Genomic DNA, 71,905 nt, shown 5'->3' with positions numbered 1-71,905 from the left:
GACCACAGCTTACAGGGCATTTCATCTGTGGTCTTCCATCCTGCCTGTGAAGAAATGGGTACTTAGTCTTGCAAAGAAAAGCTATAACCTCCTGACCGTGCCCAGCTGGAAAGACTCTGGTCGTCTGCCTTTACTTGCAAGTGGATGAGAAGGAGCTCATGGGACCGGGCCATTAGTGAGCCTGGCTTCTTTCTGATGGTCCAACAGGACAGGTTCTTTCAAATTTTGTAAATCAAGACCTGAAGCTGAAGCATGAGAATCTGTCATCATCACTGCCCTCGTCCTAAGCCCCACACTGAGCTGCCTTCCCCAGCAGGAGTGTAAAGGGACAGATGAACTGGTGTTTGGGGCCAGAGAATCATGAATTATGAGATCACCACACAGCATTTTCCTGGTTAATTAAGAGGAAGTGCAGCATTCTTTCAGACCTGTTTTCTGATTAAGTCAACAGACCCCACCTAGAATCTGACCTCTTCTCTGAACAGATAACCACAGAGACAAATGACCTCCAGACTCATAGCCATGTGTTTCTAGATGTCTGGACCTGGCTGCTTGGATCAGATTTTTTTTGCCTGTGACTTCTCTACAATACGTGACTCAGTCTCAAGCTCCAACCACAGCAGATCTATCTGAACCTTACAATGTGAAGACAATGGAGACACTGTCCATCTAAAAGAGCCAAACCCAGCGTTCATGGCTTAAGAGGAGAGACTACGCCAGAGTTCAGTGAGCAGCTTCCTGAGGACATATGTGGGCTTCATCAATGATAGGTGGCATTTGGACTCTATAAGGTGATCATCGGGGCTGGAGAGATGGCTCAGTAATTAAGAGCACTCACTGACTGCTCTTCCAAAGGTCCTGAGTTCAAATCCCAGCAACCACACAGTGGCTCACAACCATCTGTAATGAGATCTGATGCCTTCTTCTAGTGTGTCTGAAGACAGCTACAGTGTACTTACATATAATAAATAAATCTTAAAAAAAATAAAAAATAAAAGGTGATCACCTCGGGACATATATAGAGAGCATGGTCCTTAAAAATGTGTGCTTGCTCCCAAGGCAGGATCACACAGTTATTTACCCGTTGCTGTGCCAACAATACCACTTCAGGCACAAGGACAATAAGTTCACTGTTCTAAGACAGTGCTTAGAAGCTACAAGAAATGCATAAGTTCTAGGAAACTGTCATTACAAATTGCCCAGTGTGTATAATCGCACGTGTCTCCATGGTCTGCACTCTAGTTCTATGTGTTCAAGAGTGTTAGGCTCTCTGAGATAAGAAAGGCATTTTGGACAATAAAAAGTTGCTAGTACGGACCAGAAGGAATGCTCCATTGGGATCAGAAGGTTTGGTTGGAGGACTTCCCTGGGCACTGATTGGATGGCTTCCGGTTTCTCTCTAAAATGGGGAAGGTGTTTCTAGATGATATTCAGAGCCAGAGCATACCTTAGAAGCTGCTCCACTCAACCACTAACTAACCTTCCAGGGACAGGGGGAGCTTCCTAGTTACCAACCCAGACCCTTTCCAGATAGATTGTAGTATGGGAAAGCCTGTTGGGTTTTCAGCACACACCCTCTCCTCTCTGAGCTATCCAAATTCTAGCCTTTCACATGACACCACCCAAACTTACCCTTCAACCCAGGTGACTTTCCGTGTTCTCCTCCTGCATTGTCACCCAGGTGTGTCGTCACCTGGGTTCAACATCCCTCATCCGATGTTTCCAGCCTCTTCTCTGTCCGCTCACTCTTCTCCATTTCTGTCATAAGCTCTCATCATTCTGGACAAAGAGCAGGGCAGAGGAGGCCACAGGATTCACTGGCAAGCACCAAGAACAGGGGTCACCCCTCCCGAGGAACAGGGGTCACCCCTCCCGAAGAACAGGGGTCACCCCTCCCGAGGAACAGGGGTCACCCCTCCCGAAGAACAGGGGTCACCCCTCCCGAGGAACAGGGGTCACCCCTCCCGAAGAACAGGGGTCACCCCTCCCGAGGAACAGGGGTCACTCCTCCCGAAGAACAGGGGTCAACCCTCCCGAAGAACAGGGGTCACCCCTCCCGAGGAACAGGGGTCACCCCTCCCAAATACATTTCCTGTCCTAATGTAGCCCACCCACATCACGTTTTTACATTAGGAGGGACAATCATATCATATCATTGAATCATTTTGATCCTATGTTCTTTCCCCTGTATGAAGATTAAGCAATACTTCTTTCTCTAAGTCTATGTCTTTTAATTGCTGGGTTTGTTTTTTCTTTCTGAGTGTCCAACTTTACCTCTGTTGGATTGCATCTTGTTAGTGTTGAAAGATCCCATAGAACGAGTTCAAGGCTAAGAGAATTTAATAATGACCTTCAAGGAAGAAGGAGCGATGGTTCCAGAAAAGCAGAAGGCCCTTGTTTGTTTTCCATTGTTGTGAAAACAGCAAGGCCAAAAGCAACTCAGGGAGGAGAGGGTCTATTTCGACTTACAGGTTACAGTCCAGGCAGAAACTCAAGCAGGGGCTTGAAGCAGAATCCATGGAGGAACGCTTCCCCCCTTGCTCACAGTCAGCTACGTTTCTCATACCATCCAGGCCCCACTGCTAGGGATGGATTCCTCACAGTGAGCTGGGCTCGCCTATATCGATCAGCAATCAATAAAATACTCAAACCACGCTCATGGGTCAATCTAAGGAAGGTAGATCCTCAACTGAGGTTCCCTCTTCCAACCTGTGTCAAGCTGACGACAGAGATTAGCCACCATGGGGTTAGCTGGGAAGCCTAGGGGGGGAGGGGGGACACTAAGAGGGCAAACTGAACCTTTGTGTCTGTTTTTATCGACATGTGGTGTTTTGCCTTGTTTTGTTTTGCTTTGTTCTAAGGGACAGATTTACAAAACTGAGATTGGAAAAGCTGTGACTGAAAAATTGGGATCAACACAATTTTAGAATTTCGAAGGCTGATAGGCAGGGAGAACCAGTTCAGCTCGTCTGAGACCATTAGTCCTTGAGCGAACAGTGGGGAACCAATAGAGAGTTCCACATGCTCCCCAAAGACAAGAGTCAATAGTATGAGGTAAGCTGAAAACAGACCCAGTCCACAAAGCTGCAGGTATGATCAATAGGGGCTGGAGGGATGGTGCAGTGGTTAAGCCCTCGCAGAGGACCTGGGTTCAAGTCCCATGTGGGACAGCTCCCATCACCAGTAACTCCAGCTCCAGGGATGTGGATCCAGTGCCTCTGGTCTCCGTGGGCACCTATGCTCACACGCTTAATTAAATAATCCAATAGTTTTAAAAACAATATTAGTTGATCCCCTGGAAGGGAAACTTTAGAGGTTAAGTCCAGGAAGGAACTCAGGACAGAGGCTTGCAGCATAAGCGTGTTCACTTAGCAGAGGGGATACTCTGCAGACAGAGAGGCACTACTGAGGGTTAGAGGGATGGTTTGGGGAAATAAAGGGGGATTTTATCCCAGCCCCTTACCTACCAAGCACCAACGATGATCTGCTATAGAGGTTAAGCAATCCAGGATGAAAGATTTCAGACTTAGAATGTTCCTCAAAAAACAGATGAAAGGCAGAAGCAAGCCCCAGCCACATTGGCAGAGCTGTTAAGCTGACTGCAAGGCTGCCTTCTGGGAAAATATGTGCAGATCTAAGGTGAAGCAGGCATGCATGTAGACATGCAATGCAGATCTCCAGCAAATGGGACAGATCACCCTCTCTCTCTCTCTCTCTCTCTCTCACACACACACACACACACACACACAGAGAGAGAGAGAGAGAGAGAGAGAGAGAGAGAGAGAGAGAGAGTCATCACCACAACACTACAGTTAGCATCTCAGAAAGCCAAGAAGATGCATTCACCAGATGAGAGAGTTGAGAGACCATTGGTAGATGTGAAGATCTCAGTACAAGACTTAGAAAATAATATGCAGAAATTACTAAGAAAGTAAAGTGAAATGACATAGAAAGTGTAAGATTGTGGAGATGAGAAAATTTTTAAAAAATCAGGAACAGCTAACACTTTGAAAGGTGACAAAAGAGAGAAATAAGGAAAAGAGAAATAATTCCAGAGGTTTTCTCAGAACAGAAAGTTTTATATTATCAAATGGAAAGGGCCCAGATAATGCCCAGCACAATAGCTTAAAAAAAAAAAAAGATCTTCACTAACACTCATAAAGTCTCACCAACATGACTGTCCAAATAGGATCTGAAAAGGACAATTCTAGACAAGCATTTCCAAAGTGCACAGGGGAAGGACCAGGTGACCCCAACCCTCCACAAAGAGCTACAGGCAACTCTTTCCCGGGGAAGAGCACACTGATTGGTTATTCAACATGTGGGAAAATAAAATGTAACATTTTTCAGCAGGAAGAAGCAGGAAGATGATACTTCAGGTCATATTGGACAGAACCATCGCTGTACCTGCACCTATGCTATACAATGAATCAGAAGAGGATTAAAATAACTAGCTCTGGTTAAGAAACAAAAACAAAAAAACAAAAAACAAGAAAAGTCACAGAGAAACACATATGCTTGACACTAAAAGAGATAAAGACAAGATTGTAAAAGTTTTCAGAAGACAGAGCAGCCACATATAAAGAAACAGAAGATCGAATGCTTTGAAATTGGGATGGAGGAGCCCCGCTTTCTGAAGTCTGAGAGAAAATTATCTAGGCTCAAAATGCTACCTTGTACATCAATCAGCTCAGGGCACAGCCAGGAGGCTGGAGGCATGGCGTAGTGGTCTGGAGTGCTTACTGTTCTTCAGAGGACCCAAGTTTGATTCCTCAAACCCGGTACACCAGCAGCTCAGCTCAGCCTGCAACTCAGGGAACTCAGCACCCGCTGTTCTCTGTGAGCCCCTGTACACACGTGGTTTTCACATAAACTCATGCGGGCATGCACACAATCACGCCAACGAGAATGTTAAATGATTTTCAATATAAAGAATGAAGACGTTTCCAGTTTTCAGACATGAATTGTTGGAAGTCCCATCCTGGGCCTGGTTTCTCAGGAAGCTAGTGTAGAGCACAGCAAGACAAGGAGGCAACAGAAGAAGACAGAAGAAATACAATTCGTCTCCAAACAGGCACAGTTTCGCTGGGTACTGAAGATGCATTGTGGGTAAGAGAACCATCGGGAGCCTCAGAGAACAGGCGGGTCAGGTCAGAGCACGTGGGGGAGTACAGGGAAGATTTCTCTAAAATGAAAATGATAGATTAAGGCTAAGTCTGAGCCAATGGGGCGAGGATTTCGACAACAGTGGAGAGCTTGTGGTTAAATTAATTATACTTTAGCAGACATTAAGGAAAGAAGAGCACGGCAATTATTAACCTTGGAGAAAATACAACGTCGTACATGAAAGGGCAAGTGAGCAGCACAGTGCGCCGCATGGCTCGTCTGCAAGGATTCTTTTCAGAGTTCTGATCAAAAAAAAATTGAAAATTTTGCCCCAACCAGAATGGGGTGGGCGTGGCCTAGCTTCACGCTGGGATGCAGTGTCATGACAGAGCAGTGGTGAAACTAAGTAAATGTTTCTCTTTCGTGGTAGGAAGTCAGTAGGTAATGTGCAAAATAGAAATGCTATGGAGTAGCAGGACATAGTATTTGTACATCAGGACGCCGGGCTGGGAGCAGTTCAGTGGGAGAGAAAGCCCTTAGTGTGATTGACATCTGAGAAGGAGGGAGACACAACCATTGAAGGGGGACAGGAAGATTTTCAAGCTGTCTCTGGCTGGAGAGCGATGTTCAGTAGCAAACTGTAGATGATTTGACACTTTGCTTGTGACATGGCTACGATAAAAATTTTAAACTAAGTTTTGGGTTGTTTGTTCTTTGACATAAGGTCTCAATCTGTAGGCCACTCTAGACTTCAACTTGAGGTTATCCTTCTGCCTTGGCAGAACCCTAGTTTGAAACAAGAAGGATTAAGTGAACGAGGAAACCAAGAATGTCATCTAACTAGAAACAATTGATTAAGAACACCAGCATGAGCAAACAGATAGCTGGTAGGGACAGGCGGATGCCTATAATGGTGAATGAAGAGGAAATGAACCAGCCTGGTACGTCTGAGAGAGGGGCCAGAAATAAACCAGAAGTAAAGGCTCATGTTTAAATACATGACTAGATTAGCAGGAAGGAGGAGGCAGGGCCGATCACCACAGACTACCAAGTCACCTTCCATATAGTTCTTGATTTTATGCACTTTGCTCTAATTCCATCTTGTTCTGTCTCAGCTGAGGCCAGCGACATCGATGTCCTGCATGGCTGAAAATGTCCCTTGCTCCTAGAGTCATAGTCATCCCAATGCATGCTGAGTTGAATTCCCCTTCTAAAAACAAATCCAGGCTTGCCATCCCCCAGACCGTGTATTTTAATGGCTTCTCATTACCTCCATGTGAGACCGAGTGATCACAGAGAGATGAGAATCTGTGAATGTTCTCTCTTTTCTCCCAACTACTTCATCATACAAAGACGGAGCCCTTCCTTGGTTTGACCATCTTCCCTCTCCACCCTCGCTCCATAACCTGCCTAGTTACTGTGCATCCATCAGGAGGTCGCTCTATAATCCATTCTCTGACCTCTTGATCTAGAGGTTTCCCCTACCCAGAGCTCTGCAGCACCTGTCAGGGTGTTGAGAGCTTGACTCCAGTTTCAAGGACTCATCCAATGGACAATAGCTCTATAAAAGCCCAGACAGCATCTGAGTCTCTTAGCTATGCGTCGGCTAGTCACAATGCCTTCTCTCGCAGTAGCTCATGTATGAGAATCATAGACTCATCTGTATCCAGGAGCGGAGTCGATCTCACCATGCCAGAATGACAGCGAGCCACCCTCTGCTTCCTACCCATTCTGTCCTACAAGTAGGTCTTACTTTCTCCATCATTTCTTATTCTTCCAGATCATTCTTATCCATGGGATTTGAGAATTCAAAAGTCACATGGTCTTCCTTTCTGACCCTGGCAGAAGAATCCTGAGAAGGACTTGTTTACTTTGCCGGAGGCTACCCCAGTACCTGAACAAAGGAGCAAGTATGTGGGCCAGCCTTGGGTTATCATGGTCAAAAGGATTGACTGGACAGCCCGCCAGTGCCTGCCACTATGTCTGTTCTGTTTGTTGAGGAGAATATAGAGGATTTCTTTTTTTCAGGAGTGGTGTCACAAACCTATATCAGCTACTGGGAAAGCTGAGGCAGGGGAATTTCAGGTTCAAGGCCAGTTTAGGAGACCTAATGGGACCAGTTCAAAAGAAAGTCCCTTTTAAAAGTAAGAAAAAGAAGGAGGTTGTTCAATGGTTAAAGCACTTGCCACACAAGCAAAGGGACTGGAGTTTGAATCCCCAGAACCTGTGGACATGGCAGCCCAGCTGTGCCCGTAACCCCAGCCTCAGAAGGGATCCCCAGAGCAAGATTCTAGTGAGCTAGCCATGTCTACTAGCTCTGGGCTTGACCGAGAAACCCTGCCTCACAAGAATAAGGTGGAAGAATGCTGAGGGGAGTGGCCCCTCATCACACTTAGGCCTCTACATGAATGTTCATACATGTGCATTCACACCCACCCCGGGCACTTAAGAACATGCATACACATGCAGACCACACATACCCAAACACGTGAAAACAACAACAACAACAACATAAAAGAAGCAAAATGAAGAGGTGTGAGGATGTTAGCCCAGTGGTTAACTTGTTTAGCGTACATGGGATTCTAGGTTCACTATAACATAAATCTCTTCCTCCCACAAAAGAAAGGAAAAATAAAAGGTGGTGCACAGGGTTGCTACAATTAACCAAAGTAAAACGGATGGTATCTGATGTTTTGTAACTCCTGTGGAGTGATTCCAAGTGCTTCTTGTGCACTGGATTACTTCATCTGCGAAATAACTCGACGCCCTAGATTCTGTCACGTTGTTGGAACTGGAGGCACATCCAAGTTAGTAGACCTGGAGGGACCAGCAGCAGATATGCTTGAAGAATCTGGGGGTTGTGGAGGCGGGAGGAGCAAGTAGCCCTGAACACCAGAGGACTGACTGATCTGTCCTTATCCAGAAGACATTGCAAGGACTCACCAGTGGCTGGAGAGACTCTAGAGAGCACTCTGCAGATCGTGGACATGCCAAATCAGGTTCTCCTCCCAGAAACCAAGTTATCATCACACAGAAAAGGCTGCCCTGACTTAAAGTGTTCTCCTGTTCACAGTTATGTGCCCACTGCTGCAGGTTTGGGGGGTGTCCATGATCACGTGTCCACTCACATAAGGAGGCCATCGGTTAATGTTGGGCAACATTCCTTAGGTATCATCCTTACTTATCATCAAGGCAGGGTCTCTTGTTGACCTGGAACTTGTCAAGTAGGCTAGGCTGGCTGGTCAGCAAGCCCCAGGGAACAACCCCTCTCATGTTGCAAAGCAACTCTACCAACTGAACTATCCTTCCAGCCCTGAAGGTATTTTTTTCCTAATGTATGGTACCCCAAACTATGCAGCTGTGAATGAGCTTGGGTTCCTGATCTTCTTGTCTCCACCTCGCAAATGCTGAGAGTTCAGCAACTCACCATCATACCAAACTAAAAACATTATCCATTATCATTTATTAAAATAATAATAATATTATCATACTATATACAGTTATATTATTATTATATTATTATTATTATTATTATTATTATATTATTATTATTCTCTCCTCTACTTGCCTTGGCAAACACTTTGTTCTAGGTTGCAGTTAGCCAGAAGCAAGGGTCCCTAGAAGCAAACTGCCCTCTCCCCTTCTAACCAAGTCACAGAAAAGGCAAAGACTGGCAAACAGGATGGAACTCCAGACAGCAACTGAGAACAAAGCAGACTACATTGACTTCTCGTTGTGGCCAAGGAGATCCTTTAGGGTTATGCAGTCAGTCAGTAAAGGTCTATTCGACCTCAACCAGGCACTGACACTCGTGACGCAGCAGGGTGTCACTAGCGCCCCCTGTCCCTAAGCCCCCTCTGTCCATCCACTTCATGCTCTTGTTCTTCAAGATGTGGCTGTTTCTCGAAAAAGAAACAGGCATAAGACAGGATATCAAAATGAGTTCTCTATTGGATGACCTAAGACGCCACTGAACTTTCCTCTGGACAGTACTTGCCTCACCTGACCTAGATCCAGGCATGTCGCCTCATCCGCCTTACGCGGTGCTCAGCACCTCAGTGGCACGGTTTAGCACAGAACAGAAAATGAGTGAGCCAAAGAGCAGCCCAAACCCTGATCCCGAGGTATCCTAATTCTACAACGTCTGGAGGGGCCCTGGCCATGCTGAAGGAGTACAACTGCCTACGCCAAGAGCCGGAGTTCTTGTGAGTTAGGGTTTCATGACTCTTGACTTATTCAGCCACAGAAAGATGGCAGTTCCAGTGTGTTCCTGTGCATGCGCGTTCCTGTGCATGTGCGTTCCTGTGCGTGAGTGTTCCTGTGGATGCGTGTTCCTGTGAATGCGTGTTCCTGTGGATGCGTGTTCCTGTGGATGCGCGTTCCTGTGGATGCGTGTTCCTGTGTGTGAGTGTTCCTGTGGATGCGTGTTCCTATGGATGCGCGTTCCTGTGGATGCGTGTTCCTGTGCGTGAGTGTTCCTGTGGATGCGCGTTCCTGTGGATGCGTGTTCCTGTGGATGTGGGTTCCTGTGGATGCGCGTTCCTGTGGATGTGGGTTCCTGTGGATGCGTGTTCCTGTGGATGCACGTTCCTGTGGATGCGTGTTCCTGTGGATGCGCGTTCCTGTGGATGCGCGTTCCTGTGGATGCGCGTTCCTGTGGATGCGTGTTCCTGTGGATGCGTGTTCCTGTGGATGCATGTTCCTGTGGATGCGTGTTCCTGTGGATGCGTGTTCCTGTGGATGCATGTTCCTGTGGATGCGTGTTCCTGTGGCTGTGCCAGGAGTGTTCACCCTGGAGCCATAGTTTACCTTCTGTCTGTGACTTGTCTTTTTCAAAAAAAAAAATTAAGGTAGAACACTGCTATAACATCTTCACAGAGAGACTGAATTATCTGGGCGGTGTTCTGTAGCCTTCAAAAAAGGGATTTGTACAAGGAAGAAAGGGGAGGAGTAGAGGAGGGGAGGAGGAGATAGAGGGTGGAGGAGGGAAGAAGGGTGAAAGAGGGGGAGGAAGGGTGAAAGAGGAGGAGGAGGAGGAGGAGGAGGAAGGACAAGAAATAACCAGCAAAGGAACAGACCTAAATGCCATTTGCAATTCTCTGTGTCAAAAGAATAGCATTCAAAATATGCACAGTAAGGCCAGTGTTTTTGCAGAGGAAAGTATACTGAGTGCTATGTAAATACTTAAGAGGAAGTGGGTTTCTTTTCAAGCTATAAAGATGAAGGTGATATTGTCAGCCCCAGTGCTGTGATGTGAGGGTGTGCCAAGCATTGTGAGAGGAACCATTTCCTGCAAGAGTTTAGAATGTGGCCGTAAAATAAGCCACTTACAATAAACTACTCGCCAACGACTGATTCTATATAAAACAGCTAAAAACATTTTTCATTTGATGGCTTCTTAGCCTAAGCTAATCACAAATTTCCTTTATATTAAAGACATTTCTGACATCTGTCACTTTGACTCCCTAGGGAGAGCATTACACTGGTGGATTGTGTGTGTGTGTGTGTGTGTGTGTGTGTGTGTGATTGGTATACAGGAAAGAGAAGCCCGAGAGGACAAAACCCTTTCTGCTGTGTCAGAGCAGTGGGGACCAGCTAGAAACCCTGTTCTTGGATGACAACAGGCCTTCATGGCCTGCTCAAAGCTCAAGCTTGATTGACATTTTTAGGTGTTAGGACTATTTAAGTGTAAATGGGAAGGAAACTGACTTTCTGTATTCTAATGGAAATCTCAATTGAGGTTTTCCATATTTGAGTCCTGTTCAAAGACATTCCTACTAATCATGGGTGTGACTAAGCTTTATATTAAGCTTAATAAGCAGCTATCCACCAACTTGTCCGGTAGAAATGGACCTGATGGTTGTGTATCCATGCTGTGAATGTTTAGAGAGCAACAGCTGAGTGGTGCCACCCTCAGTGACAACATCTCTGGGGTTGGTGCCCAGGAGCTGCCAGGCTAATGGGGAAATAAAAGGGAATGAGTGGAGAACTGGGCATCAATGGGCATCTGTAGAGTCCACAGACTCCAAGTCTCAGTTTGACCTATGACCTATGACCTGAAGCAAATCACTTCATCTCCTTCTGCCTTAGTTTCTTAAAGTGTAAAGAGACAAGGGGGTGTTGTGGCAGTTTAGTTTCCATAGTCAGAGAAAACAAACAAACAAACCTGAAACATTTTGATGAGTACAAAAATCCAAAATAACAGTTATTCCTTCTTCTCTCTCAAATAATAAAGCTATAAGTATTTTTTATAAACTCTTTTAACAATCTGACCTCTTTTTGGTCGTCACGGTGTTGGTCTCTGAACATGTCATGATTCTTTAGAGTCATTGTAAGTTTAGGCTTTTTTTCTGTGTATTTGGTTTTTGTTTGTTTTTGTTTGTTTCATTTCTGCTTTTTGTTTTTTGACAGAGCTAGCCTCAAACTCCCTTCAGAACTCAAACAGGCCTTGAGCTGAACAATCTCCCACCTCAGTTTCCTATGTGCTGGGCTTTTTCCAGAGAGTCAGAATGTAGCAACCTGCTGGTACATCAATATGATTGTGAGATAAGAAATGTGCCTGAACTTCAATGTCTAGAGATTTCATCTGCTTTTCATAATGGAATGATTGACTGGACTGTTGGTCATGTGGCTAACTGACTTCAAGCACTAACCTTGTTTATTTCCAGAAGGTCAAGTTGAAAGCTCTAACCCTGTAATCAAGCACACCGTTGGTCTTTCTAATATAACACCCCAAATTCTGAAACTGTATGGGCCCCTAATGAGTCAGTCCCTTAGTTAACTCAGGTGCTGTTGAGGGTGCTCACTGTGACTAACAGATTTACTCCCAAACTCAGGAAATCCCAAGAAGGTAGCAGTCATCTCTTAAGAACCAGAAGATCAAATTTTTTTATTTCAAAACATTACCAAACCCTATGACCGTTGTCTTGATAACAGAATGCCCTTCATGCTGGTTCTGATGAACAGTAACAAGGCACTGAAGGAGGCCTCAGGTAACATGCAAAAAATGAAACTCAGAGACCCTGTGAGCAAGTTAGAAGCAGCTCTTCCACAGTTTAAACTTCATCTGGAGTTCACTCTAACCTTGTCAGATTCAGGAACAGAAGGTCCAGCTAAGCCCTTCTCGGATCTCTGGTTCTTGCTAACTATGGAATTTTTGTTTTTTATTGCATTTTAAAAGTTTATGTGTTATGGGTATTTTGCCTGCATGTATGTCTATGCACTGTGTGTGCAGTACCTGAAGAAGCCAAAAGGGGGCACTGGAGCTCCTGGAACTGGATTTATAGACAAATCAGTGCCGGGAGTTGAATTCAGGTCCTCTTTAAGAGCAGTCAGTGCTCTTAATTAATGCCAGGCCTTGTCTCCTACTCTCTATACTATATCTTCATCCAAAAAATTGGAGGTAATTTGTCACACAGTAATATACACAACTAATGTACTAGCTATGTCATGACCAAAAGCCAGTGACGTCCTAAACACAAAGAACCTATATTGGAAACACTTAACAGTGATTCCTGACATCTAGCAGTGTTTACCTTAAATTGCATGCCAGCCACAGTTCTATGTGCTTAATGCTTTCTATCTAATTTAATATAATAAAAAAAATATTGGGTTCTTTTTTGGTTACTACATACAAGGAAACTGAGGCGCAGATTAAATACCATAGCTCCATTAGGAAATTAGGAAAAAATTTGATCAGTTTTGGGTTTTGTGGTTGTTTTAGTTTGGTTTTTTTTTTTTTTGGTGTGTTTGTTTGTTTGTTTTTTAAGGTCTCACTATGTTGCCTTGGCATTAGGAAAGATTTAAACTTGTCATTAACCAGAACTCAGAGTGGGTACACCAAAAACACTATAATAAACTACTCCAATAAAAAGTCAAATTATAGTAAATACTTGTTCATTAAACAGGCTCAAAAATTCCTATTAAAAATTCCTTTTAAATTCTTTCTTTATTTATATGAAGTTGTTTATAAAGACCATGTAAAGCATCAGAATTCTTCTACAATAACCTATAGTGATAAAAAATAAGTAGATACATCAGAATGAGGAGAATATAAGGTTTGAAGAGCAGAATGAAGCCAGGAACAAAATGAAAGCTGTAATGTCTTATGAACAAGGTAGCCACAGTGCTGGACTCTACCTATGAGTGTTAACAATTCCAGGACAAAGGAAAAGTATGTGATCAATTGTATAGGACACACAGTACTTTCAAAGATTAAAGTCATTAGTTTCAGAGAGAAAAATGTATTCCTAGTTGAAACCATAGGAAAATTTCCTGTAAATTCTATATTATAAGACATTGTATCAACTCCCTTCTGCAAGAAGGAATCTTGTAACAAAGTCACCATTACAAAAGCACATATAGGAGGTTTGAAACAGTCTATTGGCTTCGGGGTGCTTACTCAACTCCTGTGCAGATTTTGCAGTAACCAGAGTATCTTTTCTCCTTTTCTTTTTATTTCTCAATCTGAAAAAAACAATTGTCCTACTCTTGCCATCTGTTGCTTGATAGTTTGTGCATGGGTTGAGGAGCTGGAGTCTAGAACTAAAAGAGAAGAGGAAGTTGAAACTGCCATTGGAGCTGGGCTCTTACAACGAGCAAAGATGAGGTGCCAAGGAGGGGAGGGAAGGGCCTGCTGTGCACACTGAGGGAGGACACGGGAGGACCAAGGGTGTTGAGCGCATCTGTAACCCCAGCGCCGGGGAGGCGGAGGCAGGTGCATCTCTCGTACCCACCAGCCCTCTAAATTGGACTCCAGGCTCAGGAAGGACCTTGTGGAAAGTAATTGAGGAAGGGACCTGACATTGACCTCTGACCTCCTTCCTGCACATGAACACATACATACCACACAGAACAGGGAGAAGGAAAAGAGGATGTCATTCCCTGAAAAAGTAAATTTCTTCATTTAGATTAAACTTCCTCTCTGTGTTTGTGTGCTTGTGGGTGTGTGATGTATGTGTATGTATGTGTGTGTATATGTTGTGCAAATTGTGTGTATGTGTGTGTGTGTGCTGTGATCCCACTGGTCAGATTGCAAATGTCTCTATTAAGGCACACTAGATTCCAACACTTCTCTTTCTGTGTCTGCAACATGATTATTTTTAAATCTCTGCTGTGAAATTTAAATCTTCCATTGCCAACCTCAACAGCCCAGCTGGGGACCATCCTGCCCCACGCAGCTATTTGAAGTCACTGGCAAGCCTATTTAAATGGTCATTATTTCCTGGAGCCCAGCGACCTTTTAGAAATGAAGCTGTTATATGGTTATGGAGGAGCTATTAAAAATAATATTGGGAAGCCAAGGGATGTAAAACAAAGACATGAGCAATTGCTTTGGTTTGGGATCGTTAAATATTTGGTGCCCATCAAAGGCGAGCACTTAAGGAGAGTTGGGATGAGGGAACGCTACTCCACTTTTCAGAACATCCTTTAAGTAGGTCAGTGCCTTTTCTTAGCATGTGATCATTAGAACAGCTAGAGAAAGGACTCAAGGAGCTGAAGGGATTTGCAGCCCCATAGGAGGAACAACAATATGAAGCAACCAGTACCCTGAGAGCTCCTAGGGAGTAAACCACCAACCAAAGAGTACATATGGAGGGACCCATGGCTCCAGCTGCATGTGTAGCAGAGGATGGCCTTTTCGGACATCAATGAGAGGAGAGGCCATTGGTTCTATGAAGGCTCGATGTCCCATATAGGGAATGCCAGGACAAGGAAACAGGACAAGGGAGTGGGTGGATTGGTGAGCAGGAGGATGGGAGATGGTTAGGGGATTTTCTTGGGGGAAACCAAGAAAGGGGACAACATTTGAAATGTAAATAAAGAATATATCTAAAAATAAAATGAAAGAAACAAATAGCCAAGTGATTCTCAAGAGTGCCGGAGTTGTGACATCACATTATAATGGTACAATACCATTCATAATTGGAAGAAGGGAAATGCAGACAAAGATGGACTCTGAAGGTCATCAGAGAGCGTGGAGCAATATGGTCACGCACAGTCTCTCGGGACAAGACCGGAGATCCCCATCCATGTCCAGGAAGGACAAAGACTTCAAAGCTAAAAACTCTGAGCAAGAAGTCATGGTGGCGCCTGCCTGTCAGATTGGTGTCCACTAGGTAGAGACAGGAGAATTTCAAGATAAAGGCTAGCCTGGGTTACACAGTGAGTTCTAGACTAGCCTGAGCTACACAGTGAGAACCTGCCTCAAAAAACAAAAACAAAACAAAAGACAAGTTCTAGGGGTGAACACTTGCCTAAGATACAAAAGGCCTTGGACTCTATCTAGCCCCAGGATGGGGGCGGGGGGCAGTGAAGTCTGCATGGTACCTAATTCATCTGTTTCCCAAGTGTTTATAATTCTAACTATGCAAAATTCTAGGACAGCCAGGCATAACGTCTCACACCTACAATCCCAGCACAAGGGCGGCTAAGGTAGAAGGACTGACACGTGTCTAAGGCCAGCCTGAGCTATCTAGCAAGTACCAAGCCAGCCCATCTCAAACAAACAATAAAAAACAAACAAAGCTTCAGGACAATTATAGAATGAATATGAGGATAAGAAATGGAAATGAACTCCAAGGGGTACAAAGCTTTGGGTGTGATACTATTCTCAGTTGTGAGTTGTTATACATACGCACACCCGTCAAGCTGAGTGTCTCTATACAACCTTTGGTTCTGAGTGTCTCTACACAACCTTTGGTTCTGCTCTGTGGAACTCTAACATAATCCTGCACTTGGTCCCTTCTTTGTTATTCAGGTCACAACCTAACCTTATCTTCCGCATCACTGCCCTCCAAAACCACCTGGTCTCTGGTACATTCCACATATCATGTGCTCTGCCATTGCTACCTGGGAGTGCCTTGCCTCGCATCCACACAGTCACCCATCGTTTCTTTTCCACTCTGAGCTCCATAGAACTTTTTCTTTTTTGTGCCCCATAGCATCTCCTGTGTGACACCACATAGTTATTACACAAATACAAGAAATGCAATTTAAATATGAAGGTTGGGGGCGGTGTATTGCCAAAGGCTTACAAGCATTTTAAGAAAAGGACTAGTTACCCCATTTCTATCTATGATGAAGTATAGAATGCTCCAATATTAACCATCCTAAATTTAGGATATTAAGACTCCTTGACTTATTAATATTATTCCTGAAAGATTATTCAAAAATTGTTCCTCAAGACAGCAAAAAGCTCTATGTAGAAGTCATAGATATAAGCTATTACATCATTTACAATGGCAACAAAACCTTAAATGACAGCAAAATTATTCAATACTTGGTAAATGGACAGATTAATTATAGATACCTAATTTTGTAACGATTGATTGCTATTGTCTGAATATTTGTGTTCTCCCAAAATTCCTATGTCAAAAATCTAATCACCAACAGGATCATACTGAAAGGCAGGGAAAGACTTGGACATGGCTCTGTTGGCAAAGTGCTGGCTGTGTGAGCATGAGGATCTCTAGCATCAACACAAGAAGCTGGTGTGGTGGTGCACATCACTAACTCCTGTGCTGGGAAGGCAGAGACAAAAGCGTCCCTTGTACCTGCTGGAAAGTCAGTCTAGCTGAATCAGTCAGCTCTGGGTTTACTGAGAGACCCTGTCTCAAACAATAAGGTTGGTAGCAAAAAGGTTAAAGTCACTTGCTGCCAAGCCTGTGAACCAACTCTTTTTTGTTTGTTGTTTGATTTTTAGAGCAGGGTTTCTCTGAGTAGCCCTGGCTGCCCTGAAACTCACTCTGTAGACCAGGATGGCCTTGAACTCAGAGATCTACCTGACTGTGCCTCCTGAGTGCCGGGATTAAAGGCGTGCGCCACCACCACCTGGCTGAGAACCAACTCTTACAAGTTGTCCTTTGGATGTTCTATCCATGCCATGGCAGCAAATGTGTGTGCATGTGTACACATGTGCATGTACACACACTCACATGCACACACAGGTGTATACATAAGTGTAATTTTAAAAATTAAAACATAAAGGCCAGACATAATAATGCACACCTTTAATCCCAATTTTCAGGACACAGAGGCAGGAGGATTTCTGTGAGTTCAAGACCAGCCTGCTCTACACAGTGAGTTCCAGTACAGCCAAGGATATGTAGAGAGACCCTGTATCAAAAACAAAGCAAAAGTTAACAACAACAATAATGATACATAAGAAAGTTGACAGACGTTGAGAAAGGCAATGAACGTCAAACTTCTGAACTTCACATATACACGTATGCATGTGTGTACACATATGAACATGTACACACCTGAAAAAGAGGGTGAGGGTTTTGGGAAGTCATGACCATGACCCTAATTATTCTCCACTCATTATTCGTGAGTGTGGACCCCTCATGAATAGGATTAGTGCTTCATCAAAGGGGCCCAAGAAAGCCAAAAATAGTGGTCTACTTCTTTAGTCCCATTACTTGGAAGGCAGAGGGACGCAGATCTCTGTGGGCTAGAGGCCAGCCTGACTTACGTAGTAAGTTTTAGACTAGCCAAAGCTAGACAGGGAGACCTTGTCTCTGAAGATAAAATGAAACGCAAACAACAACCAAATGACGCCCAAGGATGTTTGGTTTCCCTTTCACAATGGAGGACACAAGGAGAAGACATCACTCATGACACAGGGTGGGCTGACTCCAGACGCTGAGTCTGCTGGCCTCTACTCCTCAGCCTCCGGGACTGGAAGAAAGAAACTTCTGGTGCCAGCGAATGACCTAGTTTATAATCCTTTTATTATAGCAACCTGAGTAGACTGAGCCACCAACTTTATGTGACATCAAAGGGAAAGTCTCCCGATGCACAGAGGCTGGGGCTGCAGCTTGGGTGGTCGAGGGCTCGCTCAGCATTCGCAGAGGCTCAGGTTCTGTTCCCAGTATCCCATCACCTTAGCATGGTGGGGAGCACGTCAGAAAGACAGGGTCAGTCTCTGCTACACAGCAAGCTCAAGGCTACACAGCAAGCTCAAGGCCAGCCTCTTTTCTAAAAAGAAATAAAGAAAGAAAGAAAGAAAGAAAGAAAGAAAGAAAGAAAGAAAGAAAGAAAGAAAGAAAGAAAGAAACGAAAAGAAAGCGTCACCACCAGAATCTTTATTTGTATCGCTTTGTCTTTATATATACATATGAATACAGTTATAAGGAATTATGGAAAAGTAAAACTGATACAGTGGAGTGGGCGAGCATAAGTAGATTACACTTAAAATGCTTCCTTTACTGTTTGAGTCAGTACATTTTTATAATAAAAGAAAAAAAAAACCTGTGTCAAATTAAAGTGCATGCTCAGCTCCTGAGGCCACTACTCAGCAATGTGTTCCTAGAGTTCCCCAAACCTGCTGAGACCCAAGACTTTCTTCTAGTTCAATACAGGTTTCCAGGACCCAGACCAGCCAGATCCACTGAACCTTAATCTCCAAGGGAGGAACCCAGGAAGCTCTGTCTCTAATAAGCACCGATGACTTGCTAACCACTAATTTAGGGCATCTGTTGACGTCACTGTGAATTGAAAGAGTCAATATAATCTTCAGTCCACCAACCGATTTTCCCCACTAAGTACACGTTTCTCAATCTACTGCGTTCCCTCTTATTAAAGAACCACAACCTGGTTCTTCCAGGCCCTCAAGACGTAACAATGTCCTCAAGTAATGAGTGGTAACAGGAGAGAAATCTGAGCTTGACTTGGCTACTTGGTTGAATTACAGATGCAGAGTAGACCAAAACGGTGTTTAAGGCATCTGAAGGCAGAGGGGGAAACTACTTGTTTCCTTAAATGCTGTTAGAAAGATTGCTTCAGTGGAAGGAGAAGGGGGACTAATGGAAGTAAACACGAATGCAGAACTTATCTTCTGGTGAAGAGGAGAGTCCATCTGCCTCATCGCCACATCCTCAACCCAAGATCAGCTTGCTAGTGACAGAGAAGCCTGTGTAGTAACTCACCTCAAGTGCTACTAAGTGGAATTCGATTACCTGTCAAACGAGGCAAGAGGCTGTGAATGTAGATCAGCGCACATACGCTGGGCCTGGCCTCTCACATGGAAAAGGGGAGGGGCTGTGAGGTATACAATAAAAGAATCAAGAGAAAGAACAGAGTACCAAACCAGTCAGGAGTTCGGTGGTTAGGGCCTTGAAGGAAGCCTACCCTCCCTTCTCAGAAAATGAACACACAGATGATAAGGGTGGCAAATTGCTTGGTATCTTTACCAAGTGTACAAGACCTTCCTGTTTCTTTTATCTTGCTGGGCCAGCCAGTGAAATAAGAGCCCTTCCTGCCCTGGTTGCTGTACAACCACATTCAGTGCTTTTCTTATCAGCCCCTATCTTCCTGCTTTGTGCAGTGATTTATTTATTATTGTTGTTGTTATTATTATTGTTGTTGTTGTTTGAGAATTCCATACTCGAATAAAATATACTTTCATATTTACCTCTACTCCTGCCTCGAACTTCTTTCATATCTCCCCTGACCCCTTCCTAACTCTACATCCTCTATCTTTTATACCCCGCTGTGTCCAACTTACATTACCTATATACCCGTGGTTTAGCGCCATCCACTGGAGTGTGATGATGCAGTAGAGGCCACGCCCTTAAAAGTGATCCTCCCTCCTCCTGAAAACCATCTCGACCGTTAATAGTTCCTCACTATTGACTGTTAATAGGGGCGGGGCTCATGGGGCTCTCCCCAGTCCGTTTTGGATGCTGACTGGCTGGATCTTGTGCGGATTCTGTGCAGGCAGCCAGAGCAGCTCTGAGTTCATGGGTGCAGCGGTCCCGCCATGTCCACACACTGGTCGGCTACATTCCTCCCAGACCTCTGGCTCTTACCATGTCACCGCCCCTTCTTCTTTGATGATTTTTGCACTTTTCTTTTGGGTGGGGAGGGTAATGTCCTATTTGCGATTCTTGGTGGTGACTTCTTAAACTATCATTCCGATGAACAGTGCTCTCGGCCACTAGGTAAAATGTCCTGTGAAAAGAGTCACGTGGTTAAGCTTGTGAACCCCCGCGACCGTTTCGGAGTGCCCGACGACCATCCACATAGTTTTTCCACTGGGTTCCATCTAGTGCCCTTTATCCCACCTTTGACAAGTCTTCAGTCAGCATAAAAGATAACGGATACACTAACGCCACTTGAACGCCCCTCAGGATGTGAGCCACCTCCACACACCCAGCATTTTGTAACAGTGTCCTGCCTAAAAACACCTTCTGAAGGGTGATGATTGCTTTCTCTTTCAGAGCAAACAACCCTTTAAGAATCCTAGAACCTGCTTAGGAAAGGAAGTATCTAGCTCTTTAAAAGGCTCTCACGGTCTCTGTTTCTAAGACACATTCCCATCCAAACCATAACTATTACTTCAGACCAAATCAAGAAATAGTTCAGGGCCTGCAACATGGCTCAGAGAGTAAAGGGGCTTGCCACCAGTGCTGGCATCCTGAGTTCAAACCCTAGGATTCTCACAGTAGGAGGAGAGAACTGAGTCTTGCCAGATGCCTCTGACTGCTGCACATATGCCTATGTGTGCATGAATACATACACATACACTCACTAAGGGAAGGTGGCTTATTTAATTTTTTAAAATTGAAATATTTCAGACACCTCTAACTGTTTTTTTCCTATCACTTCTTTTATTCCGTGCCTCCAGTCCTGCTCGCCCCCACCTTTATCCACTCTTGGCTTTTTCTCTCCTGATACAAGGTAGACTCACTTGGCTTGATCTGCTCTCTCATGTATTCATATTGCACATTTTTTAACTTTACTAACTTTCATTTCTCATGCATTAGTGTTATATGTCTGTATGATGATGTTGGATGCTCTGGAACTGGAGAACTGGAGTTACAGACAGTTGTAAGCTGCTATGTCGGTGCTGGGAATTGAACCTGGGTCCTCTGGAAGAGCAGCCAGTGCTCTTAATTGCTGAGCTATCTCTCCAGCCCCTACTGCACCTAATTTTGATACTGAAGTTGAACCTAAGCCCCATCAGTGGTACAGGACAGTGAACAGAAGACATTGGAAACACTGCTGTAGGGATTATTTTCCATTTAAAAGTGTAGAGTCATCCCAGTTGCTAAACCATTATTTGTGGCTTAGCATCCCAAACAATGATGTCACAGTTGGAAAAGAAAAAAAAAGCAGTTAATGATAGATGTCATCTCTGGGACCATAATTATTGCCAAAGTTTCAGTAGACAGCACCTTTTAGTTACTCTTAAATCAGAAACACTGTGATCCTGAACCTGTGTTAGTCATGACTTGCATTGGAGAATAAAGTCCTCAGGTTATTGATCATTTGTGGTTCATACTGCTGACAGCAACTTTACCATCGCTCAAGCCTTGACAATGGTAGGCCATTGTGCTGAGCCTTCTGCTGCTAGACAGCAAGCACTCTGTCTCCTCTCTAGACCAATGACTAATAACTAGACATCCTATCAACAGATCCATAGATATTTAAAGGTGTGTATGTGTATGTGCATGCATGTGAATGTGTGTCTGTTTGTGTGTGTACTCGTGTGCACCTGTATATATGTCTATATGTGTGTGCAGATTTGTATTTCTTTTTTTAAGCATAGAATAGTTTTTTTTAGGGTATGGGGAGGGGTGTTAAGAGAGTAGTAGAGGCAGAGAAAGGCAGAGAGGAGAGAGGAGCAAAGTAGAGGCGGGGCATGACCACGTAGAGAGAGGGGGGAGGGGAAGGGGAAGGGCAAGAGTAAGAGAGTAAGAGAGTAAGAGGGAGAGGAGAGACAAGCAGCCCCGTGGATTTATATTTCTATGTGTGCATGTATGTATACGTGTCTGTGTGCCAGTGTGTGTGCATGTGTGTATGTGTATATATGTATGTGTCTGTGTGTGTGTTTTTATACCACAGTGTGCAAGTGGGGTTCAACTTTTCAGGGACTGGTTTTGAGGCAGGGTCTCTCTTGTTCCTGACATTGTGTTGTAGGAAGGAGTTTCCGGCTGACTCTGTTTACGCTGGGAATGCTGGGATTCAGCCATGCACCCCTGAATCTCACTTTGGTTTTTCTCACCTGGGTTTGGGGCTCAAAGTCAGGTCGTCAGGATTGTATAGCAAGTGCTTTTACAAAAAGTCAGGTCATCAGGATTGTATAGCAAGTGCTTTTACAAACTGAGCCATCTCCCCACGCCCAAACCATAATTATTTGTAAACATCTGCTGTACCAGCGTGTCATGCCACATACTTGAGCATTCTGAGACGAATGGGACACTGTTCTGAGAAGAGTTACAAATCCATACAGGGGAACATTAAACATTTGTTCAACAACAACAAAAGAGTCAGATTTATTTCTTCCCCAGAGCTCTATGAAGACTAAGGCAGGGGCCACTGTCCAATAACAGAAGGGAAGTGGTAAAAAGAAGAAATAGTCTTAGTTAACTGCTCAGCAAATCTGCACGCTCTGTGGTACTGCAAACTTGACTGGGCAATTATACAACCTAAAAATAGCAGTGCTTGCTGATGATGGGAGGCAAACACACAAACAGAAAGTTGGACTCGGTAATCTGCTGATGACACAGGTGTGGGCTTATGTGGGATGAAGACACTCAGAGGAAACATCAAAGACCTCAGTTTCTGATTCCACGGATATTGAACAAGGCCCGGCGGGGACCTGAATTTTAAATGGATGTTTCAGATGCTTCTGGCACTAATTTCTGGCCACAGTTTAGAGGAATACTAATCCTTAACAAGAGGACTCAGACAAATTGTGACTAATCGGTCTGGGGTTAAATTGAGATACTGAGATTCAAATATCAATTTATATAATTCCTTACTTTTGCCCATGAAAATGCTCTTAGAACTAAGAAATGACTTTCTATTCTTCATAATTTAACCTGATTATATATGCACTACCACAAGACCAAAGCCATAGGGCCAATTAAGCATACAGAGACCTCAGAGACAGTGAGTCAAAACAAACTTTTCCCCTTTATAAGAGGATCCTCTGATTGTTTCAGGAATTTTGTCACAGTGACAAAAAGATCCCTTAAGGCCAAAGGATTTATAACCTCCTTGAGAAGCTTTCTCTGATCTCTAGGATCAGAAATAGCCTCTTCTATTTGCATGTTCTCTGTGATTTGCACACCTTTCTAAAGGCAGGGAAACACTGTTAGCTGAATCACTTTCTGAGTATATAACTTCAGGAAGGGTTCTCTTACAGAAATAAGGAGATGTCAGTGCAGCCAGCCAAGTCGACAAGATTAACTCATCTTCCATATGGAGATGATACTGCAGCCAGACTCCTAGCGTCCCTAGTTGTAAGACACTATTTCTACCTCAGCATCTTCCTAGTGCTTCACCCTTCCAGCAGCCAGGAACAGTTCCTGATTGAAAGTTTTGTGGATTCCTTTCTCCAGAGTCAAAACTTTATTTTTTTTTTAAAAAAAGCATCCAATAATACAATTTTTTGATATTATCAAAGATAGGAAATGTTTAATCTACTCAAAAGATTGGGGGGGGTTGTGTGTACATATACATACATGTGCATGCAAACATATGTGGTAGCCAGAGGTCACTGTTGGGTGGTTTTCTCAATTGCTTCCTACCTTTCTTTTGGGGGGGGGGGAGCGGGGAACAGTACTTCTCCCTGATCCTGGAGCTAGACTGTGAGCCAGCAAGTCCCAGGAGTCCTGCCTCCCCATTGCTACTAGGATGCTACAGCGCCTGGCTTATTACGTAGGTCTTAGAGATCTAAACTCAAGCTCTTGTGTTTGCTTGGCAAACTGAGTTTACAAACTGAGCTGTCTCCTCATTCCCAAAAGATGAATCTTTAAAAATACAGGTGGGGCTGGAGAGATGCCTCAGCAGTTAAGAGCACTGGCTGCTCTTCCAGAAGTCCCAAATACAGCTCCTAGCATGGCAGGCATTGGACGAACATGGGACACAATTATATATAGTCAAAATGCCCACACATAAAATAAAATAAATAAATCTGTTTTTTAAATGTAGGTGATAAAAAAAATCACAAAAACTTAAAGCCTCTTATTATTTAGGATAAGAGTTCACTTATTCCTTCTAAATACTTTACAAGTCTTAACATGTAGTAGAAGAAAAAGGTATGGTTACAGCGTCGTTCTCTTTTATACATACACCCAACTCCTTGCAGAAGTATCGTTGAACAAGTCAAATCTCCTTTCACCATATCTACCAGACCCAGTCTTACCACACACCCCACACACACACCCTGATCAGAGACAGAAAGATGGGGAAGTAGTGGGGAGAACAGCACACAGCAGCAGCGTTACAGTGAACTGGCTTTAATGCTTTGAATCAAAAGAACACAAGACTTCATCCATAGCTGTGCATGGTGGTGCACGTCAGTGTCCTAGCCCATGGGAGGAACGCAAGCTTGAGGTCAGTAAATCCCTACCTCACAAAACAAAGCAAATAAATAAATAAATTGAAAAACAAACAAATATGGCCGGAAAGGTAGCTTAGTGGTGGTGTGCATGTCTGTCATATGAAGTCCCTGGATCCCACTGATGTCACTGAATAAGTGACTACATACATAAGTAAAGTGAAGGTGCCACTCACTTCTGCCTCAGTTTATCTTTACATCAGCTATAAAGGAAGATCTTATTCTCTTTCGCATGTTTGCAAGCATGAAATTAGACACATGTAAATCTTGAGAAGTGTGTGTCTATCCCCTACTAGAAACTGCTGTCTTGTAATGTACCTTTGATAGCTGGCTGGCATGAAACTACACTTGGAATTCAGAACTTCGCGTCAGGGTGCAACTGTTCGTTTTGGTCGGTAACTCTATCTGAAATACAGGTCAAGTTTAAAAATTAAAACAAAACTGCCATTTGCTTTGAGATTCTCTTTGTGAGCACTTTTAGGGGCTGTGGCTCTAACTGGAGGGTGGAGTGCTTGGCTAGCACACACAGGGCCACGAGTTCAATTCCAAGTGCTTCCAAAACAACAACAGCGATGTTATCCTCAAACAAGCATGGGAAATGTAAGGGTAGAAATCTAGTGTACATAAACAGAAAAATTTAAATGAGTTGAGTGGCAGGAACTGCTTAAAATTAGTCCCAGACTTGTATTCTGTGGTTCAGACCAAAAGATCTGACTATTAACCAGCAGTCCACACACGGAGAGCTAAGGGGGAAGGATTGACAAAATTCAGGAGCTAACTGAGGGGATGGTGGTTCACTTTGACAAAATTCTCTCTGTGCTTCTTTTATGTGAGAGTCCCAATAATGTACTTAACAACGTGTCTCCTCTTATAGAAAATCCATTTCAACTTAACCCATCGAGAAAGCTTCGATCTTTAATAAGACTTGGTAGAAAATCATTTCCATTTAGACCAAATTGAAATTGGTTCTCTGAAGAGGGAGGCAGCAATTCCCTAAGCACAAAAGTAAAATTATAGTCTATATAGAGACTATAGTCTATATAGTCTATAGAGAGAAAATCAACACATTATGAATATGCAAACGTCTGGAAACAGGTAGACATAAAATACATATTGAATACTAACCAGCCTCCTGTGATGTGCGTGTGGTTTGAGTGTGCTCGAGATGGCTCATGCACTGGAACTTTGGTCATCATGGATGAAACCTAAGAAATGGAATCATGGGGGGGGGTGGCATTATCATTGTGGGACTGGGCTTTAATACCCTAGTCAAGACTGCCTGGAAGTCAGTCTTCTGCTAGCAGCCTTTAGAGGAAGATGTAGAACTCCTAGCTCCTCCTGCACCAGGCCTGCCTAGATTCTGCCATGCTCTTACCTTGATGATAATGGAGTGCATCTCTGAACCTGTAAGCCAGGCCCAATTAAATGTTGTCCTGATAAGAGTTGCCTTTGTCATGGTGTCTCCTTATAGCAATGAAAACATTTAACTAAGACAGAAGTTGGTACCAGGGATTGGGGTATTGCTGTGATAGGCCTGACCATGTTTTTGTTTGGAAGAATGTGGATTTTGAGACTTTGGATTTGGAAAGCAGTGGGATGCTTTAAATGGTGCTTAAAGGGCTCTCCTAGAAGGAATATGGAAGACTTTGTTACTGAGAGTGATTTGAATTGTGCAAATCTGACCCAAGAGATTTCAGTGGAGATTTTCAATATCATGGCCTAGAGATTGTTTTGTGATATTTTGGTGAAGAATGTGACTACTTCTTGCCCTTGTCTGAAGAGTCTGCCTGAGTCTAAGGTGAAGAGACTCAGACCAACATGGACAAAGGACGTCTCAGAAATGCCCAGCATAGATCTTGGTCTCTGGTTACGTCTCGTGAAGAGCATTTGGATCAAGAGTAGCAAGCTTAGAAAGGAGAAATATAAAATATATGGTTCAAGTATTAAAGGGGCACCAGGAAATGAAATGGAGCCAAATTCTGTGTTCTGGGAGATAACAGATTAAGGGAATGGGACTTTGAGGCTAGACCCTACCAGCTAAATTTAGATCTAGACATGATGGTACACACTTTTAATCACAGGAGATAAAGCCAAGCAGATCTCTGAGCCCAAGGCCAGTCTGGGACAGAGCAACTTCCAGTTAAAGAAAAAGTTTAGAGCCGGGCAGTGGTGGCGCACACCTGTAATCCCAGCACTCTGGGAGGCAGAGGCAGGCGGATTTCTGAGTTCAAGGCCAGCCTGGTCTACAGAGTGAGTTCTAGGACAGCCAGGGCTACACAGAGAAACCCTGTCTCGAAAAAATCAAATCCAAAAAGCAAAAAAAGAAAGGAAGGAAGGAAGGAAGGAAGGAAGGAAGGAAGGAAGGAAGGAAGGAAGAAAGAAAGAAAGAAAGAAAGAAAGAAAGAAAGAAAGAAAGAAAGAAAGAAAGAAAGAAAGAAAGAAAGAAAGAAAGAAGAAAGAAAGAAAAAAGAAAGAAAGAAAAAAGAAAAAGTTTAGGTCCAGGCATGGTGGTACATACCTTTAATCCCAGGACACAGAGCCATGCAGATCTCTGAGTTCAAGATCAATCTACAAAGCAAGAACCATGACATTCAAGCTTAGGCAGAGAGGGAGTTGGAAAACAGAGAGCTGGTAGTAGGATAAGGGGGAGGGCATGTCCCATCCCCAGAAAGCAGCAGAACACAGCAGCTTTGGCCATGTGCCTCTGACTTTAGAGTAAAGAATAGAAGGGACTACTGGGACAATTGGTGCTGGGTAGTTAGAGCTGAGAAATTAGTGGTGATTAAGAAGAGATCAGCATCACTGACGTGAAATCTTCTGGGAAGTGTTTTCTGAGAGCACAAAGACGCTGTGTCCCAGAGATAGCCAAGATTGTACCTCCTGCAGCATCTGTACTTGCTAATGTGTAAGAGTCACCTAGGTGGTACTAGTTTGTAGGCATGAAGGCATCATGAAGAGCAGCTGAGGCTTGGCACTATGAGAGGCCATGGAAGGCCACTGGTGACAGTACAGCCTCAGTTGCAGATGATGCCCCAGGACTGTGGGGGTCATGCAAAGGATTTGAGGCTTGGCACCATGAAGAGAACCTTTGAGAGGCTTTTGGTGAAGCCTAGTTGCAGCTGAAGCCCCCCAGTGTATTGGAGATGCCAGTACTATGAGATAATTACCAAGAACAGCAGCAGCAGTGGAGTGGATCTACCTGAGCTTAGAGTGCTACAGAGGGCAGAGATGGAGAAGTGACGCCAGGCCTTTGGAGGAGTCCAGAAGGTCATGAGTGGATCCCAGACACTGAAACAAGAAACTGTAACACTGAAGTTTCCTTGGAGACCCCAAGATGTTTGAGATGCCACAGCTGTAGTCTATCTGCTGAGGAAAGCTGCTAACAGGGAGTGGAACCAGCCCAGATGAAAGAACTTTGTTGTAGTCCTAATCATCTGATGATAAGCCTGTTCCCTGAATTTCTATATCATACCTTTCTTATTTTGTGATTAATGTATCACATGAGAAGTGGGTTATTTTGAGACTGCGTGCTCCACCTTACTACATGTTTGTCTTCTAGTTTTAGCAACTTTTTAGTGGTTCTCGTCTAAATTGATTCACACAGAGTAAAAGTCATTATTTTTAAAACACACAATTCAGGTGCTGGAGAGATGGCTTAGAGGTTAAGAGTATTAGCTATTCTTCTAGAAGACCTACATTTGGTTTCTAGCACCCATACTGTCAGGCTCACAACTACCTATATTTCCACTTCCAGGGTATCTAACATCCTCTTCTGTTATCTTCAAATACCCATAGCTACGCGTGCATAAGCACATATATACGTAAATTTAAAAATAAAATAAGTCTTTAAAGCATACAACTCAATGCTTTTAATATTTTCATGAGGTTGCACATACCCTCCACCATTACGTAATTCCATCAAAACATATTTTAAATTTATTTAATGAGTGTTTTGCTGTCATGTGTGTCTGTGCACCAAGCTGCCATTTGGGCGCTGGGAATGGACCACAATTCCTCTACAAGAGCAAGTGATCCTTAACTTGCTCTTGTAGGGGCCATATCTCCAGCCCCTAATCTCATTCTTAAATTACATTTTTTTTTTTTTTGGTCTGTGTATGTGTCAGATTTCTCCTTTTGTCATGTGAGTCACAGAAATCAAACTCAAGTGATCAGGTTTGTTAACACACGCCTTACCCACAAAGTCATCTTGCTGGCCTGCAATTTTACTTTTCCATCATTCACAAGAACAAATGATGCACCTATTAACTGTCTGTCATCTTCCACACTTCCCTTATTCCCAGCTTCCACGGACCCCTAATCCATTCTGTTCCAGTTGAGCAGTTTAAACTGGCCAGTGTGGGTGCTGGAAACCAAACTCAGGTCCTTTGGAAGAGCACCAAGTGCTGTAAGCTCTCTCTCCAGCCACCTCTCTGGCCCCTGACTTTGTGGACTTCCCTACATGGGATATCTCACATAAAAGTAGTTGAATGGTATGTGACTCTGTTTTTATTTCATTAATGCGCTTTCAGGGTTTATCTGTTGTCTTGTAGTTTTAAAATAGTGGTGTTTTATTCCTGTTTATATGCTGAAATTATCACTGTGACTCTTGGGAAATGCTGATCTAAATACACATTTCCGTCTAAACTTATGAAGGTAACATGGTTTTTATCATCCTTTGGCGAGTTGTTTTTAAAGAAAACTGCTCCATGGTTGTTCCTTTTATCAGATGAAAGGGACTAAGACGACCGCCTTTCTTGAGGAATCCTTGCTCGTCTCCACTCTAACAAGGCAGTCAATGATTTTAAAGAGCTACAACGACCACCTTCCTTGAAGTGTGCACTACAATGGACCTCCGGAAAGCTCGCGTCTCTTTCCAGCTGTCATCCCACGAGCTCCTCCCTCTCCTTAAGTTCCCCCGCCCCCGAGGAGGCAAGAGGAGGAAGTGACGCACAGGAAGTGTCCTGATCCCCTTACAGTGGAGGAAGGAATCAAACTCCCAAGATGGCGGCGGCGTCTGAGGAGCGGATGGCTGAGGAAGGAGGCGGCGGCCACGGCGACGGCGGCTCCTGTTCGGCCGCTGGCTCCGCTCAGCGACAGCCCCCGGGGCCCCCGTCGCAGGCCCCGCAGCCGGGGTCCCAGGCACCCGCCGCGCCCGCGCTGGCACCGGACCACCTGCCTCAAAACAACACGCTGGTGGCGCTGCCCATCGTAGCCATCGAGAACATACTCAGCTTTATGTCCTACGACGAAATTAGCCAGCTCCGCCTGGTGAGGACGCGGTCTGGGGAGGGCTGGCGAGGGCGGCACGTTCCTGGGGAGGGAGCGCCCGCCGGCTCGGGACACGGAGCGCGCCCCGGCAGCCGGGAAGTGTCCCCGGCGACGGACGGTCGGCGGGGTGCTGCTGCCCTGGCACCCTGACCGCCCGGCGGGCGGGCGGGCGAGGTTCCGCGACTCGGGGGGTCTCCTCGCCCCCCAGCCTGGGACGCGCCCGCCTGCGAGAAGTAACGGAGTTGGGCTTGGAGCCCTCCGCCCGGCTGGACGGACAGGGATTCCCGAGGGGGCAGGCGCCTGCCTTGACTTACCCAAGCGCTCTAGCCCGGGCCGGACTTCTGAGTTTACCCCCAAGTAGGCGGATGATCCCAGCTAGGTTTGTGTTGTGTTGCAAGAATAGTGTATTGTTCCTCCACGCCAAGCTTCCTGGTGGCGAAGGGTGAAGTCGGTTTGATCTTTTCCCCTCCCCCTTGAGCCCCAGTTGAGGTTCTAAAATTGCAATTGTGTTGCGGGTTTAACCCCCGAGAGCCTTAGTTGACCACTAAAGTAGAGCCCTGTCCGACTGTGCCTCCCTGACACTTCTACCTATAGCGGAGCAACTTGCCCCTGAAAAGCTGTTACCCCCTCCCCCTGGTCTTGCAATCTTTTTCCTTTTTCTTTTTAAAATGTGCTTCAAGCCCACCCTTCTGCAGCGAATAGTTTACTTTATTATCCCCTAAAAATAACACGTCCTACCCAAGATTTAAGAAGAAAAGAAATTGCCTTTGGAATTTCACTGCATCCCAGAGGCTTGACTGAAGATTTGATGAATTCCTTGCTTCAGGAAGAGATCTCACTTCCTTCCAGGGAATTTGTCTTTAAGTGGTTAGGAAATTGGAGGAGGTGGACATTTTGAAGTGATTGTGAGCTGGTTCGATGTAGTCACTAAATGTGCTCGGGATTGTTTATAAAAGGACAAAGACATCTTTCTGGATGTGCTGGGTGTAGCGGTTACTTATCAATCAGTATGCCATATTTTAGACCTATACGTGCAACTCTGAATTGACTGTAATTGTGTTTCAAAGGAAATCATCTTTAAAAACAGCTTGCAGTCATTCATTCAGATGTGGGGCTGGTTGTGTGCGTTGTTTTCCCTACTCTGTAGCATGGAACACTTCTGTTTAGAGTAGGTATTTCAGAATACAGTGTCCTAGGTATTCAAAACATTATCCTGGGATTTCATGTAGAATCGTAAATATTTCCTTTATATTTTATAAAGAATGGTGCTTGGCCAAGATGTATGCTATACGTACATGGCGTCTGGCAATTGGACATAACATTTGATTGAATTGAGCCAGTCAGCCAGACAATGGCTTTGGAGAGCTTGGAATGCTTTCAGTTTTTGTTTTTGTTTTTTTTTTTTTTTGTTAAGTGTTGAGAAAAACTGGGCTTTATTAGCTTGTCAGTGGTTTTTCCTTCTTCTTTTCATTCATTGTTGTTTGGTTTTGTGTGTTTTGCCACCTTTCTGGAGTTCAGCCTTGATTCTGCTAGACAAATATTCTATCAGCCTTCACTCTCATTTTTCCTTTTCTTTAAAAAAAGAAAAAAAGTTTAAAGAGGAGAAAATAGACTATGCTTGGAGACCTGAGCTAAAATGAGCCTCACAGTTCATTAATAACCAGCATTTCTCATGTGAGATGTATAGCTGCTGATTATGTATCTTAAGCCTTTCCCCTGGCCTTTAGATTTGTAATTTAAAGCATTTTTTCTTAAGGAGTCCCTGTGGCACTCCCTCCCCACTCCTAGCCAGGTTTATACCTACCCATGTGGTTTTAGAAACAGGAGGCGAGGTCCTTTCTTTACCCCATGTTACTGGGTCTTTATGGAAATTACGGTTTTAGATTCATTGGTTTCAGAAAATACAATTCAAGTGACATAAAATACAGATGTACTTTCTTGTCACTAGGTGTCAGCATTAATTTAATTACGATCTTTTTGTGAAATTGATAGAGACATTGCCTCGTTAGGCTCTTTGTACAGATCTTTTTAATTGAAGTGATTATTTTAACCTAAATCATTTGCCAAAAAATCAAGAGACTTAAGTATGAGCTGGCATCTGCTGTATAGATTACCTAAGTTCCTTTTATTGTGTTTTCTTGAGTAAGACAGAAGGCTGGCCAAGCTCGGGAGGGAGCAACGTTGAGAGCATACAACTGGCTTCCATTCAGCGCATGTGACCCGTGGGCTAGCTTACGCATTGTTGAGAGAGACATTTTGCTTTTTTCTTCCTTCCCAGTTTTCTTTCTTGCCTCATCCTGAAAGAGTTCGTGTTTCCCTGTTCCTAGCACCAAACTTAAGGGCAGGGGCGTGATCCAAGGACTTAATAGACTACACTTGGTGTAAGAAAGTTGCTGCAGTCACATTTCAGTTATTTGGCCAGGTTAGTTGGTGATAGTCTTTGCCTCCTGTAACAATAAATAATTGAGATATGATTTTCCAGTCTACTGATTTCTCAGTCTGTCTTGAATGCCTTATTGAATTGACTATTTTTCTACCACTAAATTTTGTTCTCCAAACATATGCAGCCTAGAAATTCTGGTTCTACAGAAATAACTTTAAATAATTAATTCCAATAATGTTTTAAAATGCATTTGGCTGAATACAACTTTTCAAATGGGAAGGTATGTGCTTTGAGGTGGTTGCTTTCCCAGTAAAATAGTCAGATTAGTGCAGGTGCAGCTTTGGTGTGTTGAGAACACAGACCCATAATAAGTACCTGAGATACTTAGAAACAAGCAGCCGTGGTTAAGAGTGGAGATTCCACCCTTAGGGAAGAGAACAAACTTTACTTTGAACATGTTCCTTTGGGTCATGAACCAAGTGTTCTGTTGGAAGAATTTTCAAGATAGTAGAGGTGCTGTCATCAGTTCCCCTGTAATTCAAGTGGTGCTTATGCAAATAGAGTGAAATTAGTATTTGGAGCATAAATATGACTATATCAAAAATTCTTGCTTGTTATCTGGAATAGAAATTTCCAGTTAGGAACCAAGTATTTAAACCATGATGCTCCGTGAGATATTTGTCTAGATCATTCTAGAGAATCTGCTATTTATAGTTTCTTTCACGATTTTTCTTCAAGCGTTAGAAAGCTGAAAGTTACAGACAAGGACGATGAAGAGGCTTTCCTTTTGCTTTGAATTAGGCATCTCTCTGCCTTGCTCCTCACGGTATCCTAGAAGTTTGAGACCTTTTTTGTTTCAGTATACCTTATATTCTTTAAGAGTCAGGATCCCAAGAGTAACCTTAGGAAATTCTATAAAGCCCAAGAACACAAAGCACACACCCATTAGCTGTCAGAGTAACAATGTACCACAGTATTTCTGTATCACTTAGCTGGGTACCTGGGAGGGAGAGCGAGGGGGAGGGAGGGAGTCTCTGCTTGACTGTGCAGACTCCTGAAGGGTCTTGGAAACTCCAGGAGCCCCACCACACACACACACACACACACACACACACAGGGCGGTGATCCTCAGGGCATGGTGGGACTCCCACTGTTCTATGGACTCTCAATCTTACTAGTGGGTACTTAAGTAAAGGTGAGGAATTAGAACCTTTTGAGGACAGTTCCTCCCTTCTACTAATTCTTCCTGATAACTCACAAAGTAAAGGAGTTCAGTCAGTAGTCCTGTCCCAGTGTTGTTATGGAGACATAATGGACATAGCCTTCCCAGCACATATACAGAGCACCAGAATGATAAGGCACAGAGCTTACCTGAGAGTGTTGCCCTGAGCAGGAGACCTCTTCAGGACGGTGGGGTTCTTCCAGGCAGCACAAATAGAAACACTACCCACAGAAAACCCTGCAGAGTGAAGACATGGAGAGGGCTGAGGAAAGGGATTGGACAAGCTTAAATCTGGAAGGACGAAGTCTTAAGTGTGTGTGCTACTAGGTGGTTTCACCTGTACTTGAACTTTATTCCATAGATAGTGAAGAAGTTTAAGAAACTTTTCGATGCTCTCCAGAATTGACAGCCTGTGGTGAGGAGAAATGTCTGTGAATATTAGCAGAACGGGGTGCAGAGGGGGCTCTGCAGTTAGAACCATTGCTTAACAATCAGAAGAATGAGCCGGGCAGTGGTGGCGCACGCTTTTAATCCCAGCACTTGGGAGGCAGAGGCAGGTGGATTTCTGAGTTCAAGGCCAGCCTGGTCTACAAAGTGAGTTCTAGGACAGCCAGGGCTATATAGAGAAACCCTGTCTTGAAAAATGCCAAAAAACAAAACAACAACAAAAAAACAATCAGAAGAATGAGAGGTGAGCTCCCAGAACCCACAGACATGCCAGGTGGGTGTGATGGACTACTTGGAATTCTAGCCACTCAAGTGGAGATCCCAGAAACAAGCTTGCTGTCCATCCTAGTTGGTGTTGGCAAGCTCTGGGTTTAAAAGAGGAAAGTGGCCTGGCATGGTAGCACACGCCTTTAATCCCAGCACTTGGGAGGCAGAGGCAGGCAGTTCGATGAGTTGGAAGCCTGCCTGGTCTACAAAGTGAGTTCCAAGACAGCCAAGAATACGCAGAGAAACCCCGTCTCAAAAGATCAACAAAAGCCCGCCACCCACCCATCCCCCCCACAAAAGAGAGAGATTGTAGAAAAATACCTTATTTCTCAGCGTGCACATGTGCCTACGCAGGTTAACCTGCATTCACATAAAACATGAGGAGAGGGAGCATACATTTTTAATCATTTCATAGAAGCCACATGTCTTTGTATACCCTGTACTGTCAGTTGGATCTCTACTGTCACCCAAAGATCCATGATCTCCAGCTTGGCATTGATAGGAGCTGCCCAAAACTTTAAGTAGTGTCTACTATCACTGGATACAGGAGCCCTCATCCCAACAAATCCTCTTTCAAGTCTGGTATTTTTTTTTTATTTTAACGACCCACTGAGTTTAATTGGGGTTGTTTGTGTAAGCATGGACTTTTAAAAAGTGGATGCTGGTAACTCTTGTGCCCTGGGCTACCTCCCCAGCTCTCCAAGATCATTTTTAAACAAGGGATTCAAGCAAAGTTTTTTTTTTGTTTGTTTGGTTTTTTTTTTTTTTTTTTTTTTGGTCCTTGTTAAGGGATTCAAGCAAAGTTTTTTGTTTGTTTGTTTGTTTTGCTTTTTTGCCTTTTTTTTTTTGTCCTTGTTTTAAATAGGGTCTCCCGTAGCTTAGGCTAGCTTCAGACTTGCTGTGTAGCCAAAGGTGACTTTGACCCTTGGATCTTCTGACCCCTCCACAGGCTTTTCTAAAAGAATTCTAATCCGGTGAGTGCAGTCATGATACAAAGGGGGTTAGACTCACAGAAGGCTTTAGTGAGTCTAACCTCACTAAATCACCTCACATTTTGAAGGCATGTTTTCTACAAAGGGAAGCCAGGAGCCTGTGTGCTGTCAGGCGTGAAGTGGTCAGATGGCTTACCCAATCTTAAGTGCAAAATGCTAGAACCAGGCACTTGGGAGAAACCTCCGTTAAAGGTCTTTATTCTAAAATGATTTTGTCCATATGCCCAGGCTGTCATCTTAATATAGTACCATGTTCACTGTGTGAGACTCCATATCACTCCGTTTACTGCCGTGTTACTCAGGTTTCTGTCAGTGGAAGAAGCCAGGATGCCATTGACTACTACATTGAGGAGAATGGCTTGTGATGAGAGTCTTGGGCTTCTTGTTCTTCACAGTGTAGAAACCTGCTGCCTCCAGGCCACTGTGCTGGTGCAGTGGTGTTTACTCTGTGGTGGGCAAGGAGCAAAAGAGCCTGCGTGTGCACAGTCCCTCACAGCATCAGCTCCAGAGCCACAGCTCACTGGTAGGCCCTCCTTAAAGTCTGGGCAACTCTTAACCGAGCCACGCTGGAGACCAAGTCTTTAATGAATTCCAGATCCAAAGGACAGTACAAAGTGTGCAGGTACATCTGATTTCTTCTATGAAAAGATACTTTGCATGTTTGTGTGCGTGTGTTTACCTGTGTAGGTGCACATACCTTCAGAGGAATACGGTCAGTGTTTGATCCACCCATCTCTTCACTCATCATTTGGGCTTTCCAGAGTCTGTGATAAGTGAAAGCTTTCAGTGTACTGAACAAAATAGTTCTTAAAACATTTCATTGCTGTGAGTAAACAGTAGAAAGTCATGTCACTGTGAATAAAGGGGTTTTCTATGTAACTTATACTACTGAAAAAGTGATGCTTATAATTAGCCTGAAACAGAGGAGTTTTTTTTTTTTTTTTTTTTATTTATTTATTTTTTTTTAGGTTTTTAATTTGCCCCCATCATGAAGTTACTATTTTACAAGACTTTAACATTCTTTATGTGTATGTGTGCAGGTGTTGTGCATCCATGTGTCTGTGTGGGTGCATTTGCGTGAGTGTGGAATGTCACTTGTGAGTGTGGAAGTCAGTGGTTGACAGGTCGGTGGACCTCACAGTGACTACAAACTAGTAAAGGCTAACCTTGAATTCAGGGTCCTCCTGCCAGTACCTCCCAAATGCTGTAATTACAGGCATGTACCACTACTCTTAGCTCAAGGAAAAAATACTTTAAGATTTATTTTACTTTTATTTATATGTGTGTGTTTACATCAGCCAAGTCGATGTAGGTGTTATGGAGGCCAGAAGGTATTGAATTCCTTGGACCTACAAGCAGTTCTGAGCTCCCCTTGTGTGGGGTGGGAACCAAACTCAGGTCTTCCAGAAGAACAGCAAGCACTTTTTAACTGCTTAGTCAACATCTAGCTCTTCAAGACAAATTCTTGAGACTAAGCTATCATAGTATAAACCAGATGGCCATCTTTAATGTTTCATCAGAGCACCCTCACCTTAAGTGACACTCACTTCCGTTCCTGAAAACAGTGCAGGTAACAGAAATCCATCGCAAAGTCTTCCTTTTTGGCTTTCAGGTGCTTTATAGGAGCTTGGGACAGACTCTTGGTAATTGTTTTTCTCAGGCTAATGTAAAATGAGTTTATATTTTCTTTCAAGTGAATATCTAGATGACAAACCACCCAAAATAGAATATTTCTTATAATTCTATGTGCTGAGGATTGAGGTATATGTAATATACCAGGGACTGGAGAGACAATTTAGTGGTCACTGGCTGCTCTTCCCGAGTCCTTGGGTGTGATTCCCAACACTCATAAGACTGGCATCTCACAACTGTCTAATCTAGTTGTAAGAGATCTGATGCCCTTTTCTGGCTTCAAGAACACATGGTGCACAGACGTGTGTGCAAGCAAATCACCCACACATACATATACTGTGTACTAGCACAAGTACTATTGGGCAGACTGAGTAAGGTGGACATAATTGTCTAGGAAACACTAAAATGCTGTTAGTAAGACTTGGGAAAGTGAGTTCCCTGAAAAAGTAACTAGGAAAGAGAGCAGGCCGAATGGCCGAGCTCATTCAGTATTCACTTTACAGATACTCCGGTCACTGCTTAGGGCACACTTGTCTGCTGTCTCACTTGTGTGCTCATTCTCTTGCTGCAAACAGGGATGGAGCAGGTTAGGTGCACAAACACAGGCAAAGATGTAGCTTGCTTTTTACTAACCTATTTGAAGAACACAAATATAAAACCTACCTCTAAATCCTGTCTCAAAACCGCAGGACCATCTATTTCCAGGTGATTTCACATTCCAGCTTATATTAAACCTCAGTTTCCCTCAAAATTGGCCCCTATAGCTCTTTTTTAGGAGGAGCATCTTAGCTCTGATAAAGAATAAAACTCTAGAATGTTCCACATTTTCATTCTTTTCTTCTATTGATCTTTTGAAGAGTTCAGGGCACAAAATTTGTAGAGTCTATTTCAAGTCAGATGTAGTAGTGCATAGTTGTAATCTTAGTACTTGAAAAGCTGAGGCAGGAGGATTGCTCCAAGTTCAAATCCAGCCTGGGCTATTTAGCAGGACCCTGTTCCAAACAGTCAAAACAAGTGAAAAAGGAAGCACCACTATGCAGGCTGTTATTAGGTTGAACTCAGACATTGACTCTGTAATGACAGCTTTTGAGTTATTTAGAGAAAAGCATCAAGTGCCTTTTAAAAAAAAGAAAACTATATAGTACCAAAGAATGTCCTATAAAAACTGAGCTGCTTTACACAATTTCCTCAATTCCAAGCTAGTGTTTTACAATTTAGCATTTATGAAAAATCAGAGTGTATCTTGATGGTGCTCTTCATGACATATGAGTAACATCCGAAAGTCTTTACAGCATCCTAAATAAAATTGAAGACTTTTATGGTTGCATTTCTCAAGACAGCTAAGGCATCAGAGGAGAAAATGCAGTAAATTAAAAAGCATTATATATTATAAGTGGCCAAATGTTAAAATGTGCACATTAGAATTAACTAAAGCTTGACTTCAGAGATATTAAAGGAAAATTTTAAGTTTCACAAATTTATTGTGCAGTTACCTTGCATTGTTAAGAAAGGCCATGATGACAAAGAAATCTAAAAAGATTTCTAAACAAATGTATGTGAAAAAATTTATTACCACTTAAGTTAAACATAATTTTTGAAAAGAATAAATATGACCTTTTAAGTCCTGAAGGAAAACCTGTATTCATTTCTAATACTAAGACAGCAAGGATCAAAGAACCCATTTCTGTACAATGGAGAGTCTCACTAACTCTCTTGGGGGCTGTTTGGAAGGGGTATATTTTTCCAAGAATGCTTATATAGCATTTATTTTTCCTTGTCAATAAGACTTGAAAAGCTGGGACTGGAAAGCCAGCAAGTAAGATTACATGCTGCTCTTCCAGGAGACCTGGGTTCTATTCCCAGCTCTGAGGTGGCAGCTCACAATGATCCATAACTACAGTTGCAGGGGACCGCCTGCCTCTGTGGGCATCAGGCCTGAACATAGCACCCAGACATACATGCATGCAAAACTGTCCATAGAAAGTGATGTTTAAACTCTAGAAGCTGCTGATTAACAGATGTATGCATCTGGAAGGTATACTCAGTTTTACACCTGACATGTTTAAATTGACTGTGACTTTTAAAAACCAGGAGCTCTGCCAAAAACTTTCTCCTACGTCATTGGGATTGTGTTTCCAGCCTTAATTCTTTTTTTAAGTTGATGCATAAATCTTGTACGTATTTGAAAAACTAATAGTTTGTTTATTGAGGTACAAAGTCTCACTGTGCAGTCCAAGCTGGCCTGGACTTGACATGTAGCCCAGGCTGGCCATGAATTCTATACTGGCTCTTCCTTCCAAATGCTGAGATTATAGGCATGTACCATCATGCTTGGAACTGGTTTAGGCAAACCTGTTCGGTAATGTGCAAATTAGGATAAACATGGACATCAAGCCTTTATAGTTTCTTTTACAGCGGAAAAAAAATCTGAAATCTTTTCATGGCATTTTATAAGTGCACTGCACATGATTTGTGTTGTAGTTATCTTGCACTCCAGGACATCTCTGCCTCAAAATGGAGCTCAGCGACCTTTGATGAGCCTCTCCCTCCTCTCCCTCTCAGCCTCTCCTTGCCACCATTCTAGCTAGGCCTGAGAGTTTCTAACATAGGCATCATCTTTGTTTATTATGCACCGTATTTTTAATTTGTGTCTTAGGGAAACTACCAATTTGCTGGGATTAACATGATGATGTTAATAACTAGAGAAACAACATTTTTCCCCTGAGCCTTGGAAAATTATTAGCATACCCCTAAATTTAGAACTACACTTCAGATGAGGCAGTTTGGGAATTGTTTGTGCTCTTCTGTGCTGTGTGCTCTGTGCTCTGTGCTCTGTGCTCTGTGTGCTGTGCGTTCTGTGCTCTGTGCTGTGTGCTCTGTGTGCTGTGTTCTGTGTGCTGTGCTGTGTGCTCTGCTGTGCTGTGCTGAACCCAGACTCTCTCTTACCCTAAGTAAGGTAATTTAGAGTTGCAAGTTAACATACATTGGCAGTAGTGATCATTAAATTGTTTGCCGTGGGGAAATTCAATATCGTCCAGTTTTTGGTTTTGGTTGTTGTTGTTGTTGTTGTTGTTTTTAAGATGCCTTTGCCCCCCTTTTAGATCCTAAACAAAGGATACATGTGTCCTTTTTTGTCTGTGCTGTCGGTGTTTATTGGGCATTCATGAAAGGAGAAGGACTAATGAACACTGCGTGTCAGCCGCCGTTGACTAATGCTGCATGTGGCTTTCATGTTGGCTTCTGTGGCTCTGTTCTAATTTGTCTTTGTGACGTGGGGGTTTTTTTTCTCTCCTGGTTTTGTCCTTTTTGTTAGCATCCATCTGCAGACGTCAGCAGAGGCGTCATTTATAGGCATTGGGTTTCTTACTTTTCTGTTTCCTCTTAGATTCATCCATATTGATTTTGGCTGTCTCCAGTGAGTTTCCAGAAGAACATTTTTAGCCCTAATATTAAAGTACCTACAGGAATAACCAGTCAGCAACTGTCTCAGCATCTTTTAAAAGATTAGGGATCATCTTCTGAGAATGATTTCTTGTTTTCTGATTTCCAAACTTAAGACTTGGGAAATTTCTTCTCACCTTTCCCTAAACACCTGATTTGTCTTCAGAAGTATTTGCTTGGTACTTTGCTCATTGCCAAGTTTGTCCCTTTGCAGACACCATCGCCTATAGTGCTATGTGCAGTTTTGCCTTTTGTTCCTTCAGAGCCTAATTCACATCTTCAGTCGTGTGTCTTTCCCTTGGTTGGCTTTAGTGTTTACTCAGACTCTCATTAGTGACTCTTATCTACTCAGATTAGTAAAGCACTCTTTATTGAATGTCTGCGTGGGTCAGGAGGGACCATCGAATCTTTAGAACCAGCTAAATCCAGTGGAACATGCCTTCAAATTGTTACAGTAATAATTGATCGACCTTGGGAGTGGGAATATGTGGTTGTTTAAAAAATTATTCATTCTCAGAACTTAGCAATGTTGCAGAGTCTACAGAGACAATAAATATCCTGAACTTTATAGTAGAGGGTTTTTAACAATTATCTTTTCTTCTGCTGAACTCAGTTCCTATTCCAGATGCAGCACTTTGAAATCTTTGACTACTCTATTTTACACTTTCTCTTGACTTTCTGCCATGAAAGATGAGAATTTAGTCCTCTCTGTTTCCATTTCACACATAAATATACTTTTTCTTCCTCACATTTCACAAAAATAATCAGTATTCATGTTGCAGTGATATGTTTGTTGCAAATTAGGGTACTGCATGTCTAAAGTGTTCTAGAGAACCACAAAGATTTCCAAAATGGGCTCTGTAAGATTGCAGGCAGCTTACTCCTGTGGCTTTGGTTTTGCTTTTATGTGTTGGGTGTTTGGTCTGCCTGTATATCTGTTTCTACCTCAGGGATCTCATCTTAATATATAGCGAGTACTTGTACACAGATGCTATAATGGAATAGCACGGATACAAAGAAGCATGAGATAGCCTCTGCTAACTGGCCTGGCCATGGTAGGCATTGTCTTCAATAGTTTGTACTTTCTAGCATCCAGCTGTGTACAGTGACAAGTAACCTTTAGGTTAATAACCACACCATTGCGAAACTTTCAGGGGAGGGGGACACTAGGTTTTATGTGCTGAATTTCAAAGATTCTAGGATTACTCAGAAATACACTCATCAGATCTGCAGAACAGAGACTTTGGTTCATTTTAAGAAAAACTAACATTTTTATGCCTGGAGTTTTTCAAAGGCATTAGCATGTATGATTTCTCCTGGATTTCTGAGTTGTGTCTAGCTATATACACAGATTAACGTTTGGATTTACCTGGGGTTTATTTGTTTGCTTGCTTATTTTTTATAAAAAGGAATGTTTTAAACTTAAAACTCTCAGGAACATCATTTTACTGATCTTCCATACTGCAGACAGGATATTCACTATACGCTTAAGTAAGTGGTACTGCTTGGCCCAAACATTAGTAATTTCTTAGTGAGACACCACAGTAATTGGATGGCACTGATGGCACTGGTGTGCCTCAGCTTAGACAGTGTCCTGGGAACAGTACCAGCACAGAGACCTTCCCACCCAGTTTCATCATTGATGATTTGGTTATTGATTTTATTTATCTTTTAAATTCAATTTCCCCTCTGCTTAATAGGTTTGTAAGAGAATGGACTTGGTCTGTCAGAGAATGTTGAATCAGGGTTTTCTGAAAGTGGAGCGGTACCATAACCTATGTCAGAAGCAAGTCAAAGCACAACTACCGAGGTACGTTCTAGGTAGCGTCAGCCTTGATTCACTGTGCTGCCGGGTGGGCAGGCTGACTTGGTGAGCTTTGGGTTTTTGGTGGTTTGTTTTGTTTTAAGTACAGATTTTTCATATATAAGTTTCAACCCTTTATAGCAAAGGATATCCCATCACAATAAATGCTATCTCTTGTCATCTGTTTTTATTGCCATTTTGTTCAACATTTTATTGGTTGTTATAACCAGGGCAAGAGGAACTGAGAGGACCTAAGTGTCCCTCAGTACCAGCATGACATTCTTGGATACAGGTACACTGATGATGTCTTGTTAGAGGGGTAAGTTCAGCAGGGATGACAGGTTATAGTGCACAAAGATCAGCTAGAAGCACACTAGAAATGGATAATCTTCCTGGGCCGTGGTGACCCACATCCTGGGGAGGGTGAGCCATTTGAATTCTTGAGTTCCAGGACAGCCAGGGCTACACAGAGAAGCCCTGTATCAAATTTAAAAAGAGGGGGGGGGGGCTGGAAAGATGGCTCAGAAATTAAGAACACTTGTTCTTAACTTGTCCACCCTGAGTTGGATTTCTAATATCCAAAAGCAGCTCATCATTGTCCATAACTTTAGTTGTAGGGAATTCCACCCAGCCACACATGCAAGCAAAACACCCATAAACATAATCTTCACAAAAGAGACAAGAGTCATAGGCCAAGGTGATGGTGGTACAGACCTTTAATCCCAGCACTTGGGAGGTAGAGGCAGGTAAATCTCTGTGAGTTTGAGGCCATCCTGGTCTACATAGTGAATTCAAGGAGAATCAGGATTCTATACATAGACACTGTCTTGAAAAAGAAAAAAGTGCGTATCTATAACTTTAGCACTTGGTGGAAGCAAAAGGATCAGAAATTCAAGGCCAGCCTTAAGTAAGCAAATTTTCGACCCGCCTGGGCTGCCTGAAACCCTGTCTCTAAAAGAGAAAGAAAAAGGGAGCTGGAGAGATGACTCTGCAGTTAAGAACATTGAATGCTCTTCCAAAGGATTCAGGCTCAATTTCTAACACCCACATGGTAGCTCACAACTGTCTCTTAATTCCAGTTCCAGGGATCTGATGCCCTCACAGACATATGCAGGCAGAATACCAGTGCACATAAAATATACATGAATAAATTATTTTTTTAAAAAAGAAAAAGAGTCTCAAACAAAAATGAAAGATAATAGGGGAAGAGAAAAGACAAAAATAAATAAATAGGTGTGTCTGTTTATGAACTGGAAGATTTTATATTGTTAATGTAACAGTGTTCCTTGGGTCTATCTGTAATACTGGACACTACTGAGCAAGTCTCATCTCCATACACACATATATATTTTAGAATTTAGACAGCTAATCTTAAAAATTATTGTGGAAATGTAAGAGACCCAAAATAACTAACACAATTTTGAGGAGTAGTAGTGTTGAAAGACTAGTACTTCCAGATTTTAAAACATAGTACTAAGGTGCGGTGGTCAAAGTAGTAGGGTATAAGACCTAATGATAGACCAATGGGATAAAGTAGAGAGTCTAGACAATAAACCATTGTATACTTATTTGGTTTTCAGTAAGGGTGACAAGACAGTTCAATTGGGGAAAGAATGTTTTTAAAAAATTGGCCAGGCATGGTGATATATAACTTCAGTCTCAGCATTTGGGAGACAGAAGCAGGAGCAGCTCTCATGAGTTCAAAGCCAACCTGCCTCATAATAAGCTCCAGGACAGCCAAGATACACAGACCCTGTCTCAAGATGATGATGATCATGATGATGATGATGATCATGATGATGATGATGATGATACGAGAAGGGATAGATAGGTACATACTTACATACACACATACATACATACATACATACATACATACATACATACTTACATACATACATACTTACTTAGGGGCCATCAAGGTTGCTTATAGGTAAGGGCACTGATGACCTGAGTTCTCTCCCTAAAACTCACATGATGCAAAGAGAATTGATTCCCACAGGTTGTCCTATGATCTTCATATGTATACACACACACACACACACACTTTTTTTTTTTAAATTGAACAAAATAAAACAAAAACTTGTGCATATAAAGCTGGCTGGTACCAAACTCTACATAGAGAAAGGGCTGTAACTGACTGTACTTGTTCAAGAGCCCTTAGAGAGCACAGTGTTACAGCATGGCTTGGACAGCTAGGTAGCATGCTACACACCTCTAATTTCAGTACTCAAGAAACCGAGGCAAGGAGAAGCTGGAGCTTGAAGCCTGCCTGGGTACAAAGCAAGTTTGAACCCAGCTTGAGCTGTGTGCTGAGAGACCTCTGTGGGTATCAGACACCCACTTGGTGCACATAAATACATGCACACAAAACATTCATACACATAAAACTAAATAAATGCTTTTGTAAAAGACAAGATGAACAAAAAAGAAGAAAGCCAAATTAAAAGTTAAACAGACATCATGTTAAAGCAGTTTGCCCCAAGTGTGTTTTCAAAAGAAATTAAAATGTGTATCCATACAAAAACTTGAAAGCAAGAACTGCTTATAGCTCAGTGGCGCACTTGACTAGCACGTGCACCTGATGTGGTCTCTAGCACAGCTAGAGCACATACTGCACACCAGAGGTGTGAAGGGATGATGTCTGTGTAAGGGGTGCTATTCAGCTGTGAACTACGAGCTGTAGCAGACGGGAAAAGCCAGGCACAGAGGCTGCCCGCCACAGGCTGGTGTACTCCAGTGTTGAGAATAAAGGCACTGTAGACACTGAGCTGCACAGGGAGTTGGCAGACGGCCCCTGAGGGGTCTGGGCTGGCTTCTCATGGTGATGAAAGTGTGCTGAGTTTAGAGAACGGTGATGGTTGTGCCCCTCTCAATACAGTCTACTCTGAGTAACCGCATGCTAAATAGGGTGTGGCATTGCTACAGTGTCACATGTACTGTGACATACTGAATAAAAAGATACAGAATTTTACATGAGTTACTTCTGAATAAACTTAGAAAAAATTGAAGGAGCCAAGCCTTATGAGAAAACCAGTATTATGCATGTGTATGCATTTAATTCCTTCACTTCACGTTTTTTTTTCAATAATTATCAGGCTTAGTATAGCCAACAAAAGAATGTTGTATGTGTATATGTGTGGTGGTGGGTCTAAATCCAGGACCTCACGGACCCTGGCAAGTGAGCTACCACTGAGCAACACTGCCAACTATAACTGTGCCTTCATAGTGATTTTTTTTGACAGATGTCTTGTTAGCAATGGTTCTTATTAAAAATACCTGAGTATTACAGTTATGACCCAGTTCCAAATGTCTAAATTAGCATGGTGAAGTTCGATTGTTTACTCTAATTGGCTAACGTTTTGTTCTATGCTACTGCTTTGATGGTTGTCTCTGACTTTTGTTATTTTAGGAGAGAGTCAGAAAGGAGAAACCATTCTTTAGCTCGTCATGCAGACATCCTTGCTGCCGTGGAAACAAGGCTGTCACTGCTAAACATGACCTTCATGAAGTATGTGGATTCCAACCTCTGTTGCTTCATCCCAGGAAAGGTAACCATTGCTGCACACCCAGAAAGCTGGGGCTGCTCCGTATAAACCGAGTCTCACAGACATGAGAGCAGTGTTTGTGATGTCAGAATTATTTAACCTAAAGGAGTTTCTGTTGGTAGCTATATTTAGCTTTTCTGTACAGTTATTAATATGTGTCATTGATGTGATCCCAACATTTAAAATTCTAATTATAGAATGCAAAAGAGAAGTAAAAGTCTCCGTAAGGGTTCATAGTTAAGAAAACATTTTGACATTTTGACCTTTACAGTCAAAATACCAGAATTACTGCATTGAGCAAGACAAAAACTGTTGCCATCAGGATCGTTTCAGCCTGAGGGAAGACAGGGTGGAGGGTTTGCTGGGTTTGATTTTTGTTTGAGAAGTGTTTTGTAATGATGAACTTAGAAGTTTTCAGATTTGATCAGAAATATTTGTTTTGTGGCAATACACCAGGCTAAGGAGTTGGCCCCTTTACCTCACTAAGTATAACATTTAGTAACTAAGTGAATCCCCTCCCCCACCACACTACATGACTGAAACTTGTGGAAGCATCTTCTTTGTTGAATTAGGTGTAGATTCAAGTGAGATATAGAAGCAGTGGAAGTGGATTTAAAGATCATTTTGTCTCTCGATAGACACTGGCAAAAGCATCCTTTCAGTGCTTGGAATTTATTAATACCTAATGAGATTATTTCCATAAACAGTTTACAGAAGCAATACTGTTTGCATTCTCAGTTTGCAATAACATCTTTCTTGGTGGCTTACGATTTTATTTCAAATCATCCTTGTTATGTCTTTACTTCTTTATATGACCTACAAATGCTTTTGTAAGATGCTGTAAAAGCACGATTACCTAGCAGTCCCAGGTTCAGATTCTTATACCAGATCTCACATATGAATATGTTTATAGTCCTTAACTCTTTATGTGCAGCTGAAAGTCCTTGGAGCATGTATGTTTTGTCCTCTCCAGTAGACAGTTGCCATTCAAGTCTCATTTGTAATAATAGAAGCATCTGAGACCCAGCTTCCAGGTCCCTCCTATTAGAGAAGGTGCAGCCAGTTGTAACGGGCTTGTGACTGCATTGGGCACCTGCAACTATGAGTCTTGTGTGTCTGGCCTTCACAGCTGTTGCCAGTTTTGGTGTGGGGTCACATGGCTGAAGCAGTTGTGTACAGCCAGAGCAGCTGCAGTAAAGTCCAGTTGAGTTCCACTCCTTTCAGAAACAACTTGGTGGCTCCTCAGTGCCAACCCAGTAGGCACTAGTGAGCACATCTTGAGGTCTGCAGATTCTCGGAGTCCTCAGCACTGCTAGGCAGCCCCTGGCTGGGCCTTCATTTGTCCACAGTAGAGCTCACCAGAGAGCAACTTTCTGTGGCCTTCACCTCGGAATCGCTTAGGAAGCACACGCTCATTGTGAGCACCTTCATGTGTTTCCTTCCTTGCATTCCCATAGCCACAAATGGAAAATGGGACAAACTTTACTGTTCTGACTCTTGGGAATTGGCTGGTGCAGAGCTGACTCCAGCGAGCGGTCTCTCCCCCACCCCCTGCCAACTTCTGGCCTTCCTCACTACAGGCCCACTGCTGCACAAGGGCCTTGTCCTCCAGCAAATAATCACTTGACTGGAAAGAACCAAGAATTTTTATTTTTATTCAGATGCATGTTTCATCATACATGGATTTTTATTTTTGTTTCTTAAAATGACCTTTAATAGCTTATGTTTTGTCTAAAACAACAGCATGTATACTCAATAATTGTTATTTTTTTAAAAATATGTTGCTGTTACTTTTTATATTTCTTACTAAAATAGCTAATTTAAGCTAGGCATGGTGGTATACACCTTCAACCCATCAGTGAAGGTGTAGAAGTAGGCAGATCTCTTGAGTTCAAGGACAGCTATGGCTACTCAGAAAACGCTGCCTCAAAAACCAAAACAAACAGAACAGTCAAAAGTAACTTAAGAAGTTTAGTAGAATTTAGGTTGTTTCATAACCATTCTCTTTTTAAGAATTTCTTATTCTTCAGTGTAACCACATTCTCTCTTCAAAATAACAAAATATAGCATTTAATTTCCAGATGCTGAACTCAGAACTTTGTGTTCTCTGTTACTGTTCCCAGTCCCTATGATAAAGAAACTTAAAGAAAAAGGACTCATTCTAACCCATAAATGACAGTTTTCTGTCTACGGCTGCTTGGCTCTGCTGTGTAGTACAACACAGTGGGAGCATGGACTGTGGAGGCCAATGTGTGCTGGAAGGGAAGTGGAGGCTGTCTTCAAAGAGGGGTCCCAGCAGTCCTTCAGGGTGGATACCCACCTAATGAATGGGGGGGGGGGGCGTTTATTCCACTGGGCTGCACCTCTTAAAAGTATTTGTAACATCTAACTGAGGACCAAGCCTGTCCCAGGAGGGCCTCTGGAAGTCACTCTAGATGGAAACATTAATAAACATTCTAACAAATTCTCTTCTTAACATGTACTCTTGGCTTAGTATATGATTTCTTGCCCCCAAGATTATATTCCTTTACATTATTAGAATTATCCGTTTTGATGAAAGTGAACTGTCCAGTCAGCACTTTATTAAGTTGCTTAAGGAACAGTGTAATTTAAATTAGGTTGCCAGACAGCACAATACTGGGATTTCAACACTGAGGAACTCATGCAAGGATTAAAAAACATACACCACTAAGTGAGATAAGAGAAGTTATTCAGACAAACATGTGCTTTATAAGGGGTATTCAGAACCATTTGATTGTGGAAGACATTTTTAAAAATTAAAAGAGTTGGAATGGTGAAATTGATTTAAAGGAATCCCAAGTGAAAAGACAGAGGTGGATAACATGAAGATGGGAGTGAAAGGGGTTCTGGTGACGGCTAGCCTGTAGATTTTAACAGGATAACTTAGTTTATTGCTTAAGCCCCTGTAGGACTTGGTATGTAGTGTATTACTCAAAAGCTATCAGACTGCTGTTAAGATGACCACTGGAGGTCTGCTATCTTTCCGCTACATCTCAAAGGAAATATTTGGGGTTTTTTTTGGTTTTTTGTTTTTGTTTTTGTTTTTGTTCCTGTTGCTTGTTTATTCTGCTGTAGGGTCTCCAGGCTGGCTCCATCCTCCCATGCTTTACCTGATGCGCTGGGGTTCCAAGTGCGCCCCACCAGACTCCAGGCCAGGCCCGGAGAGGGGATAGTCAGACTGCTCTGAAAATGAACTAAGTTTTTGAAGGGTTTTGTTTGTTTTTTGTTTTTCGTTTTTGTTGTTTTGTTTTTTGTTTTTTGTTTGTTTGTTTGTTTGTTTTTTTAAATTTAAGACCAAACATGGGACTCACACCTTTAAATCTCAGCACTTGGAAGACAAAGGCAAGCAGGTATCTGTGAGTGAAAGGCCGGCCTGGCCTACAGAACAAGTTCATGGCAGCCAGGGCTGTGTAGTGATGCCTCTCTCAAAACTAATAAATGAATAAATGAAAAATTTTAAGATTTTAATTTGTGGGGCTGGAAAAAGGGATCAGCCGTGGCTATGTAGTGAGACCCTCTCTGAAAACAGTCAGGCAGATCCAGATTCAATTCCCACACCCACATGGCAGTGCACAACTGTCTGTGACTCTGCAGGGAATGCAACACACTCACACAGACATACACGCAGGCAAAACACCAATGCAGATAAAATATTTTTTAATAAATTTTAGTTTGTAGAAGTGTTTTGGCTGCATGTATGTGTACCTCATGCATGCAATGCCCACATGGGACTGAAGGGGGCATCAGAACCAAGAATGGGAGCTGCAATCAGGTGGCAGCCACCACATGGCTGCTGGGAAACTTATATGCAAAGAGATACTTCTCTATGTGTAGGGTAAAAATAAAAATGTTTCATAGTTTAGCTTACAAATGTAATTTACTATCTGTTAGCAGTTCCCCCTGGTATGTTATAAAAAAACATTAATGATATACTGTTTGTTTTGGTTATTGGTTTTTGTTTTTATTTTGACAACAGGGTCTCACTGTGTATCTCTAACAAACCTCAAACTCACAAAAGATCTGCCTGCTTCTGCCTCTGCCTCTGGATTACTGGGATTGAAGCTAGGCCACCATGCCCAGCTCATGTTTGCTTATAAGAGCATGCCGTGGAATAAATGCCCGGACTGTAGAGTCACAGTGTTAATTGCCTGTCTTGTTGCCTCTCTGTTTACGCCATCTGCCTGTCTCAGCTCCATTTCTTCTCCTTGTTTTGTTGCATTCATTCATCCATTCATCCATCTGTGCTCTTTCAAACAGGATCTCACTATGTAACTTAGACTGGCCCTACGCCCGTGGTCTTCCTGCTGTAGAGCCCTGAACACTGGGCTTTCCGGCTTGGGCACCACACTTGACCACACTGTTTGTTGATAAAGCCTTCTCTCTTATCTGCTCTTACCCATGTGCTGAAGCTTACCTGTTGCTGTCTTTATGCCCTTCAGTAGACTGTCCAGTGTTCTCAGCAGCTTAGACCTCTCTGCTCTCTGTGTCTCATACAGTGTAGGGAACTCGCTGTGATCTGTCTGATCTGTGCTTGTTCTTTATGAGTCATTCACAGAATTACTGTTGGGTAGGATCTGCCTTTCCACACTTGCATAAAATAAACAGTCAGTTTAGACCAAACATGCTACAAATATTAGTCTACCAATAAGTGTGTGTACATGATATCTAGAGATTTAGTCATAAAACTGAGGACATCTGATTAAACATAGAAGAAGCACATATAAGCATGTGTATTTTGAGAAATTACTCTCAGTAGTCATCTTCACTTATCTTAGCCAAAAGGCCAAGAAGCCATCTCAGTCGTCATCTTGTTAACTCTTGAATTTGTGTTCAAAACAACCAGTCCTCTTAAAACCCATTTCTTAATTTGAACATAACCCTGTTGCTTGCCCCAAACAGTTTCATTTGGCTGGGTCAATATTAAACGATTCAAATATTTGATGTTGTTCTCCCTTATTTAGTTAATGCTTAGAAGTAGCTGGCACGTGCCAGTCATTGAGGAGCTCTCTGTGTTGAGGAGTGAACTGGCCATGATGCTTCTGTTAGCTTTTATGTTATGAGGAAGACAGATTAACAACAGGGTGTGTTTACAGTGTGTAGTGTTCTAAAGAGAAAATAAAAGCTTTATGAAGCCAGAAGGTGGTGGCGCACACCTTTAATCTCAGCACTCGGGAGGCAAAGGCAGGTAGAGCTCTGTGAATTGAGGGCCAGCTTGTCTACAGAGTTCCAGTACAGCCAGGGCTACACAGAGAAGCCTGTCTCAAAACCGAAAAACAAACAAAAAACCTTTATGATTTAAACTGAAGAATATTCAGAGATGATATGTTATGGAAAAGATAAGGAAAACATTCTAGAAAAGGGATCAAAAGATCAGAATATACAAAAGCCTGGGGGCACATTAAGGCAGAGGGCATATTTAGTTTTACAGAGCTAGATATAATAAGTTAGCCCTTGAGACAGCATAAACACAAACAGAAAACCCAAAAATCAATCAACTGTGGCAATGTTTTTCTTACTTATAACTCACATGGTACTTCTCAGACCCAAAATAAAGTGACTCATGGAACCTAGCCCAGGCATGTGCAGCATTAAGGACATGATCAGTTTGAATCCCTTAAGTTTTTCTATATATGCTGTTTGAATATATTCAAAATATGCAGGGTCCATGTGTGTAACTAACACTGGTAACTGTTGCAGAGGGTGTTAGAGCCTAGTTGCATTTTAGCATTTTCTGAGTATGTCCTACAAAGTCCTCCATTTGAAGACTGTGATTACCTTAGGTAAGCCATGCCAGCTGACTGTTTCCCTCTCAGATTTCAGGGAACCAGTCCTGTCTTCTCATTCCTTCTCAGAGATGTCGAAGAAAGCGTCCTGGGCCTTCTCTAATGTTCCCCTGTGCTCCTTCCTTCCTCTTCTTCGTCCTTCCTCTTTTTCTTTTGTGGTACTATTTAGCCTTGGGGGGGGGGGCGTGTTTGTTTTGTTTTGTTTTGTTTTTTCTTCTCCAAAACCTAATAAAAATAAAAATCTTGTTATTGAGACAGAACCTCACTATATAGCCCTCACTAACCTGAAACTTGTATGTAGAGGCAAGGCTGGTCTCATCCTCAGAGAGTCACCTGCTGATGCCTCCTGAGAGCATCATTAATGGAGTGCACCCCATGCCTGGCGAAGAATAAGAATCTTATCATCCCTGATCACTGGTTTTTACACCAATGCTTTGAAATGTTGTGGAAATACTTGCATTTATTTTAAACTATGTTTGCATAATTAGTCCAAGAAAAGGAACTCCATTTCTCTATGTACTGGCTTTCTAGCAAGATACTTGAATAACCTGAAAAGGTTCATTTTCTTCTAGCACGAGCCCTGAATGGAATAGTAATGGTCGAGGAGCATAGCGCTAGCCACTGGGTTCTTGGTTGCACCCTTGACTCCCAGGTCCTTATGTTCTCCCTTTGTGGGCCCAGACCCTTCTGTGCTGTTGCCTGCTGGAACCCACCCATAGCTGCGATTTGTCTCCTGTTCTCCCAGCCTGGCTCTAGCTGCTGACTGAGTTCAACACAGAATGCCTCACTTCCCATCAGGTCTGCCTGATGCTTCACCTCATTCAGTTCCTGGTCAGCCCTTGCCCACAACACTGGCCACTTTGGTGAAGTCATCTTTATACAAAGGGCCGTCATCTTGAACTTAGTCCAGAAAACAGTAAGAGCCAGGATTTGTCCAGGTGCTATTATGCTAGATTTTGTGTTTCCTTATACCTAGTGTTATATGTTTATTCTCGTCAAGAAGAGAAGGTAGATTATAAGACTGAGTCAGAGTTGAAATAAATGCTGTGAGAGGCCTATGCATGATTCAAGGAGGGTCGGAACTGCTAGCACAATGGTTTGCACTATAGCCCCAGGCCTCGTGAGATAAAGTCCCACTGCAATAGACATTATCTGGACTGTGGTCTTCAAGGGTGTGAATCACTGTTTCCAGGTCTGCATTGAAGCCACTGAAGTGTGAGCAGTACCCTCTCGGGGAATAGAGCTGAGAGCGCACTTGGCTAAGGCCGTTTGCTTACTGGTCAAGTAGGACAGGCAGGAGTGAGGAACCCACGCAGTAAGCACGGGTTCTCCATGCATGGCCTTCAGCTTCCCCACTGCAGTTGTTACTAAACTAGAAAAGCACATTCTGCTGCCCTCTGGCCATGGCGGTAAAGTGTGGTCTGCAAACTCATTCTGAGCTGTGTCAGCTCTTAGAGAAACGTTTTAAAGGATGGAGCATGTGGTGGCAGAGCGATCAGACTGAGTCCTTGGGGCGTGGGGACAGAATTGCATTTGGAGTGCAGGCTTAGGTGATCCCTACCCCTACTCCAGGCAGAGTTGAATGTCTATTTAATTCTCTAGTTTCTTTAGCAATCCGTGTGGCTCTAGTCGTGTGTATTCATGTTCTCCCAAATGCTCTGGTTCCCTTCGGGGCAGGAGCTGTGTCTTCTTTGCTTTGACTCTAGCTTGAGCACAGTTCCCTGGTCAGTAACGGTGCTTGCTGAGTCCAGGCATAAAGTATGTAGTAAGTCCAGTCTGTGCTGTGGACTCTCCATGACATGTTCATGAGTTCAAATGCTCTATATGTCTTCACAGCAACTGGAAGGTAGGAGTAACCTTACTGTTGAGCTAATCTCTCTCTTTTTTTTTTTTATTTCAAAAAGTACTAATGAGAATTCATATTGTAGGTGATTGATGAGATTTACCGTGTACTGAGATATGTCAATTCTACCAGAGCCCCTCAGCGAGCTCATGAAGTACTGCAGGAGCTGCGGGACATCTCTTCCATGGCCATGGAGTACTTTGACGAGAAGATCGTTCCCATTTTGAAGAGGAAATTGCCAGGATCAGATGTGTCTGGAAGACTCATGGGCTCTCCTCCAGGTATGGTGGGTTGGTTGGTTGGTTTGGCTTTGTGTTTGCTTTTCCAGACAAGGTCTCAGTGTGTATTTGTAGCCTAAGCTGGCCTCAGGCCCCCTGTGCAGGCTGTGCTGGCCTCAGGCCATGGCGGCCATCATGCCTCGCCTCTCGGGCTCAGACGGTGGCCGTGTGCCACCACCCAGCAGCTCTCCTCTGGACGCGTCTCAATTACGGCTTCAGTTTCTAATAACCATCGTATATAACCTCATAGCATCTTTTTCTTTTCGTTTAACTACATTTTGTTGGGTTGGTGTTGAGGATGCTTTGTATACGCCTTGCTGGAAGGCTACTTCCCTAGCTTCCTGCTTTTTGGGTGTTAGATAAATTATGCCCTTTAGATCCACTTCATGCCTTCTCTTTACATGTGACCACAACTGCTAACTTAAAGTGAATTTTGTATTGTATATAAACCTAAGAACCTAAAGTTAGCTGCACTTTTCCCAGTAGGAAACAGGAGTGATTAGCCCTTCCAATGCTTTCCCCACAGTTCCCGGACCATCCGCAGCCCTGACAACAATGCAGCTTTTCTCCAAGCAAAACCCGTCCAGACAAGAGGTTACCAAACTGCAGCAGCAGGTCAGAACCAATGGTGCTGGCGTGACTGTCCTCAGGCGTGAGATTTCTGAGCTTCGCACCAAAGTGCAAGAGCAGCAGAAACAGCTTCAAGACCAAGACCAGAAACTGCTAGAGCAGACCCAGATCATAGGTGAACAGAACGCACGGCTGGCAGAGCTGGAACGCAAGCTCCGGGAAGTCATGGAGAGTGCAGTAGGAACGTCCTCAGGGTCTGGGCAGAGTGAGGAGTCTCCTCGGAAACGAAGGAAGGCAACAGAAGCCATAGACTCTCTTAGGAAATCCAAACGACTTCGGAATAGAAAGTAAATTGGAATATGGCTCTAGCTCCAGAGGAAGAGCCCATGCTGAGAGCTTTCGCAGTTGCTCCGGTCAGGACATTGGAGCAACTCAGCGTCCCTTAGGCTTCCGGGCTTACTCTTGGCTCTTGTGGTCGGCATCCTTCGCGCCTCTTTGGTGGAGCTGAGTGATGCACAGAACCTTCTTACCTTGCAATACATTTGTACTAACCATGCCCATTCTATCATGTTTGGGGGCTAACCTTGTTCCTGTGCAGGTGACATGTTAAGTTTATTTGTTTCTGAATATATGCACATTACATATGGATTTTAAACAAACCCATTCTTGACAGACTAAAAAGTTAAGTTTAATACATAAAATGTCCTGTTCACTTGAAAGAAAAAAAATTTACTTTTTAAATGGACACTATCTTGGTTTTTTTGTTTTGTTTTTTTTTTTGTTGTTTTTTTAAAGTTGACTTTTTGTTTGTTATAAGTGACCTTTGTCTGGAATGTCTGAGACTTGGTTAATACTTTGGTATTGAAGTGGTGGCCGACAGAAAGGACTGACTGTTGGCTGTAGAGGGGGCTCCACAGTAGCCACTATTTTTATAAACTACTGGCAAGGGGTGTTTCCAGGCGACAGATACATGCTCTCACTTGTCTCTGGGGCCGTGTCCATTTGCATGGACAGATGCATGCATTGTCTAGTCAGCGCACTTCACACAGCCCCGCAGCACTTCACACCGCTCCTGCACTGGCCTTGACCTCGACCCTCTAGACTTCTCCACATGTTAGAGCTGCGCCATTGATTTAAGCACTCAGCAGCCTGCCTGTAGGGGATGATTGTCAGTCCACCTGTCCTCCAGGTTTACAGGCACAAGAGACTGTTGAAGTCCATGGATGTGTCTCCTCTGTAGGGTTCAGGTACACTGGCTAAGACAGACCCTCAAATCCAAGGCTCTCTCTGTAGACATCAGACCTCTGAGAACTAGTCATGATCTGACTCGTGTCTGCCCGTGCTTCAGCCATGACTTAGTAGGGACCCAGCTGAGGGAAAGTTCATTGAAGAAAATTGTACCATGAAAAAACAGTTCATTTCTGGGCCATGACCCGAGGGAAGCTGTTTCACACCACTTTCAAGCTCTCCTATAACTGAACAGAAAGAAGCTTCAGTCTTGTTTGCACTCCTGTTTTGAGCTTGTAACTGGAAAGGCGTGTCTTGCACTGTTCAGCCTCCTGAGTGGTCACTTTAACATCCTCCAAATTGTATAAAATGGTTCTTTCTCCTGGTTGTATACTTTTCAAACATTCAACTATCACTGTCCTATTTTTATTTTAATTATGTACTAAATTATGTAGTTTTGTTCTTTTAAACATCTGTTGCTTTGGACTTTATTTATAGTAAATGTAGGTGTAAGATAATAAAAACTCTCCCTTTCCAGGTGTTAGACTAAGGTTTTGGTAAATCCCACAGTGAGAGAGAAGCACAAGGTTGTCGTCCGTCCGACATGACGTGTCGTGCATCCTTCGGTTCCTTTTACCAAGTGACCTCTCCTACCCATTCGTAGTATTGTCCCCTCATGATCCTGCCCTTGGATTCTGTTCAAGTCTGTCTGATTTTGAAAGTCCATCTACAATGTAGTGTGTCTGCAGTGAGAAACCGTAACGTGGTATCCAAGTGTTTCATGTTTGTTGGGAAGGTAATTTTAAAATAAACAGTTTCCTAAAAGATATGTCAGCCAAGGTCATAACGGCCCCTGTCTGGAGCTGGTTTTCGCAGCAGGTCTCACCTTTGCAGTCCTAGGATGTAGCCATATCACCGAAGCCCTGGAGGAGGCCCACAGGGCACTCAGAGCCTGGCTTTGCCAGTCTGGTGTTCTGGTAGAGGAAGACTCTGGAGCATCAGTGTACAGGTGTTCAAAGTATAATCCTTATGCATCAAAGAAAGCCTCAAATGATTTCTTCAGTAATTATTAAAAATTTCCCAAACTACATCTAACTAGCCTAAGTGTAAGCCCTAGTCTTCCATGAGTTAGTCTGAGTACGAGGCTTTCGTGAGCACGTACAAGGTAAGCAGGAAGGGGTATGCAGCGTCACATGGAGCTGCCCTTGTTTTGTGACTCTCTCTGACTTTGAGAATAAAGCTCTACGGCTCACTTGTCTTAAGTTTTACTCAGAGTAGCTGACACATTAGGAGGTTGTCTTCACCATTGTTAAGAAGCTACTGGGGGCTGTCATGCTCACTTTGGGAGACCAGAGTGATAGAGTCTCCAAATCATGCACTATTTTAATAGATAAAACCGGTTTGCTGTGGGGAAACTTAACCAGCCTCCTGGGAGCGGTGGCCCGCATTGCCTGGCAGAATCTTACGTGCTATAGGTAGTTTACAGCGCGTTTTGTAAAGTATTCCCACCAAGAAGAGATTCCTCTGTTTGGGCCATTCCCATGTCTCAGTTTACCCACAGTCCACACTACACGCAGACACACACATGAAAAGACACGGGTGGGAGGTGAGAAGAACAGGCCCCGTCCGGCTGAGCCCTGCCGCCTCCCACACACACCTTGCTCATGTGGTCTCTCACCCATCATGGGTTTTACAGAAACTGCAAACTTCCCTTCTGCTGTGTAGAGAGCCTGGCAGTAACGGGGGCGTTAACAGCAGTCCTGTCGTGAAGACTTAGGGTGCCCGGTGTCAAAAGCCGCCGGGCTGAGTCAACATTTCTTGGTAAAATGTGGTCTTTGGAGTACTGAACTCACAGGGGCTTGCCTTAATTCAGTAGTTTCAAGATGTATGCGCTATATTCTATGTGTTAAAATGATAAAAAATATTCTCTGTAGCCCCGAGTGGGTAAAACAGCTTAATGCCTAAATAAATAAGCTGAAAGGTGTCACAACAGCTGGATTCTTTAGAGAAAATGGACGTAAACAATAGGCTATGCGTCATGAACAAAAACTGTGGCACCTTAGGATTGCACTACTTCATGCACTGTTTTGTATGCCGTTTCATAGCCTGCACTTTAACCTCCAAAGAAATGCTACGTGGTGCCGGTTCCTCCTCACGGAGCTCATCCCTGAGTCGGCTCGGGAGTTAGTCTCCTGGCGCCGGCACCCTGTTTGGGTTCTCGCTTCCTTAGCCATAATACTCCCCAGGATCTGAGAACTCATGTCTCGTCTGTTTGCTACAGCCTAGAATCCTAATTTAATGTAGATCTCATCCTTGGTGATTCACACGGCCATAGATGCTCTTCTAGTGGTGAATACCCGGTTGTTCCCTGTACCAAACCCTCAGAAAGCAGACACTGTGAGACCTGAAGGTGGGAATAAAAGGCGTGAAAGGGGGCGCATAAAATGCTGCTGCACTGGGAATGGTGAATCAACAAGGAAGCCCAACTTCCTGTTGAATGCTCTGGCTTGGGATCTGCATGGGGTCCTTTAGGGCAGAAGAGGCTCCATTAGAACTACTTAAATGTAGAGCCCGTCTGCAGGAAGTTATCTTCAACAAAACGCCAAGTCCACAAAAGCCAGTGACTGCTGCCGGGGGCGGGTGGCCACTTGGGGAAGCAGTCCTTCACACAGAACAAAGCCAAGGCACGCCGGAGTGAGGTTGGCCTTCCCAATTTCCCAAGAATCCTTGTTAAAATTTTAAAGCCCAAGCGTTAAATTCACCACCTTCCCGTTGTGTCTGAAGATAGCCGCAGGCTTTAGAAACCTAGGAAACTGACCCGGCTATTGCCAAAGTCTAGTGGGCCGTGCTACCAAAAGGTCAGACGTGTTTAAAAACTCCTTCATGTGGAACCGTGTGTCTGTTTACTTATGCTCATGAGCAACAATAAACCACTAGTTTACCTGCTGAAGTTTTCATCATTTTGACCTAATCAATTATTGGAAGGTGAAAAAAGTTAAGCACCTCCCAGTTACTCAGCGGGGCGCGGAAATAAACGTGTTTTCACAAGGCCTATACGTTTCTTTATTTCACGCTCCAGGGTTCGGAGCCACCACACTCTGAGTACATACACTGCACTCCTGAGAGACATCATGAAAAGCAGGGTTGGCCTGAAGGGGGTTGGGGGGTTGACCCCAGGTAAGCCACGCCCACGGTGTTAGACCAGGAAGAGACCTCGGTGGGATTTGAACTGGACCCACCTGCCTGAAGCTTTGTACTTCTTTCAGTGACATCCTCCATTTCTTTTTTGTTTGTTTTGTTTTGGGGGGGGTTGGTTTTTTTTTCGAGACAGGGTTTCACTGTGTAGCCCTGGCTGTCCTGGAACTCACTCTGTATACCAGGCTGGCCTCGAACTCAGAAATCCACCTGCCTCTGCCTTGCAGAGTGCTGGGATTACAGGCCAGCAGCTGCCCACTGACATACTCCATTTCTAAAAAGGCAAGAAGCATGGAGATGCCACATGGACTGGTTGCTCTCAGTCATCAAGAGCAAGACATGCAAGCGCACCAGTGACAGATTGGCTGAGGAAAGGTTGGGAGTCCTGGGGAAGACCCTTCTGCAGTAGAAGCACTTACTTATTAGCATATATTTGCAAGGATCTGGGTCCAGTCCCAAGGGCTGGGCTTGGCCAAAGCTTGTAAGGAGCGTTTCCCTACCGTCTATAAGTAAAAGACTTACAGACTTCTAGGTCCAAGGCCACTAACAAGTCACAACTGTATATGTCGCTGTGACCATCAGTTAGTTCTTAGGCTCTACCTGACAGGAGCAGCAGTTCTCTTCAAAATTCTTCTTGTTTCCAACACAAATAGAATTTTTCATGAACTACAACCATACAGATCATTTTTAGTATAAATTATACAGAGGCTTCATATTGATAGTTCCATACATATAATACACATGGATGTATTCACCCCTATATTAATCTTACCCTTCTCCACCTTCACCTCTTCCCTTCCATGTGCTTAACACACCCCTCCCCTTCTAATTCTGTCCTTGGTTTTTCTGATTTCCACATAGAAGAGAAAGCATGGTTGTGAAGTTGGCTCATTTCATTGAACATGGTTCCAGTTCTGTGCATTGTCCTGCAAAGAACATGACTGCATCCTTTATTGTTGAGTACATATCGTGTGTATGCGTTTTTTTTTTTTTAATTCACCCACTGACAGACACCAGGCTCATTCCATTTATTGGCTGTTGTGGAACTGAGATAAGTGTGGGTGTCTCTATAGCAACCTGACACGCTTATGTACCTGAGTGTGGTATTGCTAGATTGTGTGGGAGTTGTGTTTTCAATTAAAATTTTTTGAGAGTTCTATTTATGTGTATGGGTGTTTTGCCTTGCATGTATGTCTCTGTACCATGCAGTGCCCATGGTGGCCAGAAGAGGGCAGCATTTCCTCTGAATTGAGAGACAGGAAGTTGAGCACCTCCATTTGAGTGATGGAAATCCAACCCAGGACTTTTTCAAGCGCGGTCAGTGCTCCTAATCATGGGGCCATCTCTAGATCCTCCCTGCTGGCTTCCACAGGGGCTTGAGTAATTACATCCCCACCAACAATTACGTTCCTTTCTCCGCACATTCTTGCCAACATTTGTTATTTTTCTCTTGATACCATTCTTAAGGGTAAGATGGAATCTCGATTAAGTTTTTGTTTTATTTTGGCCACATTTGTTTATTTTTAGCGTCTCTGTAGCCCACATTACCTTGAAATGTACTAGGTAGCTCAGGCTAACCCTGGGCTCACAGCAGTCCGCCTGCTCCCTTCTGTTGCTGGAGGAAGCCTCTCTGATGATGACTGGACTAGGCACTGATCTATATGTATAGCAGCATATCATTAGAACTCACTTCATTGTTTTTTTTTGCTTTTTTTTTTTTTTTGGTTGGTTGGTTGGTTTTGTTCTATCCTAGGTCTCTAGACAACCCAGTCTCCAGTTTCTAGCCAACCAGGTAGTGTCTGGCCTGGGTTCCCTCTTGTGAAGTGAGCCTCAGTTAGATCGGATACTAGTTGATCACCTGCACACCACCACCACTGCTCCAGCACTCCTTGCAGGAAGGGCAGATTGTAGGTGGAGTTGTGTGGCTGAGTTGGTGCCCAGGTTTCCCTTTCCATAGCCTGAAGAGTACCTTCCTGTACCACAGAGACTAGTATGCAGGGGTGAAGGCTCCATCCAGGCACCAGCTGGACCTCTCTGCGGGTCAATAAACTGTGTGGAGTTGCCTTCAGCAGTGGAGTCCAGCTGCCAATTTGTGGAAAGCGAGGAGTCCTCTGCCCTGGCATTAGTCTGGGATGTTTACGGATCTGCACCCCTCCCTGGGCCAGTAACCTCAACAACTGCAATCTGTCACTGAAAGCTTTACCAGGGTCTAAGAGAAAGAGTCCTCACCCCAGCACTCTGGGAGGCAGAGGCAGGCGGATTTCTGAGTTCAAAGCCAGCCTGGTCTACAGAGTGAGCTCCAGGACAGCCAGGGCTACACAGAGAAACCCTGTCTCAAAAAAACCAAATCCAAAAAAAAAAAAAAAAAAAAAAGAGTCCTCACTAAGGTCACCCTCAGATTCCAGGAAGTTTTTCACTGCACCGGGTTCCCACACTTCTAAGGCCCCCAAATCCAGCTGCTTCTCCCTCCACTCTCTCCCTCCGCCCCCTCCTCTCCCCCTCCTGCACCCGCCCCCAGCTCACCATAAAATCTATTTCTCCTTCCTGGGGAGATCTTCCCCTCCAGAGCCCTCCTCTAGCATTTACTTAACAGCTAATATCTACTTATAAGTGAATACACACCATATTTGTCCTTCTGGGTTACCTCAGAATACTTTTTTTTTCTAGTCACATCATTTGCCTGCAAATTTCTTGATGTCATTTTTTTAACAGCTGAATAAGATCCCCATTGTTTAAATATATATCTTTATTCATTTTTGGTTGAGGAGCATCTAGATTGTTTCCAGTTTCTGGCTATTATGAATAAAGCCACAATGAACAGAGTTGAGCAAGTGTCCTTGCTGTCTCCCTAAGGTATATGCCCAAGAGCAGTAGAGCTGGATTGAGATGCCCGGTTTTTGGATGGACTGCCATATTGATTTCACTCCTACCAGCAATGGAGGCGTGGTCCCCTTGCTCCATGTTCGTGCCAGCATGAGCTGACACTTGGGTTATTGATTTTAACATTCTGACAGATGTACGAAAGAATCTCAAAGTAATTTTTATTTGTATTCTCCCTTGGCTAAGGATATGGAGCATATCTTTAGTATTTCTTAGCCATTTGGGATTGTCCAGCAAGAATCCTCTGATTAGGTCTGTACCCTATTTTCTAATTGAATGATTTGACTTTCTGAGATCTAGTTTCTTTTCCTTTCTTTCTTTTTTTTTCTAGTTTTTTTTTTTTTTTTTTTTTTTTTTTTTTTTTTTTGAGACAGGGTTTCTCTGTGTAGCCCTGGCTGTCCTGGAACTCACTCTGTAGACCAGGCTGGCCTCAAACTCAGAAATCCGCCTGCTTCTGCCTCCCAAAGTGCTGGGATTAAAGGCGTGTGCCACCACTACCCAGTGACATCTAGTTTCTTCAGTTCTTTATTTGTTTTGGATATTAGTCCTCTATCAGATGTAGAGTTAAAGGGAAAAACTTTTCCCATTCAGTAGGGTGCCACGTTGTCAGATTGATGGTATCCTTTAGCCTTACAGAAGCTTTTCAGTTTCATGAGGCTTCAGGTGCCAATTGTTGATCCTAGTGCCTGAGCTATCAGTGCTCTGTTCAGAAAATTGTCTCCTGTGCCAATGCATTCTAGGTTACTCCCCTACTTTCTCTTCTGTCAGGTTCAATGTATCTGGCTTTATGGTGAGGTCTCTGACTCACTTGGACTTGAGTTTTGTGCAGGGCGATAGATATGGATCTATTTGTGTTCTTCTATATAGCAACATCCAGTTTGACCAGCACAATTCATTGAATTTTTTTTTAACTTTCCATTGTATGCTTCTGACTTCTTTATCAAAATCAGGTGTTCATAGCTGTGCAGATTTAGGTGTGGGTCCTTGTTTTGATTCCATTGATCAATGTGTCTGCTTTTGTGCCTGCACCACATGGTTTTTATTGCTATATCTCTATAGGACACCTGGAAACCAGGAATGGTGATACCCCCAGCAGTTCTCTTACTGTTCAGGATTGTTTTAGCTACACTGTTTGTTTGTTTTGTTTTTCCATATGATATTGAGAATTGTCCTATCAGAGTATGTAAAGAATTGTGTTGGAATTTTGATGGGGATTGCATTGATCTGTAGATTGCTTTTGGTAAGATGGCCATTTTCACTTTATGAATCCTAATGGCCTATGAGCGTGGGGGATTTTTACATCTTCTGATATCTTCTTCAATTTCTTTCAAAGACTTGAAGTTTTTGTCATACAAATCTTCTGCTTGCCTGGTTTGAGTTAACCCCAAGATATTTTATATTATTGGCACCTAATGGGTGTTGTGGATGGGCCTGGTGCTGTTTGTATGTTGATGCTAACTCTCTCCTGGGAGGGGCTTTGGACAAGGAGAGAGTCACACTCAGGTGACTTCTTGTGAACCAATCCCCTAATGAATAAAGGAGCCAATCACTGGGTGAGTAGGCGGGACTTCCCAGTTGGACAGAGGAAGAAAAGAAGAAATTGAGAGTTAGGGCCTTTTGGAATGGGGAGAATGGAAGGCAAGGTATAGCTGCTAAAGTTTCCTAGTATCATGGCAGATCCATCAGGATTCTCCACCGGAGGAATCAGATTTAATAAGGCTTACAAGATTGGGTTTTAGTTGTTGTGCCCAGAGATTGAGTTACCATTGTTTCTGAGCTAAGTTTGGGGGTGTTTTTCTTCTCATTTGGGTTCCAAAGAGAAAGGTATGGCGGCCAAGCACGGGTTGGCCTGAGATGCCCCACAAAGGTCATGGGGGATTTGAAGCATGGAGCTGGCATGGTATCAACCCACCAGTGGGAACCTAGTGAGCTGGGTGGAGAGATTGTGGAGTTCTGAGTCAGTCTCCACAAGATAAAGAACAGGTCGGCCATTGACTGCCAGGGCACGGTGGGCCAGGCCACAGGTCAGAGGCACAAGCACAGGAATGTGCCCGTTTATCTTTGAATATTTCCCACAACAATTGTAAAGGGTACTTTTCCCTGTGATTTCTTTCTCAGACTGTCATTTCTATATAGGAGGGCTATTGATTTTTTTAATCCAGCCTCTTTGATGAAAGTGCTTATCAACTGTAGGAGTTCCCTGGTAGAATTTTAGGATCACTTATTTATACTATCATATTATCTGCAAATGTTAATTTGACTTCTTCTTTTCCTATTTGTATCCCCTTGATCTTCAGTTGTCTTATTTCTCTAGCTAAAACATCAAGAACTATATTGAATAAGTATTGAGAGCATGGACAGCCTTGTCTTATTCTTGATTTTGTAGAATTGCTTTGAGTTTCTCTCCATTTAATTTGATGTTAAATAAAGGCTTGCTGTAAATTGTCTTTATTGTGGCTAGATATGCCTTTTATATCACTAATCTCTCCAAGACTTTTATCATGAAGGGGTGTTGGATTTTGTCAAAGGCTTTTTACAAACATAATGAGATGATCATGCGCCTTTTTTCTTTCAGTTTATTTATATGTTGATGTCTTACTTTGAGTTTTATTGTTATGAAGAGACAACATGACCAAGGCAACTTTTATTAACTTATATGTAATTGGGGCTAGTTTACAAGTTCTGAGTTTCACTCCATTATCATCACGTTGGGAAGCACAGCGGTGTCCAGGCAGGTGAGGCGCTGGAGGAGCTGAGAGGTCTACATCTTGATCTGAAGGCAGCAGGAGAAAACCACTCCTAGGCAGCTAGGAGGAGAGTCTGAAAGCCCATCCCCACAGTGACACACTTCCTCCAACAACCTAATGGTGACAGTCCCTGGGCCGAGCAAAATCAAACCACCACAGTGGAATAATTACATTTACTAATTTGTATATGTAGAACCATCCCTGCATCTCTGAGATGAAGCCTATTTGATGGTGTATGAACTTTTTGATGTGTTCTTGGATTCTGTATGCAAGTATTTTATTTAGTATTTTTGAATCTATGTTCATGAGGGAAACTAGTCTAACTCTCTTTGTTTGTTGGGTGTTCATGTGGTTTGGTTATCAGGGTAACTGTGGCCTTATAAAAATGAATTGGGCACTGTTCCTTCTGTTTTTATTTTGTGGAACAATTTGAGTAGTATTGGGATTAACTCTTCTTTGAAAGTCTGGTAGAGTTTTGCGCTAAAATCTTCTGGCTATTGACTTTTTTTTTTAAGATTTATTTTATTTATGTGAGTACACGGTAGCAGTCAGACGCACCAGGAGAGGGCGTCAGATCCCATTACAGACGGTTGTGAGCCACCATGTGGTTGCTGGGAATTGAACTCAGGACCTCTGGAAGAGCAATCAGTGCTCTTAACCTCTGAGCCATCTCTCCAGGGCCCGGCTCTTAGCTTTTTTTCTCATTAAGAGACTTTTAATGACTGCTTCTGTCTCTCTAGGGGGTTATGAGTCTATTTAAATTGTTTATCTGATCTGTTACCTATTGAATAAACTATGTACTACTATTCATTTATAAATACTGGTTATTTATTTAAATAGTATTTTCTATTGATAAAATTAGCAATTTCATTTAGATTTTCCAATTTGGTAGAGTACAGGGTTTTTTATTATTATTATTGTTGTTGTTATTATTATTATTATTATTTTGGTTTTTCGACACAGGGTTTCTCTGTATAGCCCTGACTGTCCTGGAACTCACTCCGTAGACCAGGCTGGCCTCGAACTCAGAAATCCACCTGCCTCTGCCTCCCAAGTGCTGGGATTAAAGGCATGCGCCACCACTGCCCAGCAGAGTACAGGTTTTTAAAGTATGTCCTTGTGGTTCTCAGTATTTACTCAGTTTCTGTTATGCCCCCCTTCTCATTTTTTATTTTACTAATTTGGATATTCTTTCTCTGTCTTTTAGTTTGGATAAGGGTTTTGTCAATTTTGTTGATTTTCTCAATGAACAAACTTTTTGTTGTTCTTTTTATTTCTATTTTATTGATTTCAGCTCTCAGTTTGATTATTTCTTGCCATCTACTCCTCTTGTGTGTGCTTACTTCTTTTTGTTTGGGAGGTTTCAGGTGTGCTGTTAAATCTTTAGCATGTGTCTTAGTCAGGGTTTCTATTCCTGCACAAACATCATGACCAAGAAGCAAGTTGGGGAGGAAAGGGTTTATTCCGCTTACACTTCCACATTGATGTTCATATCCAAAGGAAGTCAGGACTGGAACTCAAGCAGGTCAGGAAGCAGGAGCTGATGCAGAGGCCATGGAGGGATGTTTCTTACTGGCTTGCTTCCCCTGACTTGCTCATCTTGCTCTCTTATAGAACACAAGAATACCAGCCCAGGGATGGCGCCACCCACAAGGGGCCCTCCCCCCTTGATCACTAATTGAGAAAATGCCTTACAAATGGATCTCATGGAGGCACTTCCCCACCTGTAGCTCCTTTCTCTGTGATAACTCCAGCCTGTGTCAAGTTGACACACGAAACCAGCCTGTACAGCATGAGATCTCTACGTTTTTTGTTTTTGTTTTTTGTTTTTTTAATGTAGGCACTTAACTACTACTTTTCCTTTAGACTGGCTTTCATTGTGTTCCATAAGTCTGGGTATATTGTATATTCATTTTCATTGAATTCTAAATTTCTTGCTTTATGTCTGTCTTGACCCACATTTTTTTCTTATTCAGTAGAGAGCTGTTTAGTTTCCATGCGTTTGTTTCATTTCTGTCATTCTTGATATCCATGGTGGTCTGATAGGATGAATGGGAGATCTTTCAATTTTTTTTTTAAGATTTATTTATTTATTCTATGTAAGTACACTGTAGCTGTCTTCAGACACACCAGAAGAGGGTATCAGATCTCATTACAGATGGTTGTGAGCCACCATGTGGTTGCTGGGATTTGAACTCAGGACCTTTGGAAGAGTGCCCTTAACCGCTGAGCCATCTCTCCAGCCCTCAATTTTCTAGTATCTACTGAGACTTATCTTGTGTCCAAGTATGCTGTCAGTTTTGGAGAAAGTCCCATTGGATGCTGAGAAGAGCTATTCTTTTGTGTTAGGGTGAAATATTCTGTAAATATGTTTTAGACCCATTTGGTTTTTAATGTTTGTTAGCTCCAGTATTTCCCTATTCAGTTTTCATCTAAGATGGATCTTTCCATTGGTGAGAGTGGGTTATTGAAGTCTCCCAATATTTGTGTATGAGGGACAATATGTGATTTAAGTTGTAGCAATGTTCTTCAACAAAAGTGGGTGCCTTTGTGTTTGGAACATAGATATTAAGAATTGAAATGTCATCTTGGTGGATTATTTTTTTCTTTGAGTATGTGGTGTCCTCCATCTCTTTTGATTAATTTTGGTTTAAAGTCTATTGTGTTAGGTATTAAAATGATTGTACCAGCTTGCTTCTTAAGTCCATTTACTTGGAATATCCTTTTCCAATATTTATCCTGAAGATGTTGGAATACGAAGAATATTCCAACATCTATATTAATGTTGAGATGTGTCTTGTATGCAGCAGCAGGATAGATCCTGTTTTCATATCCATTCTGTTAGTCTGTGTCTTTTTACTGGGGAATAGAGACGGTTGATATTGGGAGATATCAATGACAAATGATCATTAATTTCTGTTATCTTGTTGGCATGCGCACTCATGTACTTCCCTTCTTTTGGTTTTGCTGATGTGAGATTATTTCTTTCCTGAGTTTACATGGGTATAGTTTCACCTCCTTGGGTTGGAAATTCCCTTCTAGCACCTTCTGTAGTGAGGTGCTAGATTTGTAAATAGATATTGCTTAAATTTGACTTTATCATGGAACATCTTGTTTTCTCCATCTCTGGAGAGTGAAGGTTTTGCTGGGAATAGTAATCTGGTCTTGGCATCTGTGGTCTCTTAGAATCTACAGCACATCTGTCCAAGCCCTTCTGGCTTTTAGACTCTCCACTTATAAATAAAGTATAATTCTAATATGTCTGTATTTATGTGCTAATTGGTCTCTTTTTTCCTTGCAGCCTTTAATATTCTTTCTTTATTCTATATGTTTAGTGCTTTGAGTGTGGTGAGGGGATTTTCTTTCCTGAGCAAATCTATTTGATGTTATGTGTTTCTTGTACCTGTATAGACATCACCTTTTTTTGTTAGAAAAATGTTCTCATATGATTTTGTTGAAAATATTTTCTGGGCCATAGAGCTGGGATTATTCTTCTTCCTCTATTTCTATTATTTTTAAGTTTGGTCTTTTCACAGTGTCCCAGATTTCCTGGATAGTTTGTTTCAGGAGTCTTTTAGATTTAACATTTTCTTTGACCAATATTTCCATTTCTTCTACCATGTCATCAACACCTTTTCCATCTCTTGTATGATGTTGGTGAAGCCTGCCTCTGTAATTCCTGTTTGCATTTCTGAATTTTTCATTTCTGGGATTCTCACAGTCTGTGTTTTCTTTATCACTTCTATTTCCATTTTCAGGTCTTGAACAGTTTTATTAATTTCCTTCAACTGTTTTTGTGTTTTCCTGGCTTTGAGGGATTTATTCATTTCCTCCAATTGTTTGTATCTTCCTGGATTTCTTTAAAGGGTGTATTCATTTCCTCTTTAAGGACCTTGTATTAGTCAGGGTTCTCTAGAGTCAAAGAACTTACGGGTAGTCTCTATATAGTAAGGGAATTTGTTGACTTATAGTCTATAGCCCAACTCTTCAACAATGGTCAGCAGCAGCTGTGGATGGAAGTTCAAGGATCTAGCAGTTGCTCAGTCCCACAAGACAAGAAGGCAAAGAGAGCACCTTCCTTCTTCCAACATCCTATGTAGGTCTCCACCACAAGGTGTGGCCCAGATTATAGGTGTGTTCCACCATGCCTAGAACTGGGACTTGCTTTGTCCCAGATGACCTTGAACTCAGAGATCTCCTTGCCTTAAACTTCTGGGATTCATAGCCACTATGCCTCAAGATCTCCATGCCAAGATCCAGGCCAGAAACTTGTATCTTCCAGCCTCAAGATCAGGATCACAGGTAAGCTTTCCAATTCTGGATTGTAGTTCATTCCAGATATAGTCAAGTTGACAACCAGGAGTAGCCACTACACCACTACAGCCACTACTGTAAAATGATCTTCTTACAGTTCATTTTAAGGTCTTTTTCTTGTGCTTCAGCTATGTTGGAATGTTCAAGGCCTGTTGTGGCAGGATATCTGAACTCTGGTGAAGACATGTTGCCTTGGCTATTATTGTGTTCTTAGGCAGATGTCTAGGCATCTAAGTTTGGGGTAATTATAGGCCCAGGTGCTTGTGATGGCTATTCCCAGTTGTCAACTTGAATGCATCTGGAATGAACTACAATCAAGAAATTGAGGGTGTGCCTAGAATTGAGGCTGGAAGATACAGGCTTTTGATACAGCTCTTGAGGCACAGAGGCCATGAAAAGCTTAGGCCCAAGGAAGATGGTATACACCTCTAATCCTACAAGACAGAGGCAAGCAGATTTCTGTGTTCAAGGCCTGCCTGAGACAGAGCAAGTTCCAAGTAAAGAATAGCTTAGGTCCCAGTGTGCTGGTACACAGCATTAATCTAAGCTATGCTTTCTGATGGAGGCCTACACAAGGACAATGGAAGAGGGAAGGCTTTCTTCTTCTTTGTCTGCTTGCACTTACTTGCCAGCACATCTGTTGGAGCCTACAGGATTCCAGCTTATGCAGAAGACCAGCTGAAACACCCAGCCTCCTGAGACTGAGCAACTAGTAGATCATTGAACTTCTCCATCAAAGCTACCCATGGTTCCTTGATTTCTGTTTCTTCTCTAGATTTTTGGAGAGTATGTTGACTGTGCATTGTCTGGCTTACTAGCCTGCTCCACTGGCGTGTTCACAGGGAGTGCTTGTGGGTGTTGGAGGCTGAGGGAGGAGGAGGCCATGGGGAGATGGACTGTTGCAGTTCCAGGGGTGACCCTGAGAACTGGGTCTGGGGGGCAGAGAAGCACTAACTCTTCAAAGAGCTCCATCAACCTAGGCGCCAGGACCACATCTGCCCTCTGTCTGGAAAGTGAAGCTTACCTCGATTTTGCCAGAGGACAGTGAAGGGGTGACTATCAGGCAGTTACACCTCTCAGAACGTGATGCCAACACGCAGATAGATAGATGACAGGACAGAATAAAGGTTACATAGTGATACAGGCCCATTTCAACGACAGGAGCAGGGGCAGGCGATAGTGGTCTCCAAAAGCTACATGAGTTTACCCTAGTCCCTACCTAAATGTATTCACACACACACACACACACACTCTTAACTACTCTTAAAGATTCTTTTTAGACTCCTGAGAAATTTATTTTCATCCCCTCTTAGTTGTGTTATTGCTTAGAATCCTAGAACCACAAAAGATGTGGCAAGTAATTCAAGTTACTTTTACACCCTTTTTCATTCCTGAGATTTTATCAGTGATGTGCACCTGAACACACACACCTGAAAATGTCAGGCAGTTACACCTCCCAGTTTCATTCCTGAAGTATCAGTGATGTGCTCGGGAACACACACATCTGATAATGTTGTTGCCCTTGAGGACACATTGATTTGTGAAAAGGAATTCAAGGGGCCGGAGATGGGTCAGTGGTTGAGAGCACTGGCTGTTCTTCTAGGGGACCAGGGTCCAATTCCTAACATCTACATAGCAGCTCGGTATCATCTGTAACTCTAGTCTCATGGGATCTTCTGGACTCTGTGGGTACCAGGCATGCAAGCACATGATATATACATACATTCAAACAAAACACCCATACTCATAAAAATAAATATACATTTAAAAGACAACAGTGTGAACAGGATACATTGTCTTTGTGTTAAAATTGTCAAAGAAGAAACAAACAAAAGCCATTTTAAAAAATTCTCAAGTGAGCCCGCCTGCTGCTGCTGGTGTGTGTGTGTGTGTGTGTGTGTGTGTGTGTGTGTGTGTGTGAAGCAGGGCAGCTACGCTGGGTGGCTAAGCTGTGGGACAGTAGTTTCTGGAGAATCCACTGGCTGGTGGTTTTGGAGAAGCTGTCTGTGCTACACCAGGACTGGTCGAGGAGTGAGAGATGTCAGTCAATGCAGGATCTGCTGCTGCTGAGGAGCAGAGAGTCAGTTGCTGAGGAGCACTATGTCAGCTCAACCGAAGAACCGTGAGGGCTATGTGGGATCTGCCAACCTCCCAAGTCAAGTGTACAGAAAATCAGTGAAGAGAGGATTTGAATTCACTCTTAGGTGAATCTGGACTGGGAAAGTCGACATTAATCAACTCATTATTCCCCACAGATTGGTAGTCTCCAGAGTATCCAGGACTTTCCCATAGAATCAAAAAGACTGTACAGGTGGAGCAATCCAGAGTTTTAATCAGAGAAGGTGGTGTTCAGTTGCTGCTGACCATAACAGGGTGCAGTGCTGTTTATAGTTCATCGCTCCTTCAGAACATGGGCTTAAACCATTGGACGTTGAATTTATGAAACATTTGCATGAAAAGGTGAATATCAACCCATTAATTGTCAAAGCAGACACACTTGCCCCAGAAGAATGCCAACAGTTTAAAAAGCAGATTATGAAAGAACTCCAAGAACATAAAATTAAAGTATATGAATTTCTAGAAACAGATGGTGAAGAGAGCAAGCTGGTTAAGAGGATGAAGGACTCTTCACCTCTTGCTGTGGTGGGTAGTAATGCTATCATTGAAGTTCATGGCAAAAGAGTCAGAGGAAGGCAGTATCCTTGGGGTGTGGCTGAAGTTGAAAATGGGGAACATTATGATTTTGCAATCTTAAGAAATATGTTGATGAGAACACACATGCAGGACTTGGAAGATGTTACCAGTAACGTACACTGTGAGAACTATAGAAGCAGAAAGCTAGCAGCAGTGACTTACAAAGGCGTGGATAACAAGACCAAAGGGCAGCTTACCAAGAGCCCTCTGGCACAGATGCAAGAAGATGGAGATGCAACAGAGGTTTGAGATGAAGATCAAAGTAAAACCAAAGGACTCGGAAGCAGAGATCTGGTGGCCCGTGAGCAAATGAAAAAGAATTTAGAAACACAGCGCAAAGAATTAGAGGGAAAATGTCAGTTTGAAGAAGGAAAAACAAACTGGGAAGCTCAGCAACATTATTTTAGAACAGAACTCTTCAAGAACCTTGGAAAAGAACAAGAAGAAAGGTAAGATCTTTTAAACTCTTTTGACCACCACCAGTTGTGTATTAGTTGCCAATAGGCCGGCTTGGACAGCAGTGATTGTTGGATCCGTTTGACCAATTTTATCCATAATGATGGATTTAGCAGCATGACAAAAATTATGTCGTTGTTGTTGTTCTCAAAGGAGATTAAGATGCCTTTAATTGTCTAGGATACTGTGTACTTAGAAATAAACAGCTCTAAGTACCTTTCTACATTTTTCTTTAACTAAAAAGATGTCTTCAGCTTAATGCAAAAAACATTTTACTGTTGTACAATCGTGTTCTGGTGGTTTGATTGTTTACAGAATATTCTAAAATAAAAGGACTCTGGAAGGTTTTTTTTTTAAAAAAAAAAAAAATCTCAAGTAAACCTAGCATCCCAGGGAAGCTGGCGCAAACACTTTGGGAGTGTTCTGGTGCCTT

The 71,905-nt window shown here is 43.0% G+C and overlaps 1 protein-coding gene, 1 long non-coding RNA gene and 1 pseudogene across 2 annotated transcripts; 2 read left to right on the top strand and 1 right to left on the bottom strand.

The window, feature by feature from the left end:
* Positions 1-17,839: 17,839 nt before the first annotated feature.
* On the bottom strand, positions 17,840-30,267 carry LOC127697208 (uncharacterized). Its single transcript, XR_007980425.1, has 6 exons — positions 30,043-30,267; positions 27,628-27,748; positions 26,979-27,028; positions 25,586-25,665; positions 19,920-20,061; positions 17,840-18,087 (listed from the first exon to the last, which is right to left on the bottom strand). It is a non-coding gene; the product is annotated as an uncharacterized LOC127697208 (long non-coding RNA).
* On the top strand, positions 29,418-58,136 carry Fbxo28 (F-box protein 28). Its single transcript, XM_052200175.1, has 5 exons — positions 29,418-29,728; positions 41,813-41,922; positions 45,329-45,467; positions 53,197-53,392; positions 53,916-58,136. Exons 1-5 carry the CDS (start codon positions 29,462-29,464, stop codon positions 54,308-54,310), a joined length of 1,107 nt encoding a protein of 368 aa, XP_052056135.1. The 5' UTR covers positions 29,418-29,461; the 3' UTR covers positions 54,311-58,136.
* A 12,224-nt stretch (positions 58,137-70,360) lies between these two features.
* LOC127697159 (septin-7-like) overlaps positions 70,361-71,905 on the top strand; it is a 1,614-nt pseudogene continuing 69 nt past the window's right edge.

The sequence above is a fragment of the Apodemus sylvaticus genome, chromosome 12 (assembly GCF_947179515.1).
Source record: "Apodemus sylvaticus chromosome 12, mApoSyl1.1, whole genome shotgun sequence".
Classification (NCBI taxonomy): Eukaryota; Metazoa; Chordata; class Mammalia; order Rodentia; family Muridae; genus Apodemus; species Apodemus sylvaticus.
Note: the sequence above shows the minus strand (reverse complement) of the source record. Positions and strands in the feature narration are given on the sequence as shown.

Excerpts from the sequence above, each read along its gene's own strand:
- Fbxo28 (XM_052200175.1), top strand. The coding sequence starts at position 29,462 with ATGGCGGCGGCGTCTGAGGAGCGGATGGCTGAGGAAGGAGGCGGCGGC. Across the intron at positions 29,729-41,812 it reads AAATTAGCCAGCTCCGCCTG|GTTTGTAAGAGAATGGACTT; the intron begins GTGAGGACGCGG and ends TCTGCTTAATAG. Across the intron at positions 53,393-53,915 it reads ACTCATGGGCTCTCCTCCAG|TTCCCGGACCATCCGCAGCC; the intron begins GTATGGTGGGTT and ends CTTTCCCCACAG.